This window comes from Salvia miltiorrhiza, chromosome 1 (assembly GCF_028751815.1).
Source record: "Salvia miltiorrhiza cultivar Shanhuang (shh) chromosome 1, IMPLAD_Smil_shh, whole genome shotgun sequence".
Taxonomy (NCBI): Eukaryota; Viridiplantae; Streptophyta; class Magnoliopsida; order Lamiales; family Lamiaceae; genus Salvia; species Salvia miltiorrhiza.
Window position 1 is genome coordinate 6,898,443 of NC_080387.1, and position 72,089 is coordinate 6,970,531.

The 72,089-nt window shown below is 40.9% G+C and overlaps 3 protein-coding genes and 2 long non-coding RNA genes across 14 annotated transcripts in view; all 5 read left to right on the forward strand.

Annotated features, from left to right (window-relative positions):
* Positions 1-30,255: 30,255 nt before the first annotated feature.
* On the forward strand, positions 30,256-30,876 carry LOC131016429 (uncharacterized). The gene is made up of 3 exons (XR_009098994.1): positions 30,256-30,280; positions 30,354-30,428; positions 30,585-30,876. It is a non-coding gene; the product is annotated as an uncharacterized LOC131016429 (long non-coding RNA).
* A 1,680-nt stretch (positions 30,877-32,556) lies between these two features.
* LOC131016419 (calcium-dependent protein kinase 14-like) lies at positions 32,557-36,182 on the forward strand. The gene is made up of 4 exons (XM_057945117.1): positions 32,557-33,651; positions 33,720-34,131; positions 34,846-34,945; positions 35,746-36,182. Exons 1-4 carry the CDS (start codon positions 32,586-32,588, stop codon positions 35,863-35,865), a joined length of 1,698 nt encoding a protein of 565 aa, XP_057801100.1. The 5' UTR covers positions 32,557-32,585; the 3' UTR covers positions 35,866-36,182.
* Positions 36,183-40,430: 4,248 nt separating this feature from the next.
* Positions 40,431-43,416, forward strand: LOC131016436 (uncharacterized). Of its 10 annotated transcripts, none has more exons than XR_009099015.1 (6): positions 40,435-40,851; positions 41,202-41,333; positions 41,588-41,779; positions 41,914-42,022; positions 42,989-43,011; positions 43,103-43,416. XR_009099015.1 is itself a non-coding variant. In XM_057945131.1 (3 exons), exons 1-3 carry the CDS (start codon positions 40,616-40,618, stop codon positions 41,673-41,675), a joined length of 456 nt encoding a protein of 151 aa, XP_057801114.1. In that variant the 5' UTR covers positions 40,440-40,615; the 3' UTR covers positions 41,676-41,907. The 10 variants fall into 10 exon arrangements, 1 of the variants encoding a protein (XP_057801114.1); XR_009099014.1 differs by having other exon boundaries at positions 40,437-40,851; positions 41,932-42,022; XR_009099013.1 differs by having other exon boundaries at positions 40,431-40,851; positions 41,932-43,011.
* Positions 43,417-47,249: 3,833 nt separating this feature from the next.
* LOC131016466 (uncharacterized) lies at positions 47,250-48,317 on the forward strand. Its single transcript, XR_009099016.1, has 2 exons — positions 47,250-47,410; positions 48,029-48,317. It is a non-coding gene; the product is annotated as an uncharacterized LOC131016466 (long non-coding RNA).
* A 10,751-nt stretch (positions 48,318-59,068) lies between these two features.
* LOC131016472 (rust resistance kinase Lr10-like) overlaps positions 59,069-72,089 on the forward strand; it is a 19,320-nt gene continuing 6,299 nt past the window's right edge. The window contains exon 1 of the mRNA XM_057945177.1: positions 59,069-59,122. The gene's annotated coding sequence lies outside the window, so the exon portion shown is untranslated. The remainder of the gene's footprint in view (positions 59,123-72,089) is intronic.

Below are 72,089 nucleotides of genomic sequence, written 5' to 3' on the forward strand. Positions count from 1 at the left end.
ACTCACGAACTCTTTAACTCTAATATCATCAAAACACGTAACTCTTTTCATACGTTCTTACTCAATCATCAAACATCATTCAAGACATAAATCACAGATTTTTTCCAAATTCTTACGTCGAACTAAATTTTGTAAAAACTCATATCTCAAGACTCAGTTTTGCAAAATACATCTTAAACATCTCAAATCATCACATATAACACATTACTCACCCCAGTTTTCGAAAAGAACCAGAAAGATTTTTAAAAGGGCATGAACCCTAACTTTCGAAATGAAGAAAAAGGCGGTGGGGGAGTTTCTCATGCTTCAAACATCTTAATACTCACATAAATCAACCACATACTTCTCACAACAAGTCTAGACTCCAAAAAGCAGAACACTTACTCAAAGAGTTTCAAGAAAAAGGCGTCTTTTCTCGATTCTTTCCGATTAGAAATCAACAAATCTTCTTGAAACAAGCGTGGAAAGTGTTTAAGGCTAGATTTATCGGAGTATTCTGTCTCAGTTGTGATTGGTGAAGCTTCGAGCTTAGTCTCCAATGGAGGAGAGAAGAAATATCGGGAGGGAGAGAGAAGGCGGTGAAGGCCGAAAATGATGAGAATGACCGAAAGAGAGAGGGACTCTTCGGTTTTTAGCAAGATTCTTATTCCATTGGATAAGTAGCATTAAATGCTTGAATAGTGCTTTGTCTCCCCCTTAATCAAGCAGGTCTCATCCGCTAATTAGCCACATGTGAGAAAGGATTAAAATATTGTTTGTGAGTGTAGGAGTGTGCGACGGTAAAAATCAACACATATGCTAAGTTTTCGAAAATCATACTGACTCAAATAACATAAGTGCGCACATACATATAAATCACATAACGTCAAACAATTTACTCACAAAATTGTCACGTTAAAAAACGGACCATCACTCGTCATTAATCTAATTGTCATTCTAGCTTAATCCTTTTTATAGTGATTCTAAATCACTACCTCAACTCTATCTCTCGTCTTTCATCTCATCTTATCTCAAAATTAATCAACGTCTCCATCTCATAACTCTATAATCTCGCATCTCGACATCTCAGTACTCTTAGTAGTGTTAAAACACTATCTTTATCATAAGGAAAGGTACGGGGTGTTACATCCTACCCCCCTTAAAAGAAATTTCGTCCCGAAATTTGAGTTATTTCTCCGGGAAACTCTGGGTACTTCTCTTTCATCTTCTTCAAGCTCTGGGAATACATCCCGTTAATCTAAGTAGTCCATCAAATGTGGCATCAATTTCTCGCTTCCTCGCTTTTAGTCATCTAGAATTTTGTGCTTAGCCATTCGAGTTTTGGAGATTGGCTATTTTGTAACTGTTGCTTTAAACATCTGTTTACAATCATCTTTTCTTCACGTTCCCATGTTGACTCTCTTGACCGTGATGTCCCCATTGGATTTTCACCAAAGGAATCGACTTGGTCCTCAATTGTTGGATCTTCCAGTCCAGCATCGCATTAGGTCTCTCTCTTCGTAACCAAAACTTGTTCCAGGGACTCTCTTCCTGGAGCGACGTGTTTGAAACAACACATACTTTCTTAGTTGAGAAACATTGGAAAACGTCTTGGACGTTCGCGAAGCTCGGAGGCAACGCTAGATTATAGGCTACTTGGCCTACTCCTTCTAATACATCATAAGGTCCTATATATCTCGGTTTGAGGTCTTCTTAAACTCGAAACTAACACGGTCCCTAAGATAGGGAAAACTTACATAAACATCGTTTCTAACGTCAAAAAGAATCTATCAGTGATTACTCGATCTCGGTTTTCCTCCTCTCAATTGCTCGTCGTTTGTCATAACTCAAGGCTATAAAGGTCTCACTTCTATCGTGGAAGTAAATTCGTATAAAGTTGCCAAAGTGGGCACCTCCACGTGTTAACACATCAAACATCTCTTCTATGTAAAAGTTTGCCAGCACCCTCTATTCTCTAATCAAAACGTCAGTTCAGTCTTGGCACGTATTCATACCTTCTCTGTTCGAGCAGCGAAATCACAACCAGAGTAGCGAAATCAAGACGCCAGAGGAATCAAATTCCAGAGCAGCGGAATCCTTGGCCAGAGCAGCGGAATGAATCATCAGAGGAATAGCTTCCGCTCTGGCGCAAAAATCTCTTCTCGTCCTAATCTCGCATTTATATCTCGGCGCCCTCGTCTCATCAAAAGTGTAACTCAATGCTCAAAATCTCTATTTATCATCATAACTCCATCTCATCTTAACTATGATCTCATATCTCAGTACCGTAGTACTCTTTGCAGTGTCTCGACACTACTACTATCTATAAAGTACGGATTCACTTGTGACTTCATCTTCAACTTTCCTTTATCAGACACGCTCGGTTTCTTTCCTTAAACAAAATGGCATTATCTGCCGCCTCTTGAAATTCTCTCTCTCTCGGTTCGAACTTTATTCGAAACCCTCTCATCTTTATCTTCTCTGCCAGAGCAGAGGAATCGTGATTTCTCTGTCAGAGCAGAGAATTGGCGTCAGCTCTGTCTAAAACAAAGACCTCAAATAGGCTCTATTGGTGGAGCAGGGCTCCTTCGATCGTGGTCTGGTGTAAAGCTCAGTGGCTTGCGGGGGTATTATTACCTCCCGATCCATCTTCTCGAATTCCTCGATTAGATTCACTTCTCGAGTAAAGGAGAAATCCTAACTTTCCTGCGTCAGTTACAACATCAGTGGGATCTCTTCATATCCGCGGAATCACTTTGTTAGCGGAATCCCTAACTCTCTGCCAGAGCAGAGCCTAAAACTCAGCAGTATTCGGCAAAACAAAAGAACTCGTGTTCAACACTTCTAATCATCAATCCAAACCAACATTTATTATCCATAGCATGCTCAAGAAACTCATACACATTCAAATCTTCAAATCGACTTATGAACTTTCAAGCTTTTTCCCAAAATCTTGGGTAACTCGTCTCACTAAATCATCCTCAAACCTTCTATAACTCACTGATATATGCTCATAGTCCTTTCACTACTCTGATCGTCTCCTTCGTGCTCAAAGAAAATTTTGAGACTGTCATGATCGATGTATAACTTACATTGTACTTCGTAGAGATGGTGTCTCCATACCTTCAAAGCATGCACTACGGCTGCTAAATCTAAATCTTGCGTTAGATACTTCATCTCGTGTGGGTCTCCACTTTGCTTTAACTCCTTTCATTTCTAAAATTAGTCTCGCACCGGTCAGAGAAATCGGTGCCAGTGCAGAGGAATCGCTTTCAGCTCTGTCGTCAGAGCAGAGCAGAGCTCAATTTCAGCTTTGCTTCCCGAGCGGAGCTCGGCTTCAAACTTATCGAATGATAAGATATCTTTCCCTCTTGACTCAGCCCACATCCTAGACCATTCTTCGATGCATCAATGCAGTTTGCAGTACTAAGTCTCTTCTTTAGATCTTAAAAACTTCATTCACAATCGTTCGGCCAATCGAACTTGACTTCTTTTCTTTACAGGCATGTGTCAAAGGCTTAGCGATTCTCGAAAAGCCCTCGATAAACGTCGATAATACTTTGCAATTTCTAGGAAACTGTAAATCTCATGCGGTGTGGTTGGCGTTCTCCCTTCCTGTACCGCTTAAAACTTTTGCGGGGTCTACCTCAAATCCCCTCGCAAAGGCAAACTCGTATTTACTATCTTCGCATAAAGCTCTTTAGCTCGAATCTTTTCAACACGGTCATCGAACACTCTTTGTGTTCTCGTTTACTCTTCGAGTAAGTCGGGATATCGTCTATAGAAGACTAACACGAACTCGTCTAGGTATTCGTGAAAAAACGCGATTCATGAGATCCATGAATACTGTCGGGTCATTCGTCAATCTAAAAGGCATTATGATAAACCATGGGTGTCTATGTCTCATACGAGATGTCATCTCTGGAAATATCTCCCACTCGTATCTTCAGCTGGTGGTATCTCGTTCTCAAATCAAACTTTGAAAAAGTGCTCGCTCTTTGTAGTTGATCGAAACAGATTATTCGATCCGAGGTAATGGATACTCATTCCTTTATCATCACTTTGTTCAACTCTCGATAATCGATACACAAACCTCAAGCTTCCATCCTTCTCCCTGACAAACCAATTGGTGCTTTTGACATCGGTGTCGCGCCGGACTCTACATCAATCGTAACCCTAACTGGCGGTCTGGGGTAAACCCGATAAGGTCTTAGGGAAAAACATCTTTATACTTCGGACGACTGGCATCATCAACGTTTTCTTCGGTTTCGTCTCTCTGGTTCGGATATACAACGTACGCGGTTGTATCATTCTCCGCAAGAACTTTCTTGCTTGCAGCGAGATGATCGGCGTCTTCTTCCATTTTCTCTTAACGCCAAATAGACGAGGTAGGCTCTTGGCCTGGAAAATGAAGCGTTATTCGTCTCTCCTTGTCTTGTATCGTCATATGGTTTTCCTCTTGCCAGTCCATTCCAAATTATATCTAAATGCCATATAGGCATCAATCTCAGGTTTCTCGCCTCGAACTTAATCGAGCTCAACTCAAATTCTAAGTCAGGCACGCGGATGAAACCGTAGTGGTTCAGCCTATGGGTGCGATTACTCTTTAGAGGTTGGGACAAACAGACTCCTCGTTCGGTGTTCGAAACAAAAAAAAAAACGAGGGGCATATCTTTCAATTCGTCATCTCATCTCTGACAAAAATCTTCGATTTTCGTACTGGGGCTTTCTGTTCAAGCGCGTACAGTCTCTGGTGATGAGTTCCGATTCGCCTGCAGGGCCTGGTGGTCGCTTTCCTTGACTGACGTGGTCGAAGGATGAATGTGCTGAGACTGGTCTTGCGGATTGGCGGTGGGTAGCGGTAGGACTCTTTCCATCGCTTTTTGAGTTGCGGCCGAGAGACTGACTCGGTCGTTCTTCCGCTCCATTTGCTGACGATTCTTGCACTAGTTTGAGTAGTGCTCGACCCTTCGCAGGATGTGTGTGACGGCTATTCTGTCTCATCTTACATTATCTCAATGTATTTATTGCTCTTTCGACAAGGCAACATTCCTCGTGATTCTTAAGGTTTTACTGCTGCTGGGGGCAGTTGGGCCATCATAGCGTTTGTCTCAATTCTGATATTGGCTGGTGGCGCATTTTGTCTCTGCCACGACTTCTTAGGATCTTGACTTCGGTCATCCTATCTTCTCTTTCCTTCATGCTCTCGTCTATAAAGACGGATTGCACGTTCGAGTGCTCTCAGTCGTTTGGGGGCTGGAGCTCAAATTGCTTTCTCTGGCTGCATTGCCCGTTCTATATCCCATGTTCTATTTAGTGCTTCAGTGCACATACTCGCGCTCTGACTCGTTAAAAATCGTCTCGTACTTCTTATTCTCAACCCTGCTCGAAACAATTCTAACATCTTCTCATTCATCTCTTCTCGATATGTAGCATACCGATCCAAGTCGCGAAACTGACGTTCGTATTCAGCTACGGTTTTTATTGCCTTATCTCTTATCATCCATTCTATTTCTTTCTTCATCCAGTTTCTCTTTCTCGGCACAGTCTAAGGGGACATGTATCAACCTTAGAACTAATTCCCATAACTCTCAAGTCATAAAACTCTTACTCAACATCATACTATTTCCTCAATTCTCATAACTCAACGTCATAGACACATTTCATGCCTATCATCGTATCATCAGCTCAAAACTCTACTCAAGCATAAAGATTCTCTGGTCATCGTCGTATAGACCTATAAGAAAAATTTCTCTTTCGAGAACTCTTACTAATTCAGGGCATAACGGAAATAAAGCATCCCGTAAACGCATATGTCCGTTTCAACTTCCGTACTAGTCGTCATCTCAGTCTGCTATCGTGAAAAACGTCATCTGTTCTATTCCGTCATCTCGATCTCCTTAAATCTGCTAGTGCATGCCTAATTCTGGCTTAGCATCACTTCTTCTCATCCTCGAAATGGTTAGCTTCTCTTCATTTGGCTAACATAAGAAAATCCATAATCGGACAGTTGCTCGTCCCGTAATAAATTCTACGACTTCTCCCATAACTCGTGTTTTCTCCCAAACACTCTTCTTATTACGCCATCCTAGTTACCTAAACATCCTAACTCTTGTCGGATGTGGTAGGGACTAGGATATAATGAATAAAAATGTCTGATCTTGAACAAGACGAGCTCAATTAATGGAATAATTCCATAATAGCCAGTGCTATCTCAAGGATAATGAAGAAGTTACAATCAAAGGAAGATCAAAGGCTAGAACAGAAACTCAGATAAAAACTGAGATATACATGATGGGGGTAAATCAATACTGGAAGTAGAAACAATCCAGTAAGTGGTAAATGAATAAATTGTCCACTGTTAAACAAGGGGCAAAGAATTCCAACCCCAAACAATTTAGGCTCAAATACAGTGGATCTAGAAAATTTCTCAACAGCATATAGTTCATCTCATATAGGAGTTCAATTGAATGCAGAAAATCTCAAAACGACCAAGCGGGATAGGGACTCAATGAGTCTACTCTCATAATTACTCTAGCGATACTAAACGCGGTCCCGGTGAAAGTACCTCTATTACGAAGTACAACTGGTCAAAAACATCTATGCATCCCTATAAGATCTCCATAATACGTTCGCCCTAGTAGGGTCGTATCTATAAATCGCGATGAAAACTCTAATTCTTATCGCATTATCTCAACTATCTCTCTCTCTGCTTCTCTTCTTCATCTTCATCTTTCTTCTCGGTTTATATGTTCATTCCGTTCCCTCTTCTTCTCGGAGGTATACTATTAAAGGAAAAGAATTATATACTAACGACTTCGAAACTAGTCATTTGTCAAAACATAATACTAATTCTCTTTTTCTCAAACTCAATTCTATATTTCTCCTATAGAATTCTCACGGTTCTCATTATCTCTATCGTTCATACTATCATCCTGCATCTAATCATCAATCACCTCTATATAATAGGGAAACTTGCCTCTCTTTTGAGGTCTTACTCAAGCACGAAGGTTCCTTGTTCATAACGCCCTATACTATAATGATACTCTCGCTATGCAAGCATCATAGGGACTAAGCGTCATATATGTTCTATACTATGCTCCTAGCTATGTACATTAGCTATGCATCACTATAGATATATCTATACATCTCTAGATAGTCTCGGTCATCATCTATCCATATTCCATCTCGTCTTCGTTATCGCCATCATCTGCTATCCTACTCCCAATCCTCATCAGTCGGTGCATCTTCACTCGGCTCCGTCTCGTTCTCTTCATACTCGTCTATGATCCGATACACACTATCATCGATCGGCTCATCCTCGACATTCGTGTCATCCTCGTCTGGGATATACTCCCTGAACCATCGCTTGCAATCGCTATCTCAATATAACTCGGCATCTCATCCTCGTTTGGTACGGTGGGGCATCGGCTATACTAGCCTCAACATCTCTCCTCATCTTCCACATCAACTTCCTCACATCAGGATTCATCATCTCAACAATTTCATCATCAAACAATACATAACTCATTAGTGCATCAAACTCAACTTTCATCAGAAAAGCAATAAGAAAAACATCCAACTCTTACCTCGTTAAGCCGGAGGAGATGGGGTGTTAGGGGTTTCGTTACAAAAGGAACTCTCACTCAAACTAGTCTAAGAACTCAAATTAGACTAGTACTAATCAAGCAATTAACTCAGAGCAGACGACCTGCTCTATTACCACTCTGTCGCAGCCCGATTCCCAAACGCTAGTAATAGCGGGGTAGAGTATCGATACGACTAAAATAATTGAATAAAGGACATCACAACTAAACTGAACATCGGCGCGGAAGCTTACATCAAAACATGCTAAGGCAAAACATCATAAATCGACTCAAGGGTATAAATATCAGGAATGATATAACTTCTTGAATATCAGGAATTTCAAGAGGAAAAAACAAAGTAGGTACAGCTTATTTTCCATAAGGAAGTATAATATCAAGAGTACCACAGCAAAAGGCGTAACAATTATATGTATGAAGACATATTATTGCGAGTACATTGCTTGATTTGAAAGGATTAGTGTATCATCTCACTAAGGTTTTATCAACATCCAAAAGGAAATCAAAGTACATCGTCCTTAAGACTCTAACATCAAGGAAAACAGCAAGGGAAACTTATCAACGAAACAGTCCCCACCAGCACCAGTCCAATCTCGCTCCAAAGCTTAGCCTGCACATTTAGAAATATATGCAGGGCGTGAGTAATAATACTCAGTGGGCAAACGCCGAAGAAAAACATCAAAGGCGCTCTTAGAGCTATATGTTTGAAGCTTGCCATAACATCAAGCAATGCACAGAAGTAAAGTTTGCGTAAATTAATCTGTGCATGCAGTTTTCATAATCATAACATCATGTGTAAACGACTGCAGTCAAATATTTTAACATGTATGTACCACACCTACAACAATCATCATTATTATCGATACCGAGAAGTAGGCCCTCCCTCTCGAGTACCGTGACTGGCCGACCCGAAGACGGCTCACAGTCACCTCTGTGCACAAAATCCCGCTTGTGGCAGGACCGAATTCGTCTCGTCAGTAGAGGGTATCACACAAGTTCAACATCAAAAATTGGCAAGTCAAACAGTTCATAAACATCATTTATCTCAAATATTTGATAAACTCATAATATCATCAATAATCATTTTAGAAGGCTCATACGATAAACGTATACTCAAAATATTGCCCACCTGGAGTCCTTCGCTTAAGCTCGGATAGGAACAGGTGACTTACTTCTTCGTTTCGCTCGGATCTTCATGAGTCATCAACATCATCACGAAAGTTCATGTGGTAAAACAAATCTCAGTTAGAACTCATACCAAAATCCAACTCATCTCAATTAATGACTTCTCGCTCAACGTCTAATTACCCAGTAAAACTAAATCCTTAGGTATACTCAACTTCTAAGGATTCTCACGTCTTAATCTCGATTTAACTCTCAACTCGGACCATACTCAGCAAACAAGCACATAGGCATGTAGAAACACATAAGCATACAACTCACATATAACATCTCACAAACAAGTAAACATCAATCTGACTCGGAGACCAGAGCAGAGAAATGCTCGGTGGTCAGAGTGGAAAACTCGGCAGGGCGGAGCGGAACAGCTCGGCAACGACTGCGGAAAATACCCGCCAGGGCAGAGGAATAGACTTGCCAAGGCAGCGAAATCATGAACTCTCTGTCGCCAGAGGATGGCGACCGTCAGAGGAATCAAACTCAGAGGATTCAATCATCAGAGGATTCGATTTCAGAGAATCGATTTCAGAGGAATCGATTTCAGAGGAATCGATTTTAGAGGAACGATTTCAGAGGGAATCGATTTCAGAGGGAATCAACGTTCAGAGGAATCGAATTAGAGGAATCGATTTCAAAGAATCAACGTCAGAGGAATCAACGTCAAAGGAATCGAATTCAGAGGAATCGAACTCGTTGGCAGGGCAGCGGGGAAACGATTTCTCGGTTCCGAGAAATCAAACATCAGAGGAATCCAAAGCCAGAGCAGAGGAATGACTTCTCGGCTGAGTAAAGCAAGACTCAACAGAACGACGCAGTCAAGAGCAACTCTAAACTTCATCAATCTTCCATTCACAAAATCCTCAGACCCTCTCAAACATCAAAATACTTATCATGCTTCATCATAACTCACTCACGAACTCTTTAACTCTAATATCATCAAAACACGTAACTCTTTTCATACGTTCTTACTCAATCATCAAAACATCATTCAAGACATAATCACAGATTTTTCCCAAATTCTTACGTCGAACTAAATTTTGTAAAAACTCATATCTCAAGACTCAGTTTTGCAAAATACATCTTAAACATCTCAAATCATCACATATAACACATTACTCACCCCAGTTTCGAAAAGAACCAGAAAGATTTTTAAAAGGGCATGAACCCTAACTTTCGAAAATGAAGAAAAAGGCGGTGGGGGAGGTTTCTCATGCTTCAAACATCTTAATACTCACATAAATCACCACATACTTCTCACAACAGTCTAGACTCCAAAAAGCAGAACACTTACTCAAAGAGTTTCAAGAAAAAGGCGTCTTTTCTCGATTCTTCCGTTAGAAATCAACAAATCTTCTTGAAACAAGCGTGGGAAAGTGTTTAAGGCTAGATTTATCGGAGTATTCTGTCTCAGTTGTGATTGGTGAAGCTTCGAGCTTAGTCTCCAATGGAGGAGAGAAGAAATATCGTGAGGGGAGAGAGAAGGCGGTGAAGGCCGAAAATGATGAGAATGACCGAAAGAGAGAGGGACTCTTCGGTTTTAGCAAGATTCTTATTCCATTGGATAAGTAGCATTAAATGCTTGAATAGTGCTTTGTCTCCCCCTTAATCAAGCAGGTCTCATCCGGCTAATTAGCCACATGTGAGAAAGGATTAAAATATTGTTTGTGAGTGTAGGAGTGTGCGACGGCAAAATCAACACATATGCTAAGTTTTCGAAAATCATACTGACTCAAATAACATAAGTGCGCACATAACATATAAATCACATAACGTCAAAACAATTTACTCACAAAATTGTCACGTTAAAACGGACCATCACTCGTCATTAATCTAATTGTCATTCTAGCTTAATCCTTTTTATAGTGATTCTAAATCACTACCTCAACTCTATCTCTCGTCTTTCATCTCATCTTATCTCAAAATTAATCAACGTCTCCATCTCATAACTCTATAATCTCGCATCTCGACATCTCAGTACTCTTAGTAGTGTTAAAACACTATCTTCTAACATAAGGAAAGGTACGGGGTGTTACATCCTACCCCCCTTAAAAGAAATTTCGTCCCGAAATTTGAGTTATTTCTCCTAACGGGAAGGAAATCTCTGTGTACTTCTCTTTCATCTTTTCTTCAAACTCTGGGAAGTACACTCCCGCTGACTCTAAATAGCCCATCAAATGTGGCTTATCAATTTCTTCTACGCTTCCCAAACTTCGCTTTTTAGCCATCTAGAATTTGTGCTTTGCAGCCATTCGAGTTTATTGGAGATTGGCTATTTTTGTAACTGCTGCTTTAATCATCTGCTTACATCATCTTTTCTTCAAGTTCCCATGTTGATTCTTCTTTTTTGACCGTGATATCTCCATTGGATCTTCACCAAAGAATTGACTTGTTCCTCAAATTGTTGGATCTTCCAGTCCAGCATCGCATCAGGTCTCTCTCTCATAACCCAAAACTGGGTACCAGGGACTCCTCTTCCTGGATGACGGTTTTGAAACAACACATACTTTCTTAGTTGAGAACATTGAAAACGTCTTGGACGTTCGCGAAGCTCGGAGGCAACGCTAGATTATAGGCTACTTGGCCTACTCCTTCTAATACATCATAAGGTCCTATATATCTCGTTTGAGTCTTTCTTAAACTCGAAAACTAACACGGTCCCTAAGATAGGGAAAACTTACATAAACATCGTTTCTAACGTCAAAAAGAATCTATCAGTGATTACTCGATCATCGGTTTTCCTCCTCTCAATTTGCTCGTCGTTGTCATAACTCAAGGCATAAGGTCTCACTTCTATCGTGGAAGTAAATTCGTATAAAGTTGCCAAAGTGGCACCTCCACGTGTTAACACATCAAACATCTTTCTATGAAACTCATTCTCTATTCAAAACGTCGTTTCAGTCTTGGCACGTATTTCATACCTTCTCTGTTAGAGCAGCGAAATCACTAACCAGAGTAGCGAAATCAAGACGCCAGAGGAATCAAATTCCAGAGCAGCGGAATCCTTGGCTAGAGCAGCGGAATGAATCATCAGAGGAATAGCTTCCGCTCTGGCGCAAAAAATCTCTTCTCGTCCTAATCTCGCATTTATATCTCGGCGCCCTTGTCTCATCAAAAGTGTAACTCTAATGCTCAAAATCTCTATTTATCATCATAACTCCATCTCATCTTAACTATGATCTCATATCTCAGTACCGTAGTACTCTTTGCAGTGTCTCGACACTACTACTATCTATAAAGTACGGATTCGCTTGTGACTTCATTCTTCAACTTTCCTTTATCAGGCACGCCCGGTCTCTTTCTTAAATAAAATGGCATTATTTGCCACCTCTTAAAAATTCTCTACTCTCTCGGTTCGAGACTTTATTCGAAATCTTTCCATCTTCTCATCTCTTCATCCTTCTCTGCCAGAGCAGAGGAATCGTGATTTCTCTGTCAGAGCAGAGGAATCGGCGTCAGCTCTGTCTAAATCAAAGACCGCTCAAAATATAGGCTCTATTGGTGGAGCAGGGCTCCTCGATCGTGGGTCTGGTGTAAAGCTCAGTGCTTTGCGGGGGTATTATTACCTCCCGATCCATCTTCTCGAATTCCTCGATTAGATTCACTTCTCGAGTAAGGGGAAATCCTAACTTTCCTGCGTCAGTTACAACATCAGTGGGATCTCTTCATCCGCGGAATCACTTTGTTAGCGGAATCCCTAACTCTCTGCCAGAGCAGAGCTAAAACTCAGCAGTATTCGGCAAAACAAAAGAACTCGTTTCAACACTTCTAATCATCAATCCAAACCAACATTTATTATCCTAGCATGCTCAAGAACTCATACACATTCAAATCTTCAAATCGACTTATGAATTTCAAGCTTTTTCCCAAAATCTTGGGTAACTCGTCTCACTTAAATCATCATCAACCTTTTATAAACTCATGAATTATGCTCATAGTCCTTTACTGACTCTGATCGTCTCCTTCGTTGCTCAAAGAAAATTTTGAGAATTTCACATCGGTGTATAACTTACATTGTACTTTCGTAGAGATGGTGTCTCCATACCTTCAAAGCATGCACTACGGCTGCTAAATCTAAATCTTGCGTTAGATACTTCATCTCGTGTGGTCTCCACTTGCTTTAACTCCTTCCTTTCTAAATTAGTCTCGCACCGGCCAGAGAGAAATCGGTGCCAGTGCAGAGGAATGCTTTCAGCTCTGTCGTCAGAGCAGAGCAGAGCTCAATTTCAGCTTTGCTTCCCGAGCGGAGCTCGGCTTCAAACTTATCGAAAGATAAGATATCTTTTCCCTCTTGACTCAGCCCACATCCTAGACCATTCTTCGATGCATCAATGCAGTTTGCGTACTAAGTCTCTTCTTTAGATCTTTAAAAACTTCATTCACAATCGTTCGGCCAATCGAACTTGACTTCTTTCTTTAACAGGCATGTCAAAGGCTTAGCGATTCTCGAAAAGCCCTCGATAAACGTCGATAATACTTTGCAATTTCTAGGAAACTGTGAATCTCATGCGGTGTGGTTGGCGTTCTCCCTTCCTGTACCGCTTAAACTTTTGCGGGGTCTACCTCAAATCCCCTCGCAAAGCAAAACTCGTATTTACTATCTTCGCATAAAGCTCTTTAGCTCGAAATCTTTTCAACACGGTCATCGAACGCTCTTTGTGTTCTCGTTTACTCTTCGAGTAAGTCGGGATATTGTCTATGAAGAAGACTTAACACGAACTCGTCTAGGTATTCGTGAAAAATCGCGATTCATGAGATCCATGAATACTGTCGGGTCATTCGTCAATCTAAAAGGCATTATTATAAACTCATGGTGTCTATGTCTCATACGAGATATCATCTCTGGAAATATCTCCCACTCGTATCTTCAGCTGGTGGTATCTCGTTCTCAAATCAAACTTTGAAAAAGTGCTCGCTCTTTGTAGTTGATCGAACAGATCATTGATCCGAAGTAACAGATACTCATTCTTTATCATCGGTTTGTTCAACTCTCGATAATCGATACACAACCTCAAGCTTCCATCCTTCTCCCTGACAAACCAATTGGTGCTTTTGACATCGGTGTCGCGCCAGACTCTACATCAATCGTAACCCTAACTGGTGGTCTGGGGTAATCCCTATCAAGTCTCAGGGTATAAACATCTTTATACTCTCGCACGTCTGGCATCATCAACGTTTCTTCGGTTTCGTCTCTCTGGTTCGGATATTCAACGTACGCGGTTGTATCACTTCTCCGCAAGAACTTTCTTACTTGTAGTGCCGAGATGATCGGCGTCTTCTTCCATTTTCTCTTAACGCCAAATAGACGAGGTAGGCTCTTGGCCTGGAAATTGAAGCGTTATTCGTCTCTCCTTGTCTTGTATCGTCACATGGTTTCCCTCTAACTAGTCCATTCCAACATTTATATACAAGTGCCATATAGGCATCAATCTCAGGTTTCTCGCCTCGAACTTAATCGATCTCAACTCGTATTCTAAGTTAAGCACGCAGATGAAACCGTAGTGGTTCAGTCTATGGGTGCGATTACTCTTTAGAGGTTGTGAAACAGACTCCTCGTTCGGTGTCGAACAAAAAAAAAATGATGGGCATATCTTTCAATTCGTCTATCTCTGACAAAATCTTCTATTTTTGTCTGGGGCTTTCTGTTCAAGCGCGTACAGTCTCTGGTGATGAGGTCGATTCGCCTGCAGGGCTGGTGGTCGCTTTCTTGACTGACGTGGTCGAAAGGCTGACTGTTGTTGCGGTGGCGGCGGTAGCGGTAGGACTCTTTCCATCGCTTTTGAGTTGCGGCCGAGACTGACTCGGTCGTTCTTCCGCTTCCACTTTGCTGACGATTCTTGCACTAGTTGAGTAGTGCTCGACCCTTCGCAGGTGTGACGGCTATTCTGTCTCATCTTACATTATCTCAATGTAATTTATTGCTCTTCGACAAGGCAACATTCCTCGTGATTCTTAAAGGTTTACTGCTGCTGGGGCAGTTGGGGCCATCATAAGGCCGTTTGTCTCAATTCTGATATTGCGGTGGCGCATTTTGTCTCTGCCACGACTTCTTAGGATCTTGACTTCGGTCATCCTATCTTCTCTTTCCTTCATGCTCTCGTCTATAAAAGACGGATTGCACGTTCGAGTGCTCTCAGTCGTTTTGGGGTGCTGGAGCTCAAATTGCTTTCTCTGGCTGCATTGCCCGTTCTATATCCCATGTTCTATTAGTGCTTCAGTGCACATACTCGCGCTCTGACTCGTTAAATCGTCTCGTACTTCTTATCTCAACCCTGCTCGAAACAATTCTAACATCTTCTCATTCATCTCTTCTCGATATGTAGCATACCGATCCAAGTCGCGAAACTGACGTTCGTATTCAGCTACGGTTTTATTGCCTTATCTCTTATCATCCATTCTATTTCTTTCTTCATCCAGTTTCTCTTTCTCGGCACAGTCTAAGGGGACATGTATCAACCTTAGAACTAATTCCCATAACTCTCAAGTCATAAAACTCTTACTCAACATCATACTATTTCCTCAATTCTCATAACTCAACGTCATAGACACATTTCATGCCTATCATCGTAATCATCAGCTCAAAACTCTACTCAAGCATAAAGATTCTCTGGTCATCGTCGTATAGACCTATAAGAAAAATTTCTCTTTCGAGAACTCTTACATAATTCAGGGCATAACGGAAATAAAGCATCCCGTAACGCTATGCCGTTTCAACTTCCGTACTAGTCGTCATCTCAGTCTGCTATCGTGAAAAACGTCATCTGTTCTATTCCGTCATCTCGATCTCCTTAAATCTGCTAGTGCATGCCTATTCTGGCTTAGCATCACTTCTTCTCATCCTCGAAATGGTTAGCTTTCTTCATTTGGCTAACATAAGAAAAATCCATAATCGGACAGTTGCTCGTCCCGTAATAAAATTCTACGACTTCTCCCATAACTCGTGTTTTCTCCCAAACACTCTTCTTATTACGCCATCCTAGTTACCTAAACATTCCTAACTCTTGTCGGATGTGGTAGGGACTAGGATATAATGAATAAAAATGTCTGATCTTGAACAAGACGAGCTCAATTAATGGAATAATTCCATAATAGCCAGTGCTATCTCAAGGATAATGAAGAAGTTACAATCAAAGGAAGATCAAAGGCTAGAACAGAAACTCAGATAAAACTGAGATATAACATGATGGGGGTAAATCAATACTGGAAGTAGAAACAATCCAGTAAGTGGTAAATGAATAAATTGTCCACTGTTAAACAAGGGGCAAGAATTTCCAACCCAAACAATTTAGGCTCAAATACAGTGGATCTAGAAAATTTCTCAACAGCATATAGTTTCATCTCATATAGGAGTTCAATTGGATGCAGAAAAATCTCAAAACGACCAAGCGGGATAGGGACTCAATGAGTCTACTCTCATAATTACTCTAGCGATACTAAACGCGGTCCCGGTGAAAGTACCTCTATTACGAAGTACAACTGGTCAAAAACATCTATGCATCCTATAAGATCTCCATAATACGTTCGCCCTAGTAGGGTCGTATCTATAAATCGCGATGAAAACTCTAATTCTTATCGCATTATCTCAACTATCTCTCTCTCTGCTTCTCTTCTTCATCTTCATCTTCTTCTCGGTTTATGTTCATTCCGTTCCCTCTTCTTCTCGGAGGTATACTATTAAAGGAAAAGAATTATATACTAACGACTTCGAAACTAGTCATTTGTCAAAACATAATACTAATTCTCTTTTTCTCAACTCAATTCTATATTTCTCCTATAGAATTCTCACGGTTCTCATTATCTCTATCGTTCATCTATCATCCTGCATCTAATCATCAATCACCTCTATATAATAGGGAAACTTGCCTCTCTTTTGAGGTCTTACTCAAGCACGAAGGTTCCTTGTTCATAACGCCCTATACTATAATGATACTCTCGCTATGCAAGCATCATAGGGACTAAGCATCATATATGTTCTATACTATGCTCCTAGCTATGTACATTAGCTATGCATCACTATAGATATATCTATACATCTCTAGATAGTCTCGGTCATCATCTATCCATATTCCATCTCGTCTTCGTTATCGCCATCATCTGCTATCCTACTCCCAATCCTCATCAGTCGGTGCATCTTCACTCGGCTCCGTCTCGTTCTCTTCATACTCGTCTATGATCCGATACACACTATCATCGATCGGCTCATCCTCGACATTCGTGTCATCCTCGTCTGGGATATACTCCCTGAACCATCGCTGCATCGCTATCTCAATATAACTCGGCATCTCATCCTCGTTTGGTACGGTGGGGCATCGGCTATACTAGCCTCAACATCTCTCCTCATCTTCCACATCAACTTCCTCACATCAGGATTCATCATCTCAACAATTTCATCATCAAACAATACATAACTCATTAGTGCATCAAACTCAACTTTCATCAGAAAAGCAATAAGAAAAACATCCAACTCTTACCTCGTTAAGCCGGAGGAGATGGGGTGCTGGGGTTTCGTTACAAAAGGAACTCTCACTCAAACTAGTCTAAGAACTCAAATTAGACTAGTACTTAATCAAGCAATTAACTCAGAGCAGACGACCTGCTCTATTACCACTCTGTCGCAGCCCGATTCCCAAACGCTAGTAATAGCGGGGTACGAGTATCGATACGACTAAAATAATTGAATAAAGGACATCACAACTAAACTGAACATCGGCGCGGAAGCTTACATCAAAACATGCTAAGGCAAAACATCATAAATCGACTCAAGGGTATAAATATCAGGAATGATATAACTTCTTGAATATCAGGAATTTCAAGAGGAAAAACAAAGTAGGTACAGCTTATTTTCCATAAGGAAGTATAATATCAAGAGTGCCACAGCAAAAGGCGTAACAATTATATGTATGAAGACATATTATTGCGAGTACATTGCTTGATTTGAAAGGATTAGTGTATCATCTCACTAAGGTTTTATCAACATCCAAAAGGAAATCAAAGTACATCGTCCTTAAGACTCTAACATCAAGGAAAACAGCAAGGAAACTTTATCAACGAAACAGTCCCCACCAGCACCAGTCCAATCTCGCTCCAAAGCTTAGCCTGCACATTTAGAAATATATGCAGGGCGTGAGTAATAATACTCAGTGGGCAAACGCCGAAGAAAAACATCAAAGGCGCTCTTAGAGCTATATGTTTGAAGCTTGCCATAACATCAGCAATGCACAGAAGTAAAGTTTGCGTAAATTAATCTGTGCATGCAGTTTTCATAATCATAACATCATGTGTAAACGACTGCAGTCAAATATTTTAACATGTATGTACCACACCTACAACAATCATCATTATTATCGATACCGAGAAGTAGGCCTCCCTCTCGAGTACCGTGACTGGCCGACCCGAAGACGGCTCACAGTCACCTATGTGCACAAAATCCCGCTTGTGGCAGGACCGAATTCGTCTCGTCAGTAGAGGGTATCACACAAGTTCAACATCAAAAATTGGCAAGTCAAACAGTTCATAAACATCATTTATATCAAATATTTGATAAACTCATAATATCATCAATAATCATTTTAGAAGGCTCATACGATAAACGTATACTCAAAATATTGCCCACCTGGAGTCCTTCGCTTAAGCTCGGATAGGAACAGGTGACTTACTTCTTCGTTTCGCTCGGATCTTCATGAGTCATCAACATCATCACGAAAGTTCATGTGGTAAAACAAATCTCAGTTAGAACTCATACCAAAATCCAACTCATCTCAATTAATGACTTCTCGCTCAACGTCTAATTACCCAGTAAAACTAAATCCTTAGGTATACTCAACTTCTAAGGATTCTCACGTCTTAATCTCGATTTAACTCTCAACTCGGACCATACTCAGCAAACAAGCACATAGGCATGTAGAAACACATAAGCATACAACTCACATATAACATCTCACAAACAAGTAAACATCAATCTGACTCGGAGACCAGAGCAGAGAAATGCTCGGTGGTCAGAGTGGAAAACTCGGCAGGGCGGAGCGGAACAGCTCGGCAATGACTGCGGAAAATACCCGCCAGGGCAGAGGAATAGAACTTGCCAAGGCAGCGAAATCATGAACTCTCTGTCGCCAGAGGAATGGCGACCGTCAGAGGAATCAAACTCAGAGGATTCAATCATCAGAGGATTCGATTTCAGAGGAATCGATTTCAGAGGAATCGATTTCAGAGGAATCGATTTTAGAGGAATCGAATTCAGAGGAATCGATTTCAGAGGAATCAACGTCAGAGGAATCGAATTTAGAGGAATCGATTTCAAAGGAATCAACGTCAGAGGAATCAACGTCAAAGGAATCGAATTCAGAGGAATCGATTTCAGAGGAATCAACGTCAGAGGAATCGAACTCGTTGGCAGGGCAGCGGGGAAACGATTTCTCGGTTCCGAGAAATCAAACATCAGAGGAATCCAAAAAGCCAGAGCAGAGGAATGACTTCTCGGCTGAGTAAAGCAAGACTCAAAACAGAACGACGCAGTCAAGAGCAACTCTAAACTTCATCAATCTTTCCATTCACAAAAAATCATCAGACACTCTCAAACATCAAAATACTTATCATGCTTCATCATAACTCACTCACGAACTCTTTAACTCTAATATCATCAAAACACGTAACTCTTTTCATACGTTCTTACTCAATCATCAAAACATCATTCAAGACATAAATCACAGATTTTTCCCAAATTCTTACGTCGAACTAAATTTTGTAAAAACTCATATCTCAAGACTCAGTTTTGCAAAATACATCTTAAACATCTCAAATCATCACATATAACACATTACTCACCCCAGTTTTCGAAAAGAACCAGAAAGATTTTTAAAAGGGCATGAACCCTAACTTTCGAAAATGAAGAAAAAGGCGGTGGGGGAGTTTCTCATGCTTCAAACATCTTAATACTCACATAAATCACCACATACTTCTCACAACAAGTCTAGACTCCAAAAAGCAGAACACTTACTCAAAGAGTTTCAAGAAAAAGGCGTCTTTTCTCGATTCTTCCGGTTAGAAATCAACAAATCTTCTTGAAACAAGCGTGGAAAGTGTTTAAGGCTAGATTTATCGGAGTATTCTGTCTCAGTTGTGATTGGTGAAGCTTCGAGCTTAGTCTCCAATGGAGGAGAGAAGAAATATCGTGAGGGAGAGAGAAGGCGGTGAAGGCCGAAAATGATGAGAATGACCGAAAGAGAGAGGGACTCTTCGGTTTTAGCAAGATTCTTATTCCATTGGATAAGTAGCATTAAATGCTTGAATAGTGCTTTGTCTCCCCCTTAATCAGCAGGTCTCATCCAGCTAATTAGCCACATGTGAGAAAGGATTAAAATATTGTTTGTGAGTGTAGGAGTGTGCGACGGCAAAATCAACACATATGCTAAGTTTTCGAAAATCATACTGACTCAAATAACATAAGTGCGCACATAACATATAAATCACATAACGTCAAACAATTTACTCACAAAATTGTCACGTTAAAACGGACCATCACTCGTCATTAATCTAATTGTCATTCTAGCTTAATCCTTTTTATAGTGATTCTAAATCACTACCTCAACTCTATCTCTCGTCTTTCATCTCATCTTATCTCAAAATTAATCAACGTCTCCATCTCATAACTCTATAATCTCGCATCTCGACATCTCAGTACTCTTAGTAGTGTTAAAACACTATCTTCTAACATAAGGAAAGGTACGGGGTGTTACATCCTACCCCCCTTAAAAGAAATTTCGTCCCGAAATTTGAGTTATTCCTCTACGGGGAAATCTCTGTGTACTTCTCTTTCATCTTTTCTTCAAACTCTGGGGAAGTACACTCCCGCTGACTCTAAATAGCCCATCAAATGTGGCTATCAATTTCTTCTACGCTTCCCAAACTTCGCTTTTTAGCCATCTAGAATTTTGTGCTTTGCAGCCATTCGAGTTTATTGGAGATTGGCTATTTTGTAACTGCTGCTTTAATCATCTGCTTACAATCATCTTTTCTTCAAGTTCCCATGTTGATTCTTCTTTTTGACCGTGATATCTCCATTGGATCTTCACCAAAAGAATTGACTTGTTCCTCAATTGTTGGATCTTCCAGTCCAGCATCGCATCAGGTCTCTCTCTTCATAACCCAAAACTGGTACCAGGGACTCCTCTTCCTGGATGACGTGTTTTGAAACAACACATACTTTCTTAGTTGAGAAACATTGAAAACGTCTTGGACGTTCGCGAAGCTCGGAGGCAACGCTAGATTATAGGCTACTTGGCCTACTCCTTCTAATACATCATAAGGTCCTATATATCTCGGTTTGAGTCTTTCTTAAACTCGAAACTAACACGGTCCCTAAGATAGGGAAAACTTACATAAACATCGTTTCTAACGTCAAAAAGAATCTATCAGTGATTACTCGATCATCGGTTTTCCTCCTCTCAATTTGCTCGTCGTTGTCATAACTCAAGGCATAAGGTCTCACTTCTATCGTGGAAGTAAATTCGTATAAAGTTGCCAAAGTGGCACCTCCACGTGTTAACACATCAAACATCTTTCTATGAAACTCATTCTCTATTCAAAACGTCGTTTCAGTCTTGGCACGTATTTCATACCTTCTCTGTTAGAGCAGCGAAATCACTAACCAGAGTAGCGAAATCAAGACGCCAGAGGAATCAAATTCCAGAGCAGCGGAATCCTTGGCTAGAGCAGCGGAATGAATCATCAGAGGAATAGCTTCCGCTCTGGCGCAAAAATCTCTTCTCGTCCTAATCTCGCATTTATATCTCGGCGCCCTCGTCTCATCAAAAGTGTAACTCTAATGCTCAAAATCTCTATTTATCATCATAACTCCATCTCATCTTAACTATGATCTCATATCTCAGTACTGTAGTACTCTTTGCAGTGTCTCGACACTACTACTATCTATAAAGTACGGATTCGCTTGTGACTTCATTCTTCAACTTTCCTTTATCAGGCACGCCCGGTCTCTTTCTTAAATAAAATGGCATTATTTGCCGCCTCTTAAAAATTCTCTACTCTCTCGGTTCGAGACTTTATTCGAAATCTTTCCATCTTCTCATCTCTTCATCCTTCTCTGCCAGAGCAGAGGAATCGTGATTTCTCTGTCAGAGCAGAGGAATCGGCGTCAGCTCTGTCTAAATCAAAGACCGCTCAAAATATAGGCTCTATTGGTGGAGCAGGGCTCCTCGATCGTGGGTCTGGTGTAAAGCTCAGTGCTTTGCGGGGGTATTATTACCTCCCGATCCATCTTCTCGAATTCCTCGATTAGATTCACTTCTCGAGTAAGGGGAAATCCTAACTTTCCTGCGTCAGTTACAACATCAGTGGGATCTCTTCATCCGCGGAATCACTTTGTTAGCGGAATCCCTAACTCTCTGCCAGAGCAGAGCTAAAACTCAGCAGTATTCGGCAAAACAAAAGAACTCGTTTCAACACTTCTAATCATCAATCCAAACCAACATTTATTATCCTAGCATGCTCAAGAACTCATACACATTCAAATCTTCAAATCGACTTATGAATTTCAAGCTTTTTCCCAAAATCTTGGGTAACTCGTCTCACTTAAATCATCATCAACCTTTTATAAACTCATGAATTATGCTCATAGTCCTTTACTGACTCTGATCGTCTCCTTCGTTGCTCAAAGAAAATTTTGAGAATTTCACAATCGGTGTATAACTTACATTGTACTTCGTAGAGATGGTGTCTCCATACCTTCAAAGCATGCACTACGGCTGCTAAATCTAAATCTTGCGTTAGATACTTCATCTCGTGTGGTCTCCACTTGCTTTAACTCCTTCCTTTCTAAAATTAGTCTCGCACCGGCCAGAGAAATCGGTGCCAGTGCAGAGGAATGCTTTCAGCTCTGTCGTCAGAGCAGAGCAGAGCTCAATTTCAGCTTTGCTTCCCGAGCGGAGCTCGGCTTCAAACTTATCGAAAGATAAGATATCTTTTCCCTCTTGACTCAGCCCACATCCTAGACCATTCTTCGATGCATCAATGCAGTTTGCGTACTAAGTCTCTTCTTTAGATCTTAAAAACTTCATTCACAATCGTTCGGCCAATCGAACTTGACTTCTTTCTTTAACAGGCATGTCAAAGGCTTAGCGATTCTCGAAAAGCCCTCGATAAACGTCGATAATACTTTGCAATTTCTAGGAAACTGTGAATCTCATGCGGTGTGGTTGGCGTTCTCCCTTCCTGTACCGCTTAAACTTTTGCGGGGTCTACCTCAAATCCCCTCGCAAAGCAAAACTCGTATTTACTATCTTCGCATAAATCTCTTTAGCTCGAAATCTTTTCAACACGGTCATCGAACGCTCTTTGTGTTCTCGTTTACTCTTCGAGTAAGTCGGGATATCGTCTATGAAGAAGACTTAACACGAACTCGTCTAGGTATTCGTGAAAAACGCGATTCATGAGATCCATGAATACTGTCGGGTCATTCGTCAATCTAAAAGGCATTATTATAAACTCATGGTGTCTATGTCTCATACGAGATATCATCTCTGGAAATATCTCCCACTCGTATCTTCAGCTGGTGGTATCTCGTTCTCAAATCAAACTTTGAAAAAGTGCTCGCTCTTTGTAGTTGATCGAACAGATCATTGATCCGAAGTAACAGATACTCATTCTTTATCATCGGTTTGTTCAACTCTCGATAATCGATACACAACCTCAAGCTTCCATCCTTCTCCCTGACAAACCAATTGGTGCTTTTGACATCGGTGTCGCGCCAGACTCTACATCAATCGTAACCCTAACTGGTGGTCTGGGGTAATCCCTATCAAGTCTCAGGGTATAACATCTTTATACTCTCGCACGTCTGGCATCATCAACGTTTTCTTCGGTTTCGTCTCTCTGGTTCGGATATTCAACGTACGCGGTTGTATCACTTCTCCGCAAGAACTTTCTTACTTGTAGTGCCGAGATGATCGGCGTCTTCTTCCATTTTCTCTTAACGCCAAATAGACGAGGTAGGCTCTTGGCCTGGAAATTGAAGCGTTATTCGTCTCTCCTTGTCTTGTATCGTCACATGGTTTCCCTCTAACTAGTCCATTCCAACATTTATATACAAGTGCCATATAGGCATCAATCTCAGGTTTCTCGCCTCGAACTTAATCGATCTCAACTCGTATTCTAAGTTAAGCACGCGGATGAAACCGTAGTGGTTCAGCCTATGGGTGCGATTACTCTTTAGAGGTTGTGAAACAGACTCCTCGTTCGGTGTCGAACAAAAAAAAAACGATGGGCATATCTTTCAATTCGTCTATCTCTGACAAAAATCTTCTATTTTCGTCTGGGGCTTTCTGTTCAAGCGCGTACAGTCTCTGGTGATGAGGTCGATTCGCCTGCAGGGCTGGTGGTCGCTTTCTTGACTGACGTGGTCGAAAGGCTGACTGTTGTTGCGGTGGCGGCGGTAGCGGTAGGACTCTTTCCATCGCTTTTGAGTTGCGGCCGAGACTGACTCGGTCGTTCTTCCGCTTCCACTTTGCTGACGATTCTTGCACTAGTTGAGTAGTGCTCGACCCTTCGCAGGTGTGACGGCTATTCTGTCTCATCTTACATTATCTCAATGTAATTTATTGCTCTTCGACAAGGCAACATTCCTCGTGATTCTTAAAGGTTTACTGCTGCTGGGGCAGTTGGGCCATCATAAGGCCGTTTGTCTCAATTCTGATATTGCGGTGGCGCATTTTGTCTCTGCCACGACTTCTTAGGATCTTGACTTCGGTCATCCTATCTTCTCTTTCCTTCATGCTCTCGTCTATAAAAGACGGATTGCACGTTCGAGTGCTCTCAGTCGTTTTGGGGTGCTGGAGCTCAAATTGCTTTCTCTGGCTGCATTGCCCGTTCTATATCCCATGTTCTATTTAGTGCTTCAGTGCACATACTCGCGCTCTGACTCGTTAAATCGTCTCGTAATTCTTGTCTCAACCCTGCTCGAAACAATTCTAACATCTTCTCATTCATCTCTTCTCGATATGTAGCATACCGATCCAAGTCGCGAAACTGACGTTCGTATTCAGCTACGATTTTATTGCCTTATCTCTTATCATCCATTCTATTTCTTTCTTCATCCAGTTTCTCTTTCTCGGCACAGTCTAAGGGGACATGTATCAACCTTAGAACTAATTCCCATAACTCTCAAGTCATAAAACTCTTACTCAACATCATACTATTTCCTCAATTCTCATAACTCAACGTCATAGACACATTTCATGCCTATCATCGTAATCATCAGCTCAAAACTCTACTCAAGCATAAAGATTCTCTGGTCATCGTCGTATAGACCTATAAGAAAAATTTCTCTTTCGAGAACTCTTACATAATTCAGGGCATAACGGAAATAAAGCATCCCGTAACGCTATGCCGTTTCAACTTCCGTACTAGTCGTCATCTCAGTCTGCTATCGTGAAAAACGTCATCTGTTCTATTCCGTCATCTCGATCTCCTTAAATCTGCTAGTGCATGCCTATTCTGGCTTAGCATCACTTCTTCTCATCCTCGAAATGGTTAGCTTTCTTCATTTGGCTAACATAAGAAAAATCCATAATCGGACAGTTGCTCGTCCCGTAATAAAATTCTACGACTTCTCCCATAACTCGTGTTTTCTCCCAAACACTCTTCTTATTACGCCATCCTAGTTACCTAAACATTCCTAACTCTTGTCGGATGTGGTAGGGACTAGGATATAATGAATAAAAATGTCTGATCTTGAACAAGACGAGCTCAATTAATGGAATAATTCCATAATAGCCAGTGCTATCTCAAGGATAATGAAGAAGTTACAATCAAAGGAAGATCAAAGGCTAGAACAGAAACTCAGATAAAACTGAGATATAACATGATGGGGGTAAATCAATACTGGAAGTAGAAACAATCCAGTAAGTGGTAAATGAATAAATTGTCCACTGTTAAACAAGGGGCAAGAATTTCCAACCCAAACAATTTAGGCTCAAATACAGTGGATCTAGAAAATTTCTCAACAGCATATAGTTCATCTCATATAGGAGTTCAATTGGATGCAGAAAAATCTCAAAACGACCAAGCGGGATAGGGACTCAATGAGTCTACTCTCATAATTACTCTAGCGATACTAAACGCGGTCCCGGTGAAAGTACCTCTATTACGAAGTACAACTGGTCAAAAACATCTATGCATCCTATAAGATCTCCATAATACGTTCGCCCTAGTAGGGTCGTATCTATAAATCGCGATGAAAACTCTAATTCTTATCGCATTATCTCAACTATCTCTCTCTGCTTCTCTTCTTCATCTTCATCTTCTTCTCGGTTTATGTTCATTCCGTTCCCTCTTCTTCTCGGAGGTATACTATTAAAGGAAAAGAATTATATACTAACGACTTCGAAACTAGTCATTTGTCAAAACATAATACTAATTCTCTTTTTCTCAACTCAATTCTATATTTCTCCTATAGAATTCTCACGGTTCTCATTATCTCTATCGTTCATCTATCATCCTGCATCTAATCATCAATCACCTCTATATAATAGGGAAACTTGCCTCTCTTTTGAGGTCTTACTCAAGCACGAAGGTTCCTTGTTCATAACGCCCTATACTATAATGATACTCTCGCTATGCAAGCATCATAGGGACTAAGCGTCATATATGTTCTATACTATGCTCCTAGCTATGTACATTAGCTATGCATCACTATAGATATATCTATACATCTCTAGATAGTCTCGGTCATCATCTATCCATATTCCATCTCGTCTTCGTTATCACCATCATCTGCTATCCTACTCCCAATCCTCATCAGTCGGTGCATCTTCACTCAGCTCCGTCTCGTTCTCTTCATACTCGTCTATGATCCGATACACACTATCATCGATCGGCTCATCCTCGACATTCGTGTCATCCTCGTCTGGGATATACTCCCTGAACCATCGCTGCATCGCTATCTCAATATAACTCGGCATCTCATCCTCGTTTGGTACGGTGGGGCATCGGCTATACTAGCCTCAACATCTCTCCTCATCTTCCACATCAACTTCCTCACATCAGGATTCATCATCTCAACAATTTCATCATCAAACAATACATAACTCATTAGTGCATCAAACTCAACTTTCATCAGAAAAGCAATAAGAAAAACATCCAACTCTTACCTCGTTAAGCCGGAGGAGATGGGGTGCTGGGGTTTCGTTACAAAAGGAACTCTCACTCAAACTAGTCTAAGAACTCAAATAAGACTAGTACTTAATCAAGCAATTAACTCAGAGCAGACGACCTGCTCTGATACCACTCTGTCGCAGCCCGATTCCCAAACGCTAGTAATAGCGGGGTACGAGTATCGATACGACTAAAATAATTGAATAAAGGACATCACAACTAAACTGAACATCGGCGCGGAAGCTTACATCAAAACATGCTAAGGCAAAACATCATAAATCGACTCAAGGGTATAAATATCAGGAATGATATAACTTCTTGAATATCAGGAATTTCAAGAGGAAAAACAAAGTAGGTACAGCTTATTTTCCATAAGGAAGTATAATATCAAGAGTGCCACAGCAAAAGGCGTAACAATTATATGTATGAAGACATATTATTGCGAGTACATTGCTTGATTTGAAAGGATTAGTGTATCATCTCACTAAGGTTTTATCAACATCCAAAAGGAAATCAAAGTACATCGTCCTTAAGACTCTAACATCAAGGAAAACAGCAAGGAAACTTTATCAACGAAACAGTCCCCACCAGCACCAGTCCAATCTCGCTCCAAAGCTTAGCCTGCACATTTAGAAATATATGCAGGGCGTGAGTAATAATACTCAGTGGGCAAACGCCGAAGAAAAACATCAAAGGCGCTCTTAGAGCTATATGTTTGAAGCTTGCCATAACATCAGCAATGCACAGAAGTAAAGTTTGCGTAAATTAATCTGTGCATGCAGTTTTCATAATCATAACATCATGTGTAAACGACTGCAGTCAAATATTTTAACATGTATGTACCACACCTACAACAATCATCATTATTATCGATACCGAGAAGTAGGCCTCCCTCTCGAGTACCGTGACTGGCCGACCCGAAGACGGCTCACAGTCACCTCTGTGCACAAAATCCCGCTTGCGGCAGGACCGAATTCGTCTCGTCAGTAGAGGGTATCACACAAGTTCAACATCAAAAATTGGCAAGTCAAACAGTTCATAAACATCATTTATCTCAAATATTTGATAAACTCATAATATCATCAATAATCATTTTAGAAGGCTCATACGATAAACGTATACTCAAAATATTGCCCACCTGGAGTCCTTCACTTAAGCTCGGATAGGAACAGGTGACTTACTTCTTCGTTTCGCTCGGATCTTCATGAGTCATCAACATCATCACGAAAGTTCATGTGGTAAAACAAATCTCAGTTAGAACTCATACCAAAATCCAACTCATCTCAATTAATGACTTCTCGCTCAACGTCTAATTACCCAGTAAAACTAAATCCTTAGGTATACTCAACTTCTAAGGATTCTCACGTCTTAATCTCGATTTAACTCTCAACTCGGACCATACTCAGCAAACAAGCACATAGGCATGTAGAAACACATAAGCATACAACTCACATATAACATCTCACAAACAAGTAAACATCAATCTGACTCGGAGACCAGAGCAGAGAAATGCTCGGTGGTCAGAGTGGAAAACTCGGCAGGGCGGAGAGGAACAGCTCGGCAACGACTGCGGAAAATACCCGCCAGGGCAGAGGAATAGAACTTGCCAAGGCAGCGAAATCATGAACTCTCTGTCGCCAGAGGAATGGCGACCGTCAGAGGAATCAAACTCAGAGGATTCAATCATCAGAGGATTCGATTTCAGAGGAATCGATTTCAGAGGAATCGATTTCAGAGGAATCGATTTTAGAGGAATCAACGTCAGAGGAATCGATTTCAGAGGAATCGATTTCAGAGGAATCAACGTCAGAGGAATCGAATTTAGAGGAATCGATTTCAAAGGAATCAACGTCAGAGGAATCAACGTCAAAGGAATCGAATTCAGAGGAATCGATTTCAGAGGAATCAACGTCAGAGGAATCAACGTCAGAAGAATCGAATTCAGAGGAATCGATTTCAGAGGAATCAACGTCAGAGGAATCGAACTCGCTGGCAGGGCAGCGGGGAAACGATTTCTCGGTTCTGAGAAATCAAACATTAGAGGAATCCAAAAAGCCAGAGCAGAGGAATGACTTCTCGGCTGAGTAAAGCAAGACTCAAAACAGAACGACACAGTCAAGAGCAACTCTAAACTTCATCAATCTTTCCATTCACAAAAATCATCAGACACTCTCAAACATCAAAATACTTATCATGCTTCATCATAACTCACTCACGAACTCTTTAACTCTAATATCATCAAAACACGTAACTCTTTTCATACGTTCTTACTCAATCATCAAAACATCATTCAAGACATAAATCACATATTTTTCCCAAATTCTTACGTCGAACTAAATTTTGTAAAAACTCATATCTCAAGACTCAGTTTTGCAAAATACATCTTAAACATCTCAAATCATCACATATAACACATTACTCACCCCAGTTTTCGAAAAGAACCAGAAAGATTTTTAAAAGGGCATGAACCCTAACTTTCGAAAATGAAGAAAAAGGCGGTGGGGGAGTTTCTCATGCTTCAAACATCTTAATACTCACATAAATCACCACATACTTCTCACAACAAGTCTAGACTCCAAAAAGTAGAACACTTACTCAAAGAGTTTCAAGAAAAAGGCGTCTTTTCTCGATTCTTCCGGTTAGAAATCAACAAATCTTCTTGAAACAAGCGTGGAAAGTGTTTAAGGCTAGATTTATCGGAGTATTCTGTCTCAGTTGTGATTGGTGAAGCTTCGAGCTTAGTCTCCAATGGAGGAGAGAAGAAATATCGTGAGGGAGAGAGAAGGCGGTGAAGGCCGAAAATGATGAGAATGACCGAAAGAGAGATGGACTCTTCGGTTTTAGCAAGATTCTTATTCCATTGGATAAGTAGCATTAAATGCTTGAATAGTGCTTTGTCTCCCCCTTAATCAGCAGGTCTCATCCGGCTAATTAGCCACATGTGAGAAAGGATTAAAATATTGTTTGTGAGTGTAGGAGTGTGCGACGGCAAAATCAACACATATGCTAAGTTTTCGAAAATCATACTGACTCAAATAACATAAGTGCGCACATAACATATAAATCACATAACGTCAAACAATTTACTCACAAAATTGTCACGTTAAAACGGACCATCACTCGTCATTAATCTAATTGTCATTCTAGCTTAATCCTTTTTATAGTGATTCTAAATCACTACCTCAACTCTATCTCTCGTCTTTCATCTCATCTTATCTCAAAATTAATCAACGTCTCCATCTCATAACTCTATAATCTCGCATCTCGACATCTCAGTACTCTTAGTAGTGTTAAAACACTATCTTCTAACATAAGGAAAGGTACGGGGTGTTACAGAAAGGGTCAACGAGATTCAGGTTTGTGCTAATATTTTGAGTTAAAGTCTTCTTATTATTCTTTTAATTAATATATTTTATTTAATGATAGCAGGAATTTTCTGCAAGTTCAAGTCATCAAAATTTTGGTGGATTCCCATTATCAATGAGCATGACTAGTTTACTTTTGGTAATATTTTTTTACAGCCCCATTGATTATCGATTTGTGACATTTGCTTGTTTTTCATTGAAAGATATTATTTTTTAGGACTCTAATTGATATTTCATGTACCTAGAATGCTAAGTATTTTTTGTGTTACTCACTTTATTGTTATTGTTGTTTTAGGCACAACAATCGCAGAACTCTAACCCTTTGCAAATAGATGACTCGCAGCAAATCATTAATGAAAATAAATGAGTTGTTGCTGAAATGGTGGATGGCATATTGGATGGTTGCTGATGTTGGATTCTGCTACTTTGATGAATTTGTTGTCCAGATTTTTATGTTGCGTTGTTGTCTAGATTTTTGTCCAGATTAGACTACATTGCATCGAATCCCAATATTCTTACTGTCATGTTGGTTTTGGTCCACTTCAACACTCATACGCCTTGTTTCCTAATTCTTACAAAATTATTTTTCCTATAAGTTGGATTCTGAATTCTGATTCTGAATTGTGATCTGTATTATGCTGCTTGAGGAATTGGATACATTATTCTACGTATGTGTTGCTTCTCATATTAGTTGAAATTGGATCAAGGTTTCTGTATTATTATTATTATTATTATTAATTTGAAATGTGATCAAGATTTGTGTATTGTTATTATTATTATGACAGTAGTAATGTTATGAAATTTAATGTTTTTTTTCCCATTTAAGACTTGTGAATCGCATGAAGAACAAATGCAAAAGTATTGAAAAACTAACACTATCATTAAAGAACTAACACCATTGCTGCAACATTACCAACTCATAGCCAGGCCACGTACTGAACTTCACACCCACACCATAAGTAAACAACTCATATGAACTAGCGTACCAACTCATAGCCATAGTACTTGAGCTATACCCAAAAGCTTTTGGGTAAGTGAAGGAGACGAGCTATACCCAAATACTCTGCTGGGACAGCAATCTGAGACGAGCTATACCCAAATGCTCTGTTGGGACAGCAATATATCTGCTGTAGTTATGCAACAATAAGAAATCTGCTGTAGTCAATATTGCAACAAGCCATTCAACTATTCCAAAACAATTTAAGTTATGAAGATGGAAAAGATAGAATTCGTATTAAGTACACTAATTTCTTAATAAATGAATCACTCCTTGATAGTTACAAAATCAAGAATGTCAAGGGAAGGGAAGGGAAGAATGTCTCCGCTACATGCCATACAGATTCACCGTCTTTGATCGATTCTCATCGAATCACTGCCGCTAAATCCTGGATTCCGTTCGCATTCTCTCTGAAATCGGCGTTCAAATACCGCCTCTTTCTCTCTTTGAAGTCGCCGCAAATCGCCGCCACCAAACGGGCCATCCGTTTGGGCTGCCTTCTCACAGCATTTCCGGTAGGTGCAGGCGGTGCTCCACCATCCGCCACCGCCTCTTTCTCTCTTTGGAAGTCGCCGCAAATCGCCGCCACCGAACGGGCCATCGAGATCGATGGTCAGTCGTCCGTTTGGGCCGCCTTCTCACAGCATATTCCGGTAGGTGCAGGCGGTGCTCCACCATCAGCCACCTCTTCTCCGATTGGAGTATGGAAGTTGGTGAAGATAAAAGATTAGTGAGGAAGATGTTACGGCTTGAAGAGCCGAGCTGATACCGCACATATTTTAGGAGATTAAAGGGAGTAAATAACCTAAATCTAAACGGCGTAGTATTAACTATGGGACAGAGAGTGGGACAGAGAATGGGTACAGAGGATCCGAACTGGTTAGTTAGGTGGTTAGAAATTTATAAAAATTCAAGTTACATTAGGATGTTGTCCAGACTTTAGTCAATATATAGGCTTTTCGTTACATTAGGACGTTGTCTCTCAATTTATAAAAATTAAAGTTACACAAAGTAAATATTAAGTCAAAGTTCAGGCTATTTATTAATAGTAATCCTAAATTAAAATTGAAAGAAAAATATTTTGACTAAAACTATTTAAAAAAAAAAAAAAGAGAAAAAGAAATTGAAAATGACAACCGAAAAAATGAGGCAAAGATCCGATGTGAGTGAGTGTGGATATAGAGAAATGTATAATTTTGTTCCATCTCCCTGTCTTCCCTCCTAAAATCTCTCCAATGCAGTGACTTCCAATGACACCTCTTTCTCTCTCTCTCTCTCCTCATTACTTTGCGTCCATGCATGGTTCTCTCTCCTCTCCAGACAACCACCTCAAGAAAAAACCTCCTCCCAAATTTCCTCCCTGCCCTCTTCCCCAGGGCACCACCAAACATGGGTAACTGCTGCTCCCAGGGCGAAGAAACCCCGCCGGACCCCAACGAGAAGGAGGAGGCGGAGAAGGAGAAGGAGGAGGCGGAGGCGGAGGCGGAGGCGGAGCCCAGCCCCATGACCCCTCCTCCACCGGGCTCCCCGAAGCCCCCCTCAAAGCCCCCCGCCGAAATGGGGTCGGTCCTGGGGCGGCCGATGGAGGACATCAACGAGCTCTACGAGGTCGGGAAGGAGCTTGGGCGAGGGCAGTTCGGCGTGACCCACCTGTGCACGCACAAGCAGACGGGGGAGCAGTTCGCGTGCAAGACCATCGCCAAGCGGAAGCTGGCCAACAAAGAGGACGTGGAGGATGTGCGGCGGGAGGTGCAGATCATGTACCATCTCACGGGGCAGCCCAACATCGTGGATTTGAAGGGCGCCTACGAGGACAAGCACTCCGTCTACCTCGTCATGGAGCTCTGCGCCGGCGGCGAGCTCTTCGACCGCATCATCGCCAAGGGACACTACACCGAGCGCGCCGCCGCCTCCCTCATGAGGACCATCGTGCAGATCGTGCACACCTGCCACACCATGGGGGTCATCCACAGGGATCTCAAACCGGAGAACTTCTTGCTCTTGAATAAGGAAGAGGACTCGCCGCTCAAGGCCACCGATTTCGGCCTCTCCGTCTTCTTCAAGGAAGGGGAAGAATTCAAGGACATAGTGGGAAGCGCGTATTACATAGCACCGGAGGTGTTGAAGAGAAAATACGGAGCAGAAGCAGATATTTGGAGTATAGGGGTGATGCTCTACATTCTTCTCTCTGGGGTTCCTCCGTTTTGGGCAGAATCGGAGACGGGCATATTCAACGCCATTCTACGAGGGCATATCGATTTCAGTTCGGAGCCATGGCCCTCCATTTCAAATGGAGCCAAGGAGCTAGTCAGGAAGATGCTGGCTTCAGACCCCAACCAGAGGCTCACAGCAGCCCAAGTGCTGAGTATGATTCCATATAGCTTTCATTTTATGTAAATTAACTAATACTAATACTGATAGCAATGTTGGCAGATCATCCTTGGATTAAGGAGGACGGAGAAGCACCGGATACACCACTGGACAACGCGGTTCTGAGCAGGCTGAAACAATTCAGAGCAATGAATAAGTTCAAGAAAGTAGCACTACGGGTGATCGCGGGGTGCCTGTCGGAAGAAGAAATCATGGGGCTCAAAGAACTGTTCAAGGGGATGGATACAGACAACAGCGGAACAATAACGTTGGAAGAGCTCAAGCAAGGGCTCTCCAAATCTGGGACAAAGTTAACCGAATATGAAGTCCAACAGTTGATGGAAGCTGCTGATGCCGATGGCAATGGCACCATTGACTATGAGGAATTCATCACTGCAACAATGCACATGAACAGAATGGATAGAGAAGAGCATCTTTACACCGCCTTCCAGTACTTCGACAAAGACAATAGCGGGTAACGTTTCGATCTACTCATGCATATATACTTTATTCGACTTTCTCTTGTTGATCGAAAGAGCTCGAGCTCGGTTGAACTCGACTCGTGTGATACTTGATAATATCGAATTTAAGCTTGAGCCCAAGTTCTGCTTCTTAGATATTTGTATACATGATGTTCGAACTTGAACTCCTTAAAAACTTAGGAAAAGCTTGTTGATAAATGTTCAAAATGTGCTCTTCATCTTAATTAATACTTCCTCCGTCCCGGCCAAGATGCTACATATTCCTTTTTGGGCCGTCCCAACGAAGATGCAACATTTCCATAAATGGAAAAAATAAGGGATTTTAAGTATATAATTAGCACTAATTAATTAATCCCTTATTACATTCTCTCTCTTACTTTATCACTTTATTACATTCTCTCTCCTACTTTATCACTTTTATACTACACACTTAAAATAATAATCTACAACTCCTTAAATCCCGTGCCGAAAAGGAAATGTAGCGTCTTGGCCGGGACGGAGGGAGTATGTTACTCAAGTTCAAAAAATTTGGAGAAGTCCCAATTGCAAATGTTAAAAGGAATTTATTTGTAGATGTTTAAAAGTGGGGTTGAAATGAAAAAATTACAAAAAAGGTTATAACTTGGTGATATATTTTATAGTTATCTAGTTAGTAAACTAATTTTTGAAAGTTGCGACTTATTGTTTAGTTTTGTTCTCATAATCAGGTACATTACAATTGAAGAACTAGAGCAAGCTCTCAAAGAATTTGGCATGGGTAGTGACAAGGACATTAAGGAAATCGTCTCCGAAGTTGATGCTGATAATGTAAGAATTCCTAATTTAGTCAACCTCCATCTCTATAAGCATATTATTCTACAAAGGATGGTCAAACTTAATTAGAATAATAATATATGAAATAAAAAATACTAATTCTTTTCCAGAATTTTAATTAGTTATAATAAAATTCTTATTGTATATGAAGTATATAAAACATATAAATATCAAATTACTAGACTTGTAATAAAAAATTGAAATAGCTAGTAGTATTTTAGGTAGAATCAAAATTCGTAAGATTACACACTTTTATAATAATAAGTTGAATTAAATATTTGAGAGGGGTATAATTAAACCCATATCAAAATTTACAAAAATGCTCTTCTGTGATAGGTTTTGTAATAATAGAGAAAATTGCACTTACATATATATAAACTTTTACTCAATTCTGGTTTTGCACATGAACCAAAATTTCTGTCTTTAAATACAAAAACTTTCATTTGTTCTGCGGTTATCATTACCCCAAATTATTGTTGAATTGGAAGTCTATACGACGTAGTTGGCATTGTTTATGTCACATCAACTGACCACGATGACATTAATTTGTCACTTCAATTTATCATAATGATATAAATTGATTATCGTATAAACATTTAACATAATGAAATAATATTGGTGTATTTGAAGGCAAAACTTTTAATTTATAAGCAAATTACAATCAGATTAAAGTTCATGTATTTAGACATAAAGGACGAATTACATGTTATGAATGCAGAGTGATAGTTTCATAGTAGTTATTTATTATACAACAATAAAAACAAGCTCACTGGTCAGTATTAACAAATGTGCAGGATGGTCGGATCAACTACGATGAATTTGTAGCAATGATGAAGAAAGGTAATCCAGACATGGCAGCAAATACCAAGAAAAGAAGAAGTGGTGTGTTTACTACAGAGTCCCCCAAAGACTAATATATGATCTTTATTTGTATATTTAAAAAAATAAATATACAAATATATTAACCACCCACAATTCTTCATGGAGGGAAGGCGAACTTAATTCTCTGGAGATCCAAGAGATACTAATATGATAGGGTTTATGTACAAATATATTTAGAAGTGTAGGATTTTCTATATACCATGTATAATTAATGATGTATCTAAAAAGGTCGAGTCTTCTGCTGTTCCTTCCAATGACTGAGTGAACTCGGAAACAAGGGTAGAGAGATCACTACACATCACCATGCGATGTGGTCAGTATCATTTGATTAATACTAGTATTTGCTCTCGTGCCATGCACGAAAAATCGTCTTATATTTTTTTATACATATATAATTGATAATAATTTAATTATTATATAAAAAATTATAAATATAATAAAAATATAATTTTAATTAAATATATTAAAACTAGATATTAAAAAAATAAAGAAAAATTCACAATAATAAAAATCGATATTATAAAAAAGGGTTAAAACTAGATATTACCTTGTCATTTCTAGGCCAAGGTGCACGTGAGGAAGAGTTTGAGTCCTAGTTACTTCGTCAAAGTGGTGTTTGAACCTGATGCTTGGGTATGGTTGCATACGCGCAAGGAAAGGTTTTCTTTTGATGTAGGTGACGACTTGGATTTGAGGACAAATCCTCTTCAAGATGAGAGGAATGATGCAGCCCAAGGTTCGTCGTTAGTGCAATAATTGATGAAGAAGCTAATTGGAGATGGTGGGGTTGGCGCGTTGGATAGCCCACGTTTGATTATATGTATTTGGGCCGAAGTTGGAAGACTTTATTTATTTTATTTTCAGCCTTGTTATTTTATAGCCCAATAGTTTAGCTTATTGGGTTATTTTCGAAAATTAGGGAATAAGGGCCTTGTTTGGCTGCTTAGGGTTTTGTTTTAAGTTGTTTCCTTATTAGACTAGGTTTAGTTTTTGCCTATATATATGGCTTTTATGTGTTGGCCGAATTTGAACATTATTATTTATCAAAACTGTGAGTTTTATTCTCTCTTGAGAGTTTTTGAATTTCTCTTGAAATTCCAAGACGAATTCATCTATCGGCGTAACGGCGAGTCAACCAACCCTCGTCGGGTGTCATTCATCGTCCCCGAGTTGCTGCGTCAACTTCATGTTGGGGTATAGGGATTTCATCGCCTATATCATTTCGTGGGTTAGATTAAGAGGTTTTGAGATCTTTAATTATCTATTGTTCGTTCTCAAGTCTTCCGCTAACGTGTTCGTTTAAACGCTCTGGCAAGCAGTGACGTAGCCAGGATTTCATCCCAATGGGGGCCAATTTATAATAATTTTAGTTTTCTATCTTCATTTTTAAATAAGTATTATATTACAGAGTTTTTCTTGTCTCTTTTTAAATATCATATTGTTAAATTTTAGAGTGACATTATGCTAAATTTTCAACTATACTCGTGTCTTTTCTTCTATACTTTACCTTAAAGTAAAAAATATAATTAAAGGTATACATGTAAAATTATACTATTTCTTGGTAAGTATTTATATATGACTATCACACTTCCTAATGACTTACATGTTTAAAATTATAAATATCTAGTAATAACTTAATCCATTCACCCAACATGTATTAATATCCATATAAAAAAATATTCACCAATAAGTTATTACAATTAAAAAATATCTAACAAAAATAAGTGAAATATAATTCACTTGCATGTATATGTACATGGTCTGAGCTAACAATTAACATAAGTTAGAAATATCTAGTTAAATTATATTATTTAATAACTAATATTTTAATAATTCACATAATGACTCAACTAGAAACACCTCAAGATTGACTTGAAATAAGACAATGACACTCTAGCAGTGGTAAGTTAACCCAATGTCGTCTCTCAAGGAAGATCTTTAAGGGCTTTTAATTATGTCACAAGAAAGAAGTAAACTTAGATTATTAAACTAAAACTTGTAAAGTAAAATTAACTAAAGCTTGGGAATTAAAACTTAACAAGAAACTTAAACTTAAGAATTATCTAGGCGAAAAAGAACAAAACGTAAAAACTCATGCATAAAGAAACCATTAAACCCTAGGCAAGATTAAACGCGATTAAAGTAAAGGCAACTAAGAATTTAAACGCTACTAAAACTAAGAATTTAAAGACTTGTAAATAAAAGCTCCTAATCTAATGCACATAAACTAAATTGCATAATTTAAAGGAAAGCATAAACATAACGAAATTGCAGAATTTAAAGCAAAGCATAATTTAAATTGCAGAATTGAATAGCATAATTGAAAGTAAAGCATAAACGTAACAAAGCAAGTAAATTAAAATAAATACGGAATACCATAAAACGTCTCGAAGATGCAACCACTGTCACTCAATTACAACTCTAAACGGAAACTAAAGCAAAACTAAACTTGAAAGTAAACTAGAACAAAAAGTAACTAAAACTTGAAAAACTAAGAAAGCTTGAAAAACCTAAGTCTTTGGCTGCCTAGCATAAGAATGACTCTCAAAAGACGGAACAAAGATTAGGGCAAAGATTGATTATTACAATGAATATTAAGACCCTATTTATAGACTTCATTCCAACCCTAATTACCATCAAAATCGGCCTTGCAAAACTGGACTCTTAAAGATAAGCATCGTGAATTCAAAGGAATGTCCAGCTGGCAGCGTGCTCTGCAAGTAACGGTAGCTCTGGCGAGAAATCGCCAGCTCTGGAATTGTGCTAACTCTGGCGCGTAAGTCAGAGCTGGAAGTCAGCTCTGGATAGTTCAGCTCTGGAATTTTGTTTACTCTGGCGCGTAAAAGTCAGCTCTGGTGAAATATGTTGACTCTGGAGAAAAGTCAGCTCTGTCACGTTTTTGCTCTGCTCTGACAAGTTTGTTCTGCTCTGGAGAATTCAGCTCAGATAGTGAAGTTCAGCTCTAGAGATGGTTAGCTCTGACTATGGAAGTCAGCTCTGGCAAGATTGGTCAGCTCTGGAGATTTAGCGAGCTGTGGAATGTTCAGATCTGGAAATGGTGAGCTCTGCTCTGGCACTCTATTTCAGCTCTGCTCTGGCGCGGGCTTTTCAGCTTTGCTCTGGTTTGCGCCAAAATACGCCATTCTACTCCAAAATCTCCAAAATAACACACTTCCATCTATAAAATCAGAATCTCCTGCAAAGCATAAAACAAACCCATAAATGCATCAATTTCCAGGATATTTAGCTCAAAATAAGCACATGCAAACCCCCAAATTAAGAACAATTAATCATAAATCACATAATAAAATTGAATGTGTGAAAAAGCTAAAAGAAACAAGCTATGACCTAAAAAAATCATAAAAAATTCAACATAAAAAATAAATTACGTACATGTATGTTTGTAAAAAATTCTACTTTTAAATTCAAATTTTATTTTTTTATGAGTCCATTACAAAAAATTATCCTACAAAAAAATTTAAATCAAGAAAATGTGAACTAACAATAAAGGTGCGTAGTGAGAATTTTGTTGTTAAGAAAATTAAAATAAATTTTCATTGAAATAATAAATATAAAAATACATTGCATATATATATACTATTTTTTTCAAAAATTACAATGGGGCCCAGTGCCCCCACTGGACCCGCCCTAGCTACGTCACTGCTGGCAAAGATCGTATCATAAACGAAAGCATAAACATAATTGAAAAGAAAGCAATAGTAAAAACTGAATTAAATAAAACCCATAAATAAACCAAATAGACAGCTTAAATCTTCAATCCTGCAGAAATCCAATCCAAGTTCTAAAACTTTGAAAACAATGAAGTTCTAAAGCTATGAAACTCAAAATAAGAATCTGAAACCCCTACTAGGTCAATTATGAGACATATTTATAGTCTCAAAGTAAAACTCAGTCTAAAAACCCATAAAAATACAGAAAAACACATAAAATAAAATAAAATCCGGACACGTGGCGATCAGGAAGGCGATCGCCGTCCTCAATTCAATATTTCTTCTTCGGCCATCGGTCGTCGGACCCCTTGCCGCACACGTCGAATTTCTGGCGATCCTCCCAGCGAGCGCCGCCTATAACACCGCCTCGAACATGAATTCCCTTCTATCAGCGGTGACCAACTCGGCGGTCGCCAATGTCGCCGCCACCCCTCGCTGTTCCATCCCATTATCCGATTTTTTGAGCTTTTCGAGTTCGTTTCCTCGATTCTTGCACTCCGAACACTTGAAACTCGATCTTTGAATCTTCATTATTTATATTGAGCTTTCAAAATACTCAAACCTGTATCAAAATAGCCAAAATTATATTCAATCGTAATATCATAAAAGAATATAAAATTCAAATTAAATAACATTATAATTAGGCATAATCCTAACACTTTAAGTATTAAAATCAATATATAATACGATTAAGGATTCCTGCGCTCCTCTTAATCCGGGGTCCTACGTGGCATATCTAAGAATTCACCATTCAAAATCCCTGCAATTCTAGAGCCTCTAACTCAATTCTCTATTGCTGAAGTGGCAATGTAATTCCACATCAATTATTATTTTGTATAAATGATTTAATTACGTATTCTATATTGATTTAATTAGTATACATCACATCTAATTGAAAAATCATTTCATCATCCACCGCCACCGGTGTGCTTCAATTTCTCTTCTCTTCCCTTCTCCTCGCCGACCACCCCCATCGGCGCCGCAGCTCCCTTCCACCTTCTCCGATACCACCTCCATTTCCCTCTCTCCCCCACGGCGATCTGACCTCCCGATGATTCGACCCACCGGATATGGCCGCGATGAGATTTACCCCTTTCACTCCGATGGCACCTCCATTTGCCTCCTCTCGGCGATCTGCCCCTTCCACCTTCTCCGACGCTTCCCTCTTCCGCCGGCGACGCCAGTCACCTCCACTCCCTCAACTGACACGCGCAGAAACAACAGTCCACCGCTTTCCTTGGGGTCGGCAAAATCGTCGGCTCTTCCCTCTCTTTCACGCAATACATGGTAAGAATTATATTAGGAAAAAACCCATCGTTTTGCAAAGTTTTGATCTTTTGTTTAGAAAGAATTTTTTTTGGAAAGAATTTTAACAAAGGAAACTTAAACCCTAGATTTTTATCTATAAATTCATTACCTTGAATTATTAACGCCACAATCGTGTTTTTACAATTCGCCGCGGCGGTAAGCTTCTTCTTCTTCTATGGCTGTTTGTCTGCGATTCACCTTTTTATTTATATTTTTTCCAGATTTTTGGTTTAGATTTTGTTAATTAACTCTGTGTGATTTCTTTAATTCCATGTTTTGGTTTAGATTTTGTTAATTAATTAATTCTATGTGATTGCTTTAATTCGCAGTCGTTCAACCTTGCCTCCCCTTCATGAAGACTCGCCACTGTCCCTGTGCTGTAGTCGGAGACTCCTCTGCCTCGACGAACAAGGCAGTCACCCCGGGCTGTCACAAGTAAAAGGAGAGTCTCACACAAACAGGTAAACTCTCCAAGTAACAGATCCCTTATGAGCCGAATTCCGTCAGCATGTTTATTTAATTATTATTCTAATTTATTTTCAACCCCGAATTCTGATATCTGCCATAAAAATATGGAAAGATTTACCTATAGTCGATTAATAATTTAGCAAATTCTTAGGGTTTAGGCTTAACAATGGAAACTTTATAACCTACATTTTAGCTATAAATTCATTAGTTTTAATGTGAAATTTTATTGCCGCATTGAGTTTTACAGCAGTTGCCATCGGCTCAGGTCCCGCAAACTGCCGATGTGCTCCAAAACTCGGCGAGGGCCGTCGTTCAACCTTGCCTCCCCTTCCTGAAGACTCGCCACTGTCCTTATGCCGTCCTCTGAGACTCCTCTACACAACGAACAAGGCAGCCACCCCGGGTTCTCACAAGTGAAAGGAGGGTCTCACACAAACAGGTAATTTACTTTTAAACATCTCTTAAAAAGACATAATTAGGGGTTGTGGTTCTATATTGTTTTATCTAGCTTATTGCATCGTGTTTTTACAGCCAACTCAAGGTACATTTCTTCTTATTTTGCTTTGTTTTAAGCGTGATTAAATACCTCAGGAACTGAGGGGAATATTTGTCTCAATGGACGTGTGCTTAGTGGTCTTGCTTGACAGAGCTCTTCTGTTTGCGATCGCATATTTCATTAGAGGTAACCCCTCCCATCTCTTCCTTTTTCTCCGTGTTTCTGCTTTGATTTTTGAATTTCGGTTCTTGCTGTTTTTGTTCTTGATTTCTTTAATTGTTATTGTTTCAATAAATACACATTGCAAAGTATCATTCCCCTTTTCTAATCTTATGGTTACTGTTTTATTTTCACTATTCCAGTGACTATTTTCTATCATGTCACTTTTGTTTATATTCTTATTCTAGATTCTAACTATGTTTCACATTCATAAACATAGAACATTATCGTGTTTTCCGATGTATAACTTTGGGTTGCTCAGCCATCTTGATATTTTTGAATTTCAATTCTCTATTTTGATTTTGAATTTCTGCTCTTGATGTTTTTGTTCTTGATTTCTTTAATTAGGAAAGATGAAAAATTCGAGGAATATGTTTTAAAATTTCCATCAATCATGATTTCTAATATCTACGAATGTGATTTTTTTCCTAATATATGTACATTTTGCAAATCGTTTGTTTTTAAATACTACGGATATTAGGTTTCCAATTTTAATATATTTATTGCTTTTGATGTTATTTTAGTTTTATAATTTATAATATAATAATTGAACTTCTAATTAGGTTCATCCTACAGCTCCATAGTTCATGAGTTCCTCAACTCTTTAGATCATTATTTCATCTCTGGATCCTAGAACTATAATTGGCTACTGCTCAAATTCACTATTTCATTAAAAAAAATTCTTGAACTATAACTGATTAGTATTTTTCCAGGCTTTGATTATGTATGTTTATGTTATAGATGACTTTTTCATTATTAATTTTTTCTCGAACTATACCTGATTAATATTTTTCCAGAGATCGATTAGTCTTCTATATTAGTGCTGGTGAATATTTATAGTTTAGATTCAGTTCAAGTAGCGAAAATCAAACTTCTACATAATGCCTTTTATGTAAGAAAGTTGGTAGAGTAATAGGCTTTTCTTCTTTTCAGGCTGATGCAGCGAGCACGACTGGGTATAAATTCCAACCTCTCCTTTTCATTTTATGTAAAAGTTGAGAGGAATCGAATAAACAAGTTTAGTTTTGACATGTGCATAATTAACAGCGTGTTGGTGAGGGTTCTCACCGAAGGGGCTCTGGCGCTGACGTTGGACCATAAGTCCCATGAAAAGATAGTACAATGTGTTATAACAGGAGTTGCTTTATCCACTACTTCAAATATTCTTGCTGGGGTTTTATAGATTGCTCCCACCATTACTTCTGAATTATTCTAATACCATTTTCTACTTTCTCACATTTAGGATAACAAATTTCTCTTTATGTACTTCGAATTTACCTCTACACTTTTTACCATAATTTGAACAACCAAATAATGCAATTTTGAACAATTTTATTCTAAGGCAAGTGTTTTTTTTTTCTTGTCTGTTGTGTATTATCTTATTCGTCTTTGATGATTCATAAATTAACAATTATATTTAGGCAACAGGTTATTCTAGCCAAAAGTATATAGCAATTAAAAATTATATCTTTATTTACATGATTATGATTTCCTTTTGATGTATCAGAAATGCTAGAATGAGATATTATTTCTATGTATATACAAAAACAAATCTTGATAACATCAAAAATATTTATAACCATTTTAATACAAAATTACGTAATAATTTTGGTGACTCAAGTTTTTTAAAATTTTAAATAAGTGTATTATGGAATGAAGAAGGTGTTCACTTTATTACGAGTGAAGTGATGACTATTAATTGAGAATCACGAAGATTTATGACCAAGGTACTGTAGAAGGTGAATTGCTTTTCTGGCTCCATAAATTGTCTTACCCCGAGTTCTTGCGCCACGTCCTTGAATTTTTAGAATTTTGAGTTGTAATTGTTATAGCGGGTGGTGGGTATTTGACGGTAGCGGGTTGGTGGATATCCGACGGGTGGCGGGTATTCGCGTGTTGCGGGTATGGGTGGCAAATAGTAGTGTATAAAAAGTTGAAAATTTCTCTAAAATTTGTTGCAGTTTCGTGGTAATTTATTTGTTGGGTGGTTTATTGCATTTGTTGAGTAATTGATTGCAGGATGTCGACGTCAAGAAGCAGCAACGCCCCTACCTTTCAAGCCACAACGGATATCCTTAGATAGTGGGTGGCGGGTATTCGACGGGTAGCGTGTGGCGGATACCCGACGGGTGGCGGGTATCCGCGGGTCGCGGGTATGATTGGCAAATAATATTTTCGAATATACATTTCGCTACGTCATGTTAAAGTTAAAGATGAAAGTCCTCTTTAATTTGTTTTTTCATTTTAGTTTGATGTGTAACGTAGATTTATATCATATTAACAATTTTTTTAGTGAATAATCTTCATAATTTATAAATATATTAGTAAGAAATAATTTTTACGTTTTTCATATATAAATTATAACACCAAATGATACCCGTCGAAATTCGACGGGTTACACACTAATATTAATAAAAACAATGTAAAATGAGCGTTCATGCGGTCATTTCTTATGATTATCTCTAAGGGGGAAAGTATTGTTTGAACTTTGATGTCTAGTGAGGCGCACCATAAAACAAGATTTTTTTTGTATATATGTTTTCGTTGCTTCCCACCAAAGAACAAGATGTTAAAATCAAGTTTTGTTTTTTGATTGATGTATAATAATCAAGTATGAAAAAGATAATATAATAAAATAATATAACGTTGATCAATAAATTGTTTCACACCTTCGATGTGACTGTCCTTAAATGAAAACGCGTTTCCTGACACATCTTTTCATTCTTTTCCCATTCTCTTTTTTCTTGCATAGGAGAAAAGTCTTCCAACTAACATATTTGATGGTTTACACCATGATTCAAAATCATTATATTATGTTATACTCCCTTGGTCCCCCACTGCATCTGAGACTTTTTTTTGGACACAAAAATTTAAAAAAGTATATTTATTTATAGGTGAAAAAGTGAAAATGTATTTAAAGGATAAAGTTTTTACCAAAAAATGAAAGAATCTCACTTAGAATGGAACATCTTAAATAAAAAGAGTTTTAGATACAGTAGGACGGAGGGAGTAGAAAAGTGTGGTTTATTTTTTTCCTCCTTCACTCTCACTTATTTTGGCACACTTTCTTTTTAAATTTTTCTTATTTATATTAATATTTTTAAAAATAATATATGATCCCTATCTTTTTACACACATTAAATAAGAGGTTTCTATCACTTTACACTCTTAACGTTTTATTCTTAATCTCCGTACCCAAAGTAAATGTGTCAACATAAGTGGGACGGATGAAATATTATTTTGATTTGTCTATAAAAATTATACTTTTATTTTGATATACACCTCTTTATATTTTTAAACTCGTTCATACATAATACTCCCTGTAATACCCCGTTTCCTCGAGCTAAGTTTAGAATAATTTTGAACTTAGATTTAAGATGATTCACGCCGGATAAAGAAAAAGAATTTATTTTAATTCCAACAAAAATGATTTACAAAAAGCTTTTGTAAATTTAGTTATTAAATTTACGTGCGTTGCATATTTATTTAATTTAGCATTCAAGCATTTTCACGAGCTTTTAATTAGCAAACCCTGAAGAATTTCTACAGTTTCGACAATTTTATCCTGAGGGATTTTATTTGTCCAATCAGCCCCAAAAGTTAGCTAAAAGCATACATCCCATCAGCCACCCTACAACTCTTACCATCATAGCCTTACCATCAACTTTTTCACCATAGCCTTACCATCAACTTTTTCCCTTCTCTGCGAAGCCATACACTTTGGCAAGATATTTACTTCACCATTTTTCTTTCACTCATTTACCTCACTCTGTCATAAGCAGAATTCAAGTGCAGCAATTCCAGGTTTTCCTACTACTGATCTCTCATCGGATTTATGTTCTTAATTTTCACATCATTCTCTTTTTCTTATTCAAGAATCTGCCCAAGATACCAGAACCCCTAGAAGAAACTCAGACACGATTTTATTTCATCTACACCACACAGCAACAAATCCAGCAACAAATCCAGTGAAAGGTTATATTTTTGACTCATCCGGTTCACGCCAATTTCATCAATTCTTAGCCGAGCAGCAAAGCACAAACACACATCCATAATCTCATCAAGATACATGCATATATATTGTGTATATATTTACATTCAACATGACTGTTGTAAAGAAGAAAGGGAAAAGATTTAAAATTTGAAGCTTTATTTTTGTTCCCTGCTTTCGATCTTGCCGTATTGAGTCGAGAGGGGGGTGGAGAGAGATGGGCGGCTGAGGGTTCAACGGAGGGAGGCAGGGCACGGCGGCGGTGCCGCTGCTGCCCGGCCACGGCTGGAGAGAGAGAGGTGGTCGGGTCGGGGCTGGGTTTTGTCGAGGGCGGGACGGCGGCGGCAGTCTGCTCCATCAACTGCTGTCGGCCGGAGTGAGCAGAGAGTAGAGAGATGAGTGACTGGTCTGGGTTTGGTTGCTCAGAGGGAGGCCAGGGCGCGGCGGCTCTGCTGCTGTCGCTCGGCCACGGACGGAGGGAGAGAAGGGAGGAGGCTGAGGGCGACTGGATTGGGGTCACTAGGGTTCAGGCGCTGCGGCAGCTCATCGCTGTTGTCGTCGCCGGAGATCTGAGGGAGGGGGTCCGAGTCACGGTCGGCGGCAGCTTTTGTTGTTGCAGTCGCCGAGAAGGAAGAAGAGAGAAGGGAGCTGGAGCCTATCGCCGCTTGCTCCGGCGAGCTCCAGCGGCCGTGAAGTTCGAGCAGTCGAAGGGGAGAGGAGCAGTCGAGAGAGGCGAGCAGTCAAGGGACTGAAGTGAGTGTGTGTGCGTTGTGTGCGACTGATGGAGAGAAAGGGGAGAAAAGGTTGAGAGTTGGGCTCCTTATTTGGGCCGATTTTATTTTGTTTCAATTCAGTTGGGCCCTTATTTTATTTAAAGACTTTGGACTGCTTTCAATTAATTAAATTGGGCTGTCTTATGTTTTATTAATTGAACTATTAATTAGTTTAATTAATTATTTTCAAAGACTAGTTTTCATAATAATATTAAATTATTATTATGTGCATATTTTAAGTAAATTACTTATTATATGCTAAGCATGACATGAAATTGCATTTACTTAGCAATAAAAGTATTTATGATGTAATTGGTTTTATTTATAATTCCAATTATTAAAGAACGATGAGTAAGAATATTGTTGGTGTTCTTAACTCAAGAGAAATATTTTCAATTATTTATTCATTAAATTTTGAAAACCCGGCTAAGTGAATCATAGAATGTTAAGCACTTCACCATGACTTAAGATTAGATTCAAGGAGACCTATTAAGAATAGAATTTCTTGTAGGCTTTATGAACCAAGGGGATTAGCGCTGCTTTCCCAAGACGAGTTTATGTGATTATGATCTTCAGGCTTTGCCTATCCAGGTGGGCTTACTTTCCAAATGTATAAAGTATGATTGAGTTATTAAGCTCTAAATGTTTCAATGAAATGCAAATTATTTATTCAATGAAATGCAAACTGTTTATCCAATAAAATGTTTATGTGCACTCTGCTCTGTTTAAGGCTCGCCACAACGAATCAATTGAGGTTCTCTTATGGCCTAACACGTTATTTGAGAATTGTGTACACTCGTTAGCTGACTCGGTGGGTTGATCTCCATCGGGTACTAACTAAGAGGCGTTATAAGGGTGCTTGCTGGATGTGTTCCGAAGCATGTAATGTAAGGGCCTGCCTGGGTAGCGTCCCGAGGTCAATTCAACTTGTCTGAGTTACGTCCTCAGGGCAAGTGCAATGGGAGAAATGGATCCGTCGGTGGCTAGAGGTCCGGGATCACAGCGAGTAACAGAAAGGGAGTGTGACATGTGCGCACAAATGAAAGAAATGTTTTAACATGCTTAGAAGTTCTTTCAATTTAAAACCTTCTAAGTCATGTCAAGTTTAATTGGATAAACTGTCTTTAAGAAAATATGAAATGTTTATGAAAATGCATGCCCACTGAGTACATTAGTACTTAGCCCAAAATTACTTTCAAATGTTTTCAGGTTGGCTGGCCGGTGCTGACGGGACGAAGCTGAGGCTAGAGTTAAATTCCTATGTTAGACTTCCGCTTTAGCAATTACTCATATCAGTCTTTTGTTTTCCCAGCTTAAGATCTTCATGTTAAATTTCAAATGATATACCTGACCGAGCTTAGACTCTTCACTACTAAATTTATGCTAATGAATGTCGGTTGTCAGAAGCATGAAACAAAACTTGTGATCCAAAGGGGCATAGCCCGACTTAATATTTTATTACTCGGCTTTAACAAGGTTTTTCCCTTGTTTATTTCTATGAATTTTTCACACCTCGATTATATTTATTCCTTCAAGAATTGGGGTGTGACAGAATGGTATCAGAGCATGAGTTTTCTTTCATGTTTCTGATAACCATAAGCTTTTTGATGTAGAGTCTAGAATAGTATCTCTAGACTTCTAAGAATGTCAGTAGCCCTCAGCTCGCCGTCACACTGCCGCAACCAAGGTACGATAATAGTTTCAAAAATATACATATATGTATTTCAGATGTTATGAATGTTTCCAAGAAAAAGTGTGCGCTTTCAATGAATGATGCTATGTGAATTGCTTACCGCTTTCCATATGCTATAAGTTATGAATTGCTAATCGCTTTCATATTGTTATTCTGGGTCTCCAACCCATATAACCAGCTAAGTATCGTGTTAGGGACTACCCGAACCCTTAACGATAAGTGTCGTGTTTGGGACTACCCGAACCCATAACGACTCAATGAATGTTATTTCGTGTTTGGGACTACCCGAGCCCTTAACGAATCAATGTATGTATGGTCGAGTTAGATTCCTTGAATCTTTCCGGCACAAGCAAAGTTTTCATGAAAGGGACTTTAAATGTCCATATATGTTAAGGTTTCAAAAGAAACAGAAGTACGTATGTATGAATGAATGAGAAAGCTTTATGTTGTCGTTTTAGGCTAGCTGCCTATACGATTAGAATGATGGGTCCTCTTACAAACCGTTTGAGTACCACCCGAGAATACCTTGGGAATGTTAATCGTGATAGCACCGCTTGATCGATTTAAGTAAGGTTTGGTAAAATAGAAATGTTTAACATAGATATGTTACAACATAGAGGCAATGCCTTAAGACTAAGGATTCACTTGAGCTATTTCAATAGCGGTGAGATTAAGTTTTTCACATAAGAACTTATGTTGCTTATGATTATGATGTTAGTCGTGATAGCTTTGCTAGAACGGCATAAAATGGACTTTCAAGGTATCAATGACTGATGATGAAGTACTTGTCAGTAAGTGTTTTAAGTTAGAAATTTGACCAGAACCTTACATGAATAAGAAGTTGACATGATTGGGGGCGAAGCTCCCATTTGACTGAGTGATTCGTTTTGTTGGGTCTGGCCAGCCCACATGACTAAGATCTCGGTGATTGTCAATTAAGATTTTTGATCTTGAGGTAGAGCATCATCACAATATATAGAGACTCGCGCTATATTGTTGTCACAATAGAATATCCTTTTATTACGATAAGTATAGTAGCGATTAGAATTACTCAGTTTGTCGTTAGTTTTCAACCATTAGAACGATGCACTAAGTATCAAGCTGTCTTTTGGTAATCAAAGCGATTTTTGAAATCCCAAGCGAAGAACTGGAGCAGGTAGTGAGTATGATGAAGTTTTCAACCAGCTGTCAATATGTGGTCCACATGGTGGACAATAATGAGAAATGCGTAAAGGAGTTCGTAAATGAATCGCGTCATGAGATATTCAATTCCCCTAGTGAACCAGGGAGATATTACGAAGGAACAAGCAATGAACAAGGCTCTCACCACTGAGTCACTACAACAAATGGAGAAGGAAAAAGTTCATGCACAAACAAGATATGTACACCACCTCAAGATGGAGGTAAAGAAAAAGGAAATGGAAGGAAAGCAATGGAACTTAACTTAAGGTATAACCCAACACCAAGGCTAGTAGGCTCAAGCTAAGAGAGTGAATGCTTTGGCTAAAGTGCCAGAAGCTACAGCAAGAATAAAGTTGGAACGCCACCACAATGGAAACTTAGAAACCCCCATTAAATAACCATTTGGAAATGAGAAAATGAGTTTACATGGCAGAAGGAGTGCCATTAATCCTCGAAGTGAAAGTTACGAAGACGATGAGAAAAGATTGATGTTAGAATTCCCTGGTCAATCTAAGAAGGTGACTTAGGACGAAGGAAACAATTAAGGAAGTTCAACAGATTTGAGAATACAAAGATATTTTTTTTTTCCAACGAATTACCAAATTTTCACCAGACCTAGTTTCATGCAACATAGTATGTCACTATGGGGAGCACTAATTCAAGATGTCAAAGAAAATATGATACACTAAGGATGTGTATTGATTATAAGAAGTTGAAGCAAGCTCATAAGAATAGATATCCCCTTCCGAGGATAGACGCCCTGTTAAATCAGTTGAGAGGAGCCGGTGTGTTTTCCAAGATTGACCTAAGATCTGGTTACCACCAACTCAGGATGAAAAGAGAAGACATCCCAAAAACAGCGTTTCGAACGCGTTATGGACTTTACGAGTTTACAGCGATGCCCTTCGATTTAACGAATGCCCCAGCAGTTTTCATGGACCTGATGAACAGAGTTTTCCATCAGTATCTCGATAGTTTTGTCTTAGTGTTTATCGACGACATCCTCGTATACTCTAAGACCGAAGAACAACATGAAGAACACTTACGCATCGTACTCAAAACCCTGCTCAATGAGAAATGGTTTACCAAATTCAACAAGTGTGAATTTTGGTTAAAGGAAGTTATGTTTCTCGGTCACATAGTGTCGACTGAAGGAATCAAAGTAGACCCCGCCAAGGTCGAAGCAGTCAAGGAATGGAAGGCACCATCAAATGTCAATGAGATCAGAAGTTTTCTCGGTCCAGCAGGTTACAATATAAGGTTCATCGAAAGATTCTCGAAATTGGCTAGGCCAATGACTCAGCTTTTAAGAAAAGGGACTAAGTATGTTTGGTCCGAAGCTTGTAAACAAAGTTTTAAGTAGCTCAAGACTAGACTGGCTACTGCACCAGTGTTAGCAATACCAGGGGAGAATGAGAAATTTGTGGATGTATACAATACGTATTACATCTCGCAATTAAGAAAGCATGTGATTAAGCAAGACAAAGCAGTCCTAGCCAGGACCAAAGTTATAAAGAGAAATCAGTTCAGATACTTGATCGCAAGGTTCAAGTTTTACGAGACAATGATTTTGTTCTCGTCATGAAGTGGAACCATCCCAGGATGGAAAAGGCCACAAAAGAGATGAATGAAACGAACGACTAGTATCACAAGCTAGAATACCAGATATGCAATTCCGAGGACGAAATTTTTTTTAAGGAGGGAGGGATGTAATACCCCGTTTCCTCGAGCTAAGTTTAGAATAATTTTGAACTTAGATTTAAGATGATTCACGCCGGATAAAGAAAAAGAATTTATTTTAATTCCAACAAAAATGATTTACAAAAAGCTTTTGTAAATTTAGTTATTAAATTTACGTGCGTTGCATATTTATTTAATTTAGCATTCAAGCATTTTCACGAGCTTTTAATTAGCAAACCCTGAAGAATTTCTACAGTTTCGACAATTTTATCCTGAGGGATTTTATTTGTCCAATCAGCCCCAAAAGTTAGCTAAAAGCATACATCCCATCAGCCACCCTACAACTCTTACCATCATAGCCTTACCATCAACTTTTTCACCATAGCCTTACCATCAACTTTTTCCCTTCTCTGCGAAGCCATACACTTTGGCAAGATATTTACTTCACCATTTTTCTTTCACTCATTTACCTCACTCTGTCATAAGCAGAATTCAAGTGCAGCAATTCCAGGTTTTCCTACTACTGATCTCTCATCGGATTTATGTTCTTAATTTTCACATCATTCTCTTTTTCTTATTCAAGAATCTGCCCAAGATACCAGAACCCCTAGAAGAAACTCAGACACGATTTTATTTCATCTACACCACACAGCAACAAATCCAGCAACAAATCCAGTGAAAGGTTATATTTTTGACTCATCCGGTTCACGCCAATTTCATCAATTCTTAGCCGAGCAGCAAAGCACAAACACACATCCATAATCTCATCAAGATACATGCATATATATTGTGTATATATTTACATTCAACATGACTGTTGTAAAGAAGAAAGGGAAAAGATTTAAAATTTGAAGCTTTATTTTTGTTCCCTGCTTTCGATCTTGCCGTATTGAGTCGAGAGGGGGGTGGAGAGAGATGGGCGGCTGAGGGTTCAACGGAGGGAGGCAGGGCACGGCGGCGGTGCCGCTGCTGCCCGGCCACGGCTGGAGAGAGAGAGGTGGTCGGGTCGGGGCTGGGTTTTGTCGAGGGCGGGACGGCGGCGGCAGTCTGCTCCATCAACTGCTGTCGGCCGGAGTGAGCAGAGAGTAGAGAGATGAGTGACTGGTCTGGGTTTGGTTGCTCAGAGGGAGGCCAGGGCGCGGCGGCTCTGCTGCTGTCGCTCGGCCACGGACGGAGGGAGAGAAGGGAGGAGGCTGAGGGCGACTGGATTGGGGTCACTAGGGTTCAGGCGCTGCGGCAGCTCATCGCTGTTGTCGTCGCCGGAGATCTGAGGGAGGGGGTCCGAGTCACGGTCGGCGGCAGCTTTTGTTGTTGCAGTCGCCGAGAAGGAAGAAGAGAGAAGGGAGCTGGAGCCTGTCGCCGCTTGCTCCGGCGAGCTCCAGCGGCCGTGAAGTTCGAGCAGTCGAAGGGGAGAGGAGCAGTCGAGAGAGGCGAGCAGTCAAGGGACTGAAGTGAGTGTGTGTGCGTTGTGTGCGACTGATGGAGAGAAAGGGGAGAAAAGGTTGAGAGTTGGGCTTGAGAGTTGGGCTCCTTATTTGGGCCGATTTTATTTTGTTTCAATTCAGTTGGGCCCTTATTTTATTTAAAGACTTTGGACTGCTTTCAATTAATTAAATTGGGCTGTCTTATGTTTTATTAATTGAACTATTAATTAGTTTAATTAATTATTTTCAAAGACTAGTTTTCATAATAATATTAAATTATTATTATGTGCATATTTTAAGTAAATTACTTATTATATGCTAAGCATGACATGAAATTGCATTTACTTTGCAATAAAAGTATTTATGATGTAATTGGTTTTATTTATAATTCCAATTATTAAAGAACGATGAGTAAGAATATTGTTGGTGTTCTTAACTCAAGAGAAATATTTTCAATTATTTATTCATTAAATTTTGAAAACCCGGCTAAGTGAATCATAGAATGTTAAGCACTTCACCATGACTTAAGATTAGATTCAAGGAGACCTATTAAGAATAGAATTTCTTGTAGGCTTTATGAACCAAGGGGATTAGCGTTGCTTTCCCAAGACGAGTTTATGTAATTATGATCTTCAGGCTTTGCCTATCCAGGTGGGCTTACTTTCCAAATGTATAAAGTATGATTGAGTTATTAAGCTCTAAATGTTTCAATGAAATGCAAATTATTTATTCAATGAAATGCAAACTGTTTATCCAATAAAATGTTTATGTGCACTCTGCTCTGTTTAAGGCTCGCCACAACGAATCAATTGAGGTTCTCTTATGGCCTAACACGTTATTTGAGAATTGTGTACACTCGTTAGCTGACTCGGTGGGTTGATCTCCATCGGGTACTAACTAAGAGGCGTTATAAGGGTGCTTGCTGGATGTGTTCCGAAGCATGTAATGTAAGGGCCTGCCTGGGTAGCGTCCCGAAGTCAATTCAACTTGTCTGAGTTACGTCCTCAGGGCAAGTGCAATGGGAGAAATGGATCCGTCGGTGGCTAGAGGTCCGGGATCACAGCGAGTAACAGAAAGGGAGTGTGACATGTGCGCACAAATGAAAGAAATGTTTTAACATGCTTAGAAGTTCTTTCAATTTAAAACATTCTAAGTCATGTCAAGTTTAATTGGATAAACTGTCTTTAAGAAAATATGAAATGTTTATGAAAATGCATGCCCACTGAGTACATTAGTACTTAGCCCAAAATTACTTTCAAATGTTTTCAGGTTGGCTGGCCGGTGCTGACGGGACGAAGCTGAGGCTAGAGTTAAATTCCTATGTTAGACTTCCGCTATAGCAATTACTCATATCAGTCTTTTGTTTTCCCAACTTAAGATCTTCATGTTAAATTTCAAATGATATACCTGACCGAGCTTAGACTCTTCACTACTAAATTTATGCTAATGAATGTCGGTTGTCAGAAGCATGAAACAAAACTTGTGATCCAAAGGGGCATAGCCCGGCTTAATATTTTATTACTCGGCTTTAACAAGGTTTTTCCCTTGTTTATTTCTATGAATTTTTCACACCTCGATTATATTTATTCCTTCAAGAATTGGGGTGTGACAGAATGGTGACAGAATTGGGACGAATGAAGTATTTATTTTCATGGTACGAATTGAGTATTAAAAATTTTAAGGCTCGGCAAAATATTCTATAATGTATATCTTATATTCCTCATGTTATATGAATTTGGTTTGTCTTAAAAGAAATTAACATTTACGAATCTATATTTATCGATGTAGGTAATAAAGTCTTGCTAAAGAATATATTTGATTAGATCATAGCATTTAGGTGTATGCCCTTATATATCATAAAGATAAAGATGAAATAATCGATTATACCTAGTCTTTAGTTTATAAAATCAACAAGATCTTTAGTTAAGTGTGCGTTCGCTAAGAAAAAGATAAATTTTATCACCGCCTAACATTTTATTTGTTTTGAATAAAAAATCAGATTAATAATTTTTTATGTTTCAAATTTCAATATTGTTCATAAAATGTCCAAAACTTTCATTTTCTCCAAAAAATCTCTAACTTTCAGCATTTTTCATAAAATATCATACTATACAAAATTCAGAGACAAAAAGATGACAAATAATTCCAAACTTTTAAGTTTTTTATCAATGGTGATTCCTAATATGATTTTCCAACAATGACGGTCCCCAAAATCTTTCATCCGGCGAGATAAATTATTTTTACGCCACCAGATTTTATATAACGAGACATTTTATTAAAAAAAATAAAAATTTAGGGTTTTTTTAGGAGTAAACGAAAGTTGAGAATATTTTATAGAAAACGCTGAAAGTTCGGGACATAAAACACTATTAACCCTAAAAATTCGTACAAACCATATAAAATTTAGGGCATCACATTTTTCCTTTGGCGGGGTACAATTTTATACCTAATGGATGGTGTTATAATTTTATATCACTTTTTATCTCTTTGGTTTAAAGAGATTTGTATAATATAAAAAGAGAGAAATATATTATCATTCAAAACCAGCAAGATATAAAAAATAGGGTTAATAGTGTTTTATGTCCCGAATTTTCAGCGTTTTCTATAAAATATCCTGAATTTTCATTTTCTCCTAAAAAATCCCGAACTTTCAGTTTTTCCATAAAATGTCATACTATACAAAATCTGATGAGAGAAAAATGAAAAAAAAAAAATCTGTCTCCAGCAATGATGGTTCTTAATATGATTTTCCAACAATGACGATCCCCAAATATTTCATTCGTCGAGATAAGTCATCTTTCCGTCATCAAATTTTGTATAGAGGGATATTTTATGAAAAAAAAACTAAAAGTTCGGAGTTTTTTAGGAAAAAATGAAAGTTCGGAACATTTTATGAAAAACTCTTAAAGTTCGAGACATAAAACACTATTAACCCTAAAAAACATGATCCCCACTTTAATGATAAATTTATACATTATTTATATGAGTAAAATTTTGAAATAGCCAAAATGAATCATAAAACACAAATTATGGCCACTCATTGAAAATATATAAATTTTGGCCATTTTTATAGCTTTGGGATGTTTTTGCCCTTAATTGGGCGGACTGGGTAGGGTCAGGAGCGCGGGTCGCGTGCCGGGTAGGATCAGGCACGCGGGTCGGGTTAGGCACTTATGGCACTTATAGTGCCATAAGTAAGTGCCATAAGTGCCAACGAATTTTTTTTTTACTCCCCCTGCCCTGTCTACCCCCAGACCCCCGACCCCACCCCACCCACCCACCCCCAAGCCTTTTTTACTCCCCCTGCCATGTCTACCCCCAAGACCCCCGACCCCACCCACCCACCCCCAAGCCAAAAAAAAAAAATTACTCCCCCTAGATATAAATAAATCAAATTTTACTTTTGTTATTTTATTTTATGGCACTAATAGTGCCATAAGTGCCAACGAAAATCCAAAATAAAATAATGTAAAATGGTCTTTTTACATGCAGAACAAATATAGAAACAACATCATCATCTAAATCCTAAATGGAACATTTAAACCCTAAATAGATAATCTAAACCCTAAATGGAACATCTAAACCCTAAATGAATAATCTAAACCCTAAATGGAATATTTAAACCCTAGGGGAAGTGTTTAAAAAGGTCATTTTGGCACTTATGGCACTAATAGTGCCATAAAATAAAATAACAAAAGTAAAATTTGATTTATTTTTATCTAGGGGGAGTAAAAAAAAAATTTGGCTTGGCGGTGGGTGGGTAGGGTTAGGGGTCGGGGGGTAGGCAGGGCAGTGGGAGTAAAAAAAAAAAAAAAATTGGCTTGGGGGTGGGTGGATGGGGTCGGGAGTCTGGGGGTAGACAAGGCAGGGGAAGTAAAAAAAAAATTGACTTGGGGGTGGGTGGGTGGGGTCGGGGGTCTGGGGGGTAGACAGACAAGGCAGGGGAAGTAAAAAAAAAACAAAAAAATTTTTTGGCTTGGGGGTGGGTGGTGGGGGGTGGGTGGGGTCGGGGTCTGGGGAGTAGACAAGGCAGGGGAAGTAAAAAAAAATTGGCTTGGGGGGTGGGTGGGGTCGGGGGTCTGGGGCAGGGGAGTAAAAAAAAAATTTGGCTTGGGGGTGGGTGGTGGGGGGGGGGGGGGGGTCAAGGGGTAGAGCAGAGAATTAAAAAAATAAAAAAAAATAATTTTTTTTTACTTAGGGGTATATTAGGCATATTACCTAATTAATGGCCATAATTTGTGTTTTTTCAATTAGTGGTCGAATATTATGTTTGCATCTTCAATGTGGTCATTTGACACCATTATTTCTTATTATATTACCCTTTTTCTTTTAGAGAGATTAAAAAAATAATAAAAAGAAAACAAAAGAATCAAAGTCACGCGGACGAGGTAATTGTAAATAAAATTCAAAATTTTGTTGGACAGAATCTTTGAATTGTTTCAGTTAAGACTCAATTTTACAATTTGTAGCAAATTAGATCCTCCTAATTTCTTGGATGAATTTGGAACAAAATTTTTCGACGTTAAAATTCACAATTGATTGATGACTTTTGAAGTTTATTATTTATATTATCCTATTGTCAATTTTATTATCGGAAGCCCGAGATTCTATTTTAACTGTCAAGCTTTAACTCAACTATGTTGACTCCCAAGTCTCAACTCAATTTCTCAAATATCAAATATTTGATGACAATTGACAATCCAAATAATGGATTTCAAAAGTGCTAAGAGGGTGTTTGGCTAAGCTTATTTTAAAGATCTTATAAGTTTTTGTAGCTTATAAGATGTTTCAAGAGCTTATAAGATGTAATTTTTAAGAGCTTATAAGTTATCAAAGTGTTTGGATAATTGAGCTTATAAGTTAGAGAGAGAAAATATTTTTTTAGAGAGAGAAAATCGAAGAAAAATGAACTTGATTGATATATAATGAAAATAATAAAATAATAAAATAATAAACTATGGTTAAAAAATATTTGTAAAATGATTGTTGCATATGAGATTATAAAAAAATAAGTTGGGGTAGAGGAACTTATTTTTTGGGGAGCTTATAAGCTCTTGGAGCTTATTTTGCCAAACACTTTGGAAGAGCTTATAAGCTCCTAAACAGCTTATAAGCTCAGCCAAACACCCTCTAAATCAATTCACTTTTGAGGTCGAATGAATGTCTAAATCTCAATTCCAAACATGTGCTAATACAAAATTAACTAATTTACCATAAATCTTAAGATTAAAACTTAATTAGAGCAGTTCAAAGATTAAATCAGATTTGAAATAATGCCCACTAGAGCTGTCAAAATGGGCCGAAAATGGCCCGGCCCGATGGGCCCACTCGGCTCGTCCGTAGTTTTGGCCGGGCTGGGCTAGGATTTTCAAGGCCCAAAAAAATTGGGCCTCCCTGGCCCGGCCCATGCAGCCCGCCGGGTCACCCGGCCCGCGGGCCAAAAAGCCCGACGGGCTTTCGGGCCTAAATCGACCCGTCAATATAGAAGGTGAAATTTTCGAAATTTTATATCTCCTCCCAAATTCCAATGGACCCAACTCAATCTAAGTCTATTTCTTCAATTGACGACAATGACGAGTCGAAGTCTAACTTATGATTTAAATTAGCAATCAACAATCAATATTAAATTATTTTTACTTGAAAGATTTATTTAATTTTGGTGGTTGTTATTTGATTCCAGTTGATTTGATTACTGTATTAATTAATTTGTGAATAAATCGTTTTCAGTTTTTGTTGTTTTTGCAATTAGTTTTTGTTTTTTACTTGTATTCATATTGTTTACATTTAGTTTTAGTCATATTTATTTACATTTAATTTTAGTCAATTACGTAATTTAGATGTAGATTGTTTAAGGCCCTTTTTGTTTCATCGAATTTGTCTTCAATTTTTTTCTTTAAATTTGATTTAATTTATTAATTTTTGGAATTAAATATATACATGTATATATATATATATATATATATATATATATATATTAATTTATCAATTTTTGGCCCGTTTTGGCCCGGCCCGCCCGGCGGCCCGTATAGGGCCAGGCTGGGCTTCAATGTTCAAGGCCCGCTGAAATTTTGGGCCGGCCCAACTCGGCCCAAAAAATTGCCTAGGCCCGCTGGGTTGGGCCGGGCCGGCCCAGCCCGCAAGGTTTGACAGCTCTAATGCCCACATATTGGAATTTAATTTGCAAGGAAAACTTACATGAATTCTAATTATTATATTTTCATTTGACATAGCATATATGTCAAAGATGGCTGGAGACTCTAATTTAGTATTGTAACAAGAAATTCTATGAGAGAGAGAGAGGGTGGGGGGACACACACTAAGGAGGTGATTGGTATGGTGGAATGGAGGTGGGAATGGAATGGTGATTCCTACCTCCATTCCATTCCTATGATTGGTATAGTTTTATTTTAGGAATCACCATTCTTAAGGGAATCACCATTCCTTTACATATAGGAATCATCATTCATTCCCTCCAACATGGTATTACCCATTCCATTCCATTCCATTTCTAATTCCACCTAAATTTAGGTTTTGGTGTTTAATGAAACCAACACCTAAAACTATTGAGAAAAACCGTGAACTATACCTAGTGTAATGGCTGGAAGAAGACGGAGTAAAGAACAATCGGAAATCTTGCACGAAAGGAGAAAATATCAGTTGTATTTGAAAATGTGAGATAGCGTAAAAAATAATACACGAGCTCGGGCCCTATTTATAGATTTACAAGCAGAGGGGTAAAATAGTAAAAGCATCTTCGGTGCATGCGTCTTGCGTGATAGAAGGGTACAATGGTAATTCCGATAATATGCGGGAGACCTTCCCGCGCGTTTATTGGCTCCTCTGATGGAAATGTCTTCTCTGGCGAAGGCGTCTTCTCTGGTGATGTTGACATCTCTGGCATGAAGGACTCCTCTGGTAAACACGTCGTCTCTGGTAAAGGCGTCTCCTCTGGCGATGGTGACTTTTCCGGCGCGGATGACTCCTCTGGAGAAGAGGGCTCCTCTGTCAAGAATGACTTCTCTGATGGAGTTGACTTCTCTGATGACGATGACTTCCCTGACGATGGTGTCTTCTCTGGCGAGTGTATCTCCTCTGCTATATTCGTCCCGCCAATGGGCCCGATTTCTCTGATTCGTATTCTTTCCCTACTCTGCACGTATTACTCCTCATCAACCACTCCCCCCTCTAGTCTGGTTGAACCGGGTATTCTTCGTGTTCAACCAGTGGTGTGTTATCCGCATCAACACTTTGTTGTTTTCCTTGACCCCTGTAAATCATAAAGACATAAGCATTTTGACATTATGAGAAAATAAAAAGAAGCCTTGTAAATTGTTCTCTGGTGTTTTTGTTACTCCCGCCCCCTGGTCTGGCTAGTTCACTCTGGAGAGGTGCAACTAGTCAGAGAACTCGCCCGCGTGGATGACGTCATCCGCATTAAATGTCTGCCCAGTCTACAGTATTTTCCCCGTACCCCGAGGTTACCTTTTAACCTTTGCGTCCTTTCGTCTTTCCGTAGAAATTCTCATCCGTTGATTTCTTCCGTATGCCACGTGTCGTTCATCCCGCGTGCTGGTGGTTACCCGCGTACAATCTTACTTAGCCGATTCGAACTCCCCCTTTTTTCACTATTCTTCTTCTCCAAGTTTTCCGAGCGAATTTTCTGCATTTTCCGGCGATTTCCTCACTGTTCCGGCATTCTCCCACGACCCTTCCGCTCCAGGTTTTACCGTCCATCTTTCTCTGGTCTAGGTAACTCGCGTATCCTCTTCACTGCAATTTTGTGTTTAATCGTAGTGTAGTGGTATAACTGTTGGTGCTCTGATTGAGCGTGCTAGAAACCCTAGGGTTGGCATCTCCCATCATGGCCTGCACCTCCGCCCCTCAACCCTCTCGCTCGCCCTCTCCTTCTGTCCGAGACCCTTCATCTTCCTCCCCATCGCGACAAGATCTTGAAAATCTTCCTTCCCCCTCTGTTTCTGACGAATCTCAAACTGCACCCCCTCCTTCTCCACCTGAGAAAAAAGGGAAAAAGCCCCGCCAACCCCCCAAAAGTGTTCCTCCATCCCGCCTTAGTGTCGCGGAGGTGAAAAAATTGAAAAGCAAATGTAGGCGTCCTGAAGGTTTGGAGTTCGAGGCCTTCTCTAAGGGTTCAACGCCTCCCGAGAGCCTTCACCATCACAAATTGATAGTTGTTTGGAAAGCCCAGATAGAGGCTGGTTTAAGGCTCCCTCCCCCTACTTTGCTGGTTGACGTTTGTAATTACTTTCACATCCCCTTTTTTCAAGTCGCTCCTTCTGCTATCCGGAGGTTATATGCCTTCCATGTTTTGTGTCGTGCTAACGGTGTTGGGGACACCGCCAAGCTATTTTGTCAGACCCAAACCCTTCGCATGCAGGGCAATCCCTTGTATAGTTTTGCCTCTCACCCTAAATATCCTACTACTTTTCTTTCCTCCCTGAATTCCTTGGATAAGGGCTTCCTGGAATATTATTGTTATGTGCGCACCCTTTTCGGCAACTGGCGCGATTATGGTGCTTCGGAGCTGGAATGGCATACAAGTCGCACTACTTATAAACCAGCCTCTCCCGAAGTCCCTTCTACCCGTGACCAGAGTATTATAGCTCACCTTAATGCTATGAATAAGGCCCAGCTTCTAGACTGTAGGTACCTGGCCGAGAACAATTCCTCTCTGGCATATAATGGTCTGTTTCCCCTGTATCCAGCGAGATCAATAGGTAAAAAATATACATTAGAAAACACATTAGCTTTTGTTACCCTGCTTTTAATGATGTGAAATTTTGGTTTGCAGATATGTCTTGGAGATCGAAATGTGGGGACAATTTGCCTGACACCCCTTCTCTTGCTGGCAGCGGAGCACTTGGCCCAAGCGGTTCTGCTTCCGGAACAAGTCCCACGGAGCAGCCTGCTGGGTCCGAACTGATCCCCATTCCCCCTGTAGTTGAAATCCTAGAGGGGAATGTGGAAGCCTCGCGCCCCTTTGATGCGGAGGAAGTTGATGCGGGGGCTCTTGTTCACAGACGTAGGCACTCCAGTGCTGGTGATGCCGCTGGTACCCGTGAAGAAGATATCCAAGTCGTGGATATTACCGATGAGGTTCCTTCACCTGATTCGGCTCCCGATGCCACCCTTGCCGATCTTACGAAGAAGATGAAGAGAGGTTCCCTAATCTCTGTGGGTGAGAAGGAGAGACAGAAGGGCCTAAAAAAGGCTGGCAAGTCCTCAGAGCCAGCGAGGAGGTCTGCTGGTGGTGTGAAGATTCTCCCTCCTGCTGGGGACAAGGGCAAAGGGCCAGCGAAGAAGTCAGCTGGTGGTCCCAAGGTTCTCCCCTCTGCCAGTGGAAAGGGTAAGGGCAAAGCTGTGGTGCCCTCGGCTGCTGAGTCAGGGGATCTTGTTCCTGGGCCAATTTCGAGTTTATCGGGTAAGGAATTAATTAATGCGCTGATAGCTCATGTCCACTCGGAGGACCAGGAGAAAGTGGAGAATTTGTCTCGGGCGTCTCTGGCTACTCAGCTATGCCAGCTGGCTCTTCAGGTACTCTGCATATTATATCCTTGCCATAAAAAATTCGAGTTACTAACCTCCCTATTGTTCTGTTGGACCCCCTTCTGTCTGCTTGCAGGTGGAATCACGGTTATGGGGTGCTGTTAAGTGCATCCATGACTATGATATGGCAGAGAAGGAAAGAGAAAAAGAGCAGGCAGAAGTTGCCAAGCGCGATGATGTTGTTGCTGGAGTTGTGGAGCGCTTGAGCAAGGCTGAAGCGGAGGTTGTTGAGTTGAAAGCTAAATTAGCTCAGGTGGAGGTGGAGAGAGCGTCCTTAGCCTCCGAATTGTCGAGGGCCACAAAAGAGGGCCATGAATGCCTGGCCAGGTTCAAAGCTGGTTATGAAAGAGACTACGAGGAAGCCAGGCGGGGCTGGAAAAGGATACTTGTGGAAGCTCAGAACCGCGCGTTCGTCCTGGGGGCTCGAGATCAACGCCTGGAGTATTTCTTGTCTCCGCGGGGTCAACACTTCCTGGGGTTGATGCTGGAAGGCACTCTGGAGGCTTTCAAAAAGACTCCCGAATACTTGGAGGATTTTGGACCCCTCTTTGCTTATGTGATAGAGCAAACAGCTTCCAAGGCATTGGAGATGGCGGGGGCCACCCCAGAGCAACTTGCCACTTTGAATTTCAGAGCCCTGATGGATAACCTCCAGGATGAGGAGATAAATAAGCGGATGGGGATCCCTGCGCATTCTCCAGAGAAGCCAGAGTGGTGGTACCCAGTACTAGAGAAAGCCATTCCCTATTTTTCTCTTGGGATTGGATCTGACTCGCTGCCCTCTACTCCCGTGTATGCACCTGCGTTTTCTGCTTCCCTGGCGCGCTTTGTGAACCGGCTGCGGGATCCTTCTGGCGAGAGCTCCCGAACATTTTCCCAATTCGGCCTGGAGCCTCCCCTGCCCTCTGACTTAGCGGCTTCTGTCTTCACCGACTCTGCCTCTTCCCCTGCTGCGGTGGAACAGCTGTTCGACCTGTACCAAAATGAGGATCTGTATGTGCAGGAGGCTGCAAAGTTGTTAGATTTGGGAGTTCGTCTTCCTCAAGTGAAGGAAACTGGCCTGTTGCCCGTGTTCACAGAGAAAGCCGTTTCTGGCCATGCTTCTGCCAGTGGTGTTCCTCCCCCGATTTCATCTGCCTCTGCTCCTGTCTCCTCTGCTGCTGCTCAAGCTGCTTCTGTTCCTCCCTCTTGATGTTCTCCCTTTTTCTCCTGACTTTATGAAAAGGAAAATTTTGTAACTCTTTAATTTGTACTAACTGAACACTTACCGCCGGTTTTTGATGTACATCTTTGCTTCTTGGGCATGCTTTAATGAAATTTCATTCCCATGTCCGCTTCTTTCGTCTCTGTTATTTGTGTTGTTTTCGCTGCTTGTTGAGGTGGGATTTATATTTCCGTCTTTCCCCTATTGATTTGAGTTGACTTGTTATGATTGTTGTTGATGCTTCTCTGATCCCCTCCCTTGGAGTTGCTTTAACTTCTGCTATGAGGATTCTGATGATTCCTCCGGCGAGGATTTTGATGATTCCTCTGGCGAGGATTTTGATGACTCCTCTGGCGAGGATTCTGATGACTCCTCTGTCGAGGATTTTGATGACTCCTCTAGCGAGGATTCTGATGACTCCTCTAGCGAGGATTTTGATGACTCCTCTGACGAGGATTTTGATGACTCCTCTGGCGAGGATTTTGATGACTCCTCTGGCGAGGATTTTGATGACTCCTCTGGCGAGGATTTTGATGATTCCTCTGGCGAGGATTCTGATGATTCCTTTGGCGAGGATTTTGATGACTCCTCTGACGAGGATTTTGATGACTCCTGTGGCTAGGATTGTGATGGCTCCTCTGCCGAGGATGGTCATGACTCCTCTGGCGAGGATAGTGATGACTCCTCTGCCGAGGATGGTGATGACTCCTCTGGCGAGGATAGTGATGACTCCTCTGTCGAGGATTTGGTTGACTCCTCTGGAAAGGATTTCACCGCCTCCTCTGACGAGGATTTGGTTGATTCTTCTGGAAAGGATTTCGCCGCCTCCTCTGACGAGGATTTGGTTGATTCTTCTGGAAAGGATTTCACCGCCTCCTCTGACGAGGATTTGGTTGATTCCTCTGGAAAGGATTTCACCGCCTCCTCTGACGAGGATTTGGTTGATTCCTCTGGAAAGGATTTCACCGCCTCCTCTGACGAGGATTTGGTTGATTTCTTTGTTGGCGATTTCGTGCTTCCCATCCAAGCTGCTTCCCATCCGCGCTGCTTCCCATCCAAGCTGCTTCCCATTCAAGCTTGAGCACTCTGCGCGGAGCATGGAAGACCCGGAGGGTGCAACCAACTTTCGCGGCTTACGATTAAATAGTAACCCTCTGCGTGGAGCATGGAAGGCCCGGGTGGCACGACCAACTTTCACGGCTTACGATTAAATAGTAACCCTCTGCGTGGAGCATGGAAGGCCCGGATGGCACGACCAACTTTCACGGCTTACGATTAAATAGTAACCCCCTGCACGGAGCATGGAAAACCCGGGGGGTGCGACCAGCTTTCGTGACTTACGGTTAAGGACAACCTCTGCGCGGAGCATGGAGGACCCGGGGGGCGTAACCAACTTTCGCGGCTTACGATTATGTGCCACCTCTGCGCGGAGCATGGAAGGCCCGGATGGCACGACCAACTTTCGCGGCTTACGATTGAAAGAACGCCCTGCACGGAGCGTGGAAAACCCGGGGGGTGCGACCAGCTTTCGTGGCTTACGGTTAAAGCAACCTCTGCGCGGAGCATGGAAAACCCGGGGGGTGCAACCAACTTTCGCGGCTTATGATTAAGTGCTATCTCTGCGCGGAGCATGGAGGGCCCGGGCGGCACAACCAACTTTCGCGGCTTACGATTGACAGGAACACCCTGCACGGAGCATGGAAAACCCGGGGGGTGCGACCAGCTTCCGTGGCTTACGGTTAAAGCAACCTCTGCGCGGAGCATGGAAAACCCGGGAGGTGCAACCAACTTTCACGGCTTATGATTAAGTGCTATCTCTGCGCGGAGCATGGAGGGCCCGGGCGGCACAACCAACTTTCGCGGCTTACGATTGACAGGAACACCCTGCACGGAGCATGGAAAACCCGGGGGGTGCGACCAGCTTCCGTGGCTTACGGTTAAAGCAACCTCTGCGCGGAGCATGGAAAACCCGGGGGGTGCAACCAACTTTCGCGGCTTATGATTAAGTGCTATCTCTGCGCGGAGCATGGAGGGCCCGGGCGGCACAACCAACTTTCGCGGCTTACGATTGTCAGCAACCTCTGCGCGGAGCATGGAGGGCCCGAGTGGCACAACCAACTTTCGCGGCTTACGATTGTCAGCAACCTCTGCGCGGAGCATGGATGGCCCGAGTGGCACAACCAACTTTCGCGGCTTACGATTGTCAGCAACCCTTCTGTTCTGGTTGAGCGTGACCCCTCTGCTCTGGTGGAGCGTAATTCCTCTGATTTGCCCTAGTCTTGCTGAGAAGCAATTTTTGAATTTAAAAATTGGGACCTACGGGTATACACCCTACTCCCCCCTCTGGTGACATGTGCAATACTCTGTTATGAACATGTTGGCCCAATTATTTCTTACTCCCTTCTCCGGCCCATAAGCTCATGCGGGCCCATTACCCCTTAGCCCATTTCTTAAGCCCAGAATCGCCTCTATATATATCCTCTTCCGATCCTTCAAACCCTGGATTCTGTTGATGTTTTGCCTCCCTAGATCGGTTGTAAGGCACTCAAGTAAGGGAATTTCCCCTCTAAACACTCACATCCCTGAGGGCTCCGCCTTTTCCCCTGTGCTTCTGGTGTAGATCTCTAACTTTGTGGTTGTAACGAGTGGAGTTCCCTTGCTTGAGTGTTTTATAACCAGGCTTCTCAGATCTAGACGTTGATTTCCCAGATCTGGGTGTTGGGTTTCCGGATCTGAGCGTTGGTTCCTCAGATCTGGCCTTTGGTTTGTTCCTCCTCTGTATTCTTTCTTTTTGGCATTTTGACTTGTTGTTTTTCTTGATATTCTGCAGACACAAAGTGGAGTTGAAGTGGATCTGAGAGGTGAGCGTGTCCCTGCTAAGAAGCAGTTTTTTATTTTGAATTTGTAAATTGAGGATTACGGGTATACACCCTACTCCCCCCTCTGGTGACATGTGCAATGCTCTGCATGAACATGTTAAGTGGCATTTGTAATGTGAGAAAACGATAAATAAAGTAAATAAAACGACACCAGGGAATTCCCTAGAACCACATATCTGTTTTATTGATATCATGGCCCCGGACCTCGTTAAAACCCCTGTGGGGAAAAAGAGTATCCGGTCTACAAAGCGGTCATTCCTGCTAAGAAGCAGTTATACATAGAACTTCTTAAGTGTGTTTATATTCCATGGCCTGGGGAGAGCTCTGCCGTCTGAATCCGATAGTATGTATGCACCGCCTCCCAAGACCTCTGTGATGATGTATGGCCCTTCCCAATTGGCTTCGAACTTGCCCACCGCCTTCAACGCATCAGCTCGTTTGAGAACCAAATCACCCTTTGCCAATTTCCTCACTCTGACTCTCTTGTCATATCCTGCTTTGATAATGCCTTTGTACTTAGCCGCTCTGACCCGGGCTTCCTCCCTCTGTGCCTCCACCAAGTCCAGCTCTGCTCGGCGGAGCTCCTCATTGTGCTCAGTGTCATACGTGGTAATCCGGTATGATTCTAGTCGTGCCTCTGCTGGTATCACCGCATTGGATCCATACACCAGTGTGAATGGTGCCTCCCCTGTCGCCGTTTTTGGACTAGTTCGGTAAGCCCAAAGAACGGTATCCAGCTCCTCCACCCACTTCCCTCTGCTCTGATTTAGCCTCTTCTTGATGCCCTCACATATGCTCCTATTAGCCAATTTCACTTGTCCATTTGCCTGTGGATGAGCCACCGAGACAAACCGCTGTGTGATATCCATTCGATCGCAGAAGTCCGCAACCCGTTGCCCTGTAAATTGAGTCCCATTATCAGACACGATGATGCGTGGCACTCCGAATCTGCAACAGATATTCCTCCAGATAAAACGTTCCACTGTAACTTCATCGATCTTGCTCACGGCCTCAGCTTCGACCCATTTGGAAAAATAGTCCACTGCCACAATGAGAAAGCATTTCCCTCCAGGTGCTGTAGGCAGCTTCCCGACTATATCAATGCCCCATTTATCAAACGGACAAGCAGCGTACATTACACCCATGGGCTCCCCTGGTATGTTGATTTTCCCGGCATGCCGCTGGCAAGCTTCACACTTGCGGACAAACTCTCTGGCTTCCTGGTTGATGTGAGGCCAATAAAAACCTGCCCGAATGATCTTGCGTACAAGGTCTCGAAATCCGGTGTGCCCGCCGCAGCAACCTGCATGAATCTCTTTCAGAGCAAAGTTAGCTTCCTCTGGCGATAAACATTTTAGCAGAGGTTGAGTAAAAGATCTTTTGAAGAGTTGATCATTGATTAGGCAGTAATTTTCATAGCGGGCCCTTTGGTTGGATTCTCTGCTTAGTCGTTCCCCTGTCTTCAGAAAGTGTATAATCGGAGCCCGCCAATCATCTCTGATCTCTACCGAGAACACCTGCGAAGTTTCCATCTCTCTGGTATCACAGAGTAAAATAATCTCGTCGCTCCAAGTTTGCTCTACTGCGCTAGCCATGCGCGCCAGTAGGTCGGCCTTCGTATTCTCCTCTCGAGAAATCTGTTCAAGCTTAAACTCCATGAATTTTTCTTTCATTTCGCTAATTTTGGTATGGTACGCCTTCATCCTCTGATCCTTGACACTGTAACTTCCCGAGAATTGTTGTGCAACCAACTGGGAGTCTGTCTTTATAATGACACACTCAGCTTTAAGCTCTGACAGGATGTGAGCCCCTCTGACCACGGCCTCATACTCCGCCTCATTGTTAGATAACCGACAGGTGAATTTGATGGCGAACTGGTATGTTCCATAACCCGGCGAAGTAATATAAACCCCAATTCCACACCCTTCTTTTGTTACTGATCCATCTACGAAAGCAACCCAGAACTCTGGCACGGGACGCCGAGTTGTTTCTTGTAGGAAATCTGCCAGCGCTTGCGCCTTGATCGCCGTTCGTGGCTCGTACTCTACGTCATATTCCCCTAGTTCCACAGCCCATTTAACCATTCTTCCCGACAAATCCGCGCGCCCCAAAACTTGTTTAAAAGGTAAAGACGTGCGTACCACCACTCGATGTGAAAGGAAATAAGGCCTCAGCTTTCTTGCCGTGATCATGACCGCCAGAGCAGCCTTTTCGATCTCTGTGTAGTTGAGCTCAGGGCCCTGAATAATTCTGCTGACAAAATAGATGGGTCTCTGATGACTTCCCTCCTCTCTGATTAGCACAGAGCTGATTGACTCCTCCCCCATAGCTATGTATAGATACAACGTTTCTCCCGGAACTGGCTTGGTCAGAGTTGGGAGTTTTGCTAGGTATACTTTAAGATCCTCAAACGCCGCTCGGCATTCCTCTGTCCACAGAAACTTGGTTCCCTTCCTCAACACTTTGAAAAACGGCATGCTTCGCTCTGCCGATTGCGATATAAACCTGCTCAAAGCAGTGATACGCCCATTCAGAGTCTGCACCTCCTTGATTCCTCTGGGCGGTGTCATTTCTAAAATAGCTTTGACCTTGTCGGCGTTGACCTCAATCCCTGCTGGCGTGACTTTATACCCCAAGAATTTCCCTGTGGTGACCCCAAAAGTGCACTTGGCTGGGTTCAACATGAGTCTGTGATCTCTGACTACTGTGAAGATTTCTTCCAGATCCGACACATGGTCCTCTGCCCTGTTACTTCGTACGAGCATATCGTCTACGTATACTGAGATATTCTTAGCAAGTTGTTCTTTGAAAATTTTCTCCATCATCCGCTGATATGTGGCTCCTGCATTCTTCAGACCGAACGGCATACTCTTCCACCCATATACTCCACAACAGACGGCAAAGGCCGTTTTGGCGATGTCTCCCCTGTTCATCTTTACCTGATGATACCCTTGGTACGCATCCATCATGGATAATAAGGCACATCCTGAAGTGGAGTCCACCAATTGGTCAATCCTCGGCAGAGGATAGTGGTCCTTCGGACAAGCAGCGTTTAAATCTCGGAAGTCCACACACATCCTCCAGGTGTTTGTTTTCTTGGGTACCATCACTGCGTTTGAGATCCACTCTGGGTATTGCACTTCCACAATATGCCCAGCTTTCAATAGTTCATAGACCTGCTCTCTGATGGCAGCGTCCTTTTCAGCCCCAAAATTCCTTGTCCGTTGCTTTACCGGCTTGACCTTAGGGTCCACGTTGAGGCAATGCTCCGCCAACCCTCTATCGATTCCCTTCAAATCTGCGGTGCTGAAAGCGAACACATCCGCATTTCGTCGGAGACAACCAATGAGCTCTTCTCTGACTTGATCACTCATGGCCGATCCAATCTTAGTCTGGAAACCCTCTTTCCCTGGAAATAACTCTATCATATTGCAAACATCGCTAGTGGACACCAGCGCGGCTTTCTCTGTGGAGTCTCTGTCTTTTAATAAATCCGCCAACTCTTGGCGCTCCTCTGCTGGGGCATGCACCTCGCCCACTTTCCCCCTCTTCCGGGCGTTCGACCCCTCTGTCCATCTTTCCCTTTTCTGCCCCGCTGACTGTGTGAGCATTTGCACGTGGCATGCTTTTGATGTCGTCTGATCGCCACAAACTTCTCCCACTCTTCCACCCTCGATTGGAAACTTCATTTTTAGGTGAAACAAGGAGATAACCGCCTTGAACGCCGTCAAGGCGGGCCGGCCGAGTATGACATTGTACGAGGGTTTAGGCATATCCACCACTAAGAAACGTACCATCCTTGTTTTGTTGCCCGCCACTGTACTGCCAAGAATCAACGGCAGCTCTACATACCCCAGGGGCATGACCATCTCTCCTCCAAACCCAAACAGAGGAGCATTTGTCGGCTCAACATGAGCGTTAATTCCCATATTTTGGAGACATTCCTTGTACAAGATGTTTACAGCGCTGCCCGAATCCACGAAAATACGGTGAATAATGCAGCCGGCAATGTCCGCCGTGATGACCAGCGCATCATCATGCGGATACATTAATGTGCGTATATCCTCTGCTCCAAAAGTGATTGCCGGCTCCTCTGACGCGCTGGTGACTTCCATGACCCTTTTAGGATAATACCCTGTTTTGACTGCTCTGACGACTTGCTTTTTAGCCCTATTTGATGTGGGCATCCCGTTTTCCCCACAAATCATGTGAACTTCCCTTCTATACGGGGGGGGAGGAAGAGCTTGTCTGTCTGCCCCTTCTCTGCGATTATCCTGGTTGTCATCGAGCCTGCGATCTCTGTTGTTGTTCCCCTGCTCTCATCGTTGATCCCGGTTATTTCTTTGATCCCTCTGATCTCGCTGATCTCTCTGATCCCTCTGATCCCGCTGATCTCTCTGATCAGTCCTCCTCTGACCTTCATTTCCTCTGTCAATGAAGTGGTCGAGACATCCCTGGCGCACCAATAACTCCAATTGGTGCTTAAGGTGTCCACAATATTTCGTGTAATGCCCGAAGGAATTGTGATATTCACACAACTTATTGTTAGGCCCTTCCTGCGGCGGCCCAGTCCGGTAGGTCCCCGGTGCCCTAAAGAACGGCTGATCCTTTATCAGATGAAAAATTTCTTCTTGTGGTTTAATCAAGGGCGTGTATTCGGTAAACCGCGTTACTTCATTCACTGTGCGCTGTTGATTAGATGGCATTCCTCCCTGGGGTGGGAGTACCCTAGGAGGCAACCCTCTAAATGGGGCCCTATCTTGCTGTCTTTGTCGTTCGGGTGCTTCCTCAGCTTTCTTGACTCTGTGTTTCTCATTTTCCACCTTCCTCGCCATTTTGGCGTCCTCCAACTGTAGATAACCCGGCAGCCTTGCCATGATGTCATCAAAATCCCTTGCTGGTCGAATTTGTAATTCGTCAAAAAAGATCCCTGGCCTGAGTCCTCTGACATAGGCGCAGTTTTTAATTTGCGATTCTGCCTCTGGCACCTCCAGAGCGGCAAGGTTAAACCTTGCTGTGTACTCCCGAAGCGTTTCTCCCTGCTCCTGCTTAATATCCATCAGCGAAAGGGCTGACTTCCCTACCCTCCGTGAACTCGCGAATTGACGCAAAAAACGAGTCTGTAATTCTTCGAAAGAGTGAATGGAATTTGGGGGCAGCGTCCCAAACCATAACTGAGCTGGTCCAGTAAGGGTAGTGGAGAAGATCCGGCACTTGATGCCCTCCGTGTACATGTGCAGCGTAACCAACCCTTCAAACCGATTGAGGTGTACCTCCGGATCGGTAGTGCCATCGTAATCTAGTGAGATGGGCTTGTAACTTCTAGGTAAGGTATCTGCCAAGATATCGTCCGAGAAAGGACTGCGGTTGTTGATCGGGTGGAACCTTGATGTCTTGGCTCTCTTGTCCCCCTTATGCCTCCCCTGCTCCCTTCTGTCTCTGGGCGCATCACGAGCGTGGCGCTTGTGGACTCTGTATTCATGTCTGCCAGAGGAATACTCCAGCTCCCTCTCCTCTGACCTCTCTGTGTAGTGCGATTTTTCCGATCGATGGGACTTCTCCACCCGATGCGATTTTCCTGACCTTTGTTCCCTATCCTCCCTTCGGGATTTCTCCCTAAGTGATTCCTCCAGATCCTGGAGTT

Coding starts and splice junctions, on each gene's coding strand:
- LOC131016419 (XM_057945117.1), top strand. CDS start 32,586: ATGGTTCTCTCTCCTCTCCAGACAACCACCTCAAGAAAAAACCTCCTC. Junction 34,132..34,845: donor TTCGACAAAGACAATAGCGG/GTAACGTTTCGA, acceptor TCTCATAATCAG/GTACATTACAATTGAAGAAC. Junction 34,946..35,745: donor CCGAAGTTGATGCTGATAAT/GTAAGAATTCCT, acceptor ACAAATGTGCAG/GATGGTCGGATCAACTACGA.
- LOC131016436 (XM_057945131.1), top strand. CDS start 40,616: ATGATTCGACCCACCGGATATGGCCGCGATGAGATTTACCCCTTTCAC. Junction 40,852..41,201: donor TCTCTTTCACGCAATACATG/GTAAGAATTATA, acceptor TTTAATTCGCAG/TCGTTCAACCTTGCCTCCCC. Junction 41,334..41,587: donor GGAGAGTCTCACACAAACAG/GTAAACTCTCCA, acceptor TGAGTTTTACAG/CAGTTGCCATCGGCTCAGGT.